The 72,089-nt window shown below is 34.4% G+C and overlaps 5 protein-coding genes, 1 long non-coding RNA gene and 2 pseudogenes across 9 annotated transcripts; 6 read left to right on the top strand and 2 right to left on the bottom strand.

Annotated features, from left to right (window-relative positions):
- Window positions 1-5,699: 5,699 nt before the first annotated feature.
- On the top strand, window positions 5,700-7,506 carry LOC108980621 (transcription factor MYB3-like). The gene is made up of 3 exons (XM_018951605.2): window positions 5,700-6,145; window positions 6,337-6,466; window positions 6,621-7,506. The coding sequence occupies exons 1-3, from the start codon at window positions 6,016-6,018 to the stop codon at window positions 6,997-6,999; spliced, it is 639 nt and encodes a 212-aa protein (XP_018807150.2). The 5' UTR covers window positions 5,700-6,015; the 3' UTR covers window positions 7,000-7,506.
- Window positions 7,507-20,869: 13,363 nt separating this feature from the next.
- On the top strand, window positions 20,870-41,753 carry LOC118344778. Its single transcript, XR_004798524.1, has 3 exons — window positions 20,870-20,949; window positions 22,180-22,181; window positions 41,741-41,753. It is a non-coding gene; the product is annotated as an uncharacterized LOC118344778 (long non-coding RNA).
- Window positions 25,702-29,150, top strand: LOC108980618 (annotated as a pseudogene).
- Window positions 31,435-33,622, top strand: LOC108980619 (uncharacterized protein At1g66480-like). The gene is made up of 2 exons (XM_018951598.2): window positions 31,435-32,181; window positions 33,316-33,622. The coding sequence occupies exons 1-2, from the start codon at window positions 31,543-31,545 to the stop codon at window positions 33,391-33,393; spliced, it is 717 nt and encodes a 238-aa protein (XP_018807143.1). The 5' UTR covers window positions 31,435-31,542; the 3' UTR covers window positions 33,394-33,622.
- Window positions 41,754-42,472: 719 nt separating the features above from the next.
- On the bottom strand, window positions 42,473-48,943 carry LOC108980620 (nicotinate-nucleotide pyrophosphorylase [carboxylating], chloroplastic). Of its 4 annotated transcripts, none has more exons than XM_018951600.2 (11): window positions 48,778-48,943; window positions 46,971-47,102; window positions 46,763-46,902; window positions 46,427-46,560; window positions 46,283-46,346; window positions 46,118-46,200; window positions 45,537-45,620; window positions 45,288-45,440; window positions 44,779-44,955; window positions 44,057-44,124; window positions 42,473-42,865 (listed from the first exon to the last, which is right to left on the bottom strand). In XM_018951600.2, exons 2-11 carry the CDS (start codon window positions 47,027-47,029, stop codon window positions 42,769-42,771), a joined length of 1,059 nt encoding a protein of 352 aa, XP_018807145.1. In that variant the 5' UTR covers window positions 47,030-47,102; window positions 48,778-48,943; the 3' UTR covers window positions 42,473-42,768. The 4 variants fall into 4 exon arrangements, with proteins under 4 accessions (XP_018807145.1, XP_018807144.1, XP_018807146.1 ...); XM_018951599.2 differs by having other exon boundaries at window positions 46,971-47,095; XM_018951601.2 differs by lacking the exon at window positions 46,971-47,102 and having other exon boundaries at window positions 46,763-46,917.
- Window positions 48,944-63,587: 14,644 nt separating this feature from the next.
- Window positions 63,588-64,595, top strand: LOC118344862 (wiskott-Aldrich syndrome protein family member 2-like). Its single transcript, XM_035686581.1, has one exon. The coding sequence runs from the start codon at window positions 63,868-63,870 to the stop codon at window positions 64,285-64,287; it is 420 nt and encodes a 139-aa protein (XP_035542474.1). The 5' UTR covers window positions 63,588-63,867; the 3' UTR covers window positions 64,288-64,595.
- A 4,649-nt stretch (window positions 64,596-69,244) lies between these two features.
- On the top strand, window positions 69,245-69,688 carry LOC118344868 (extensin-like). Its single transcript, XM_035686610.1, has one exon. The coding sequence runs from the start codon at window positions 69,245-69,247 to the stop codon at window positions 69,686-69,688; it is 444 nt and encodes a 147-aa protein (XP_035542503.1).
- A 756-nt stretch (window positions 69,689-70,444) lies between these two features.
- The window catches only part of LOC118343716, a 9,507-nt pseudogene continuing 7,862 nt past the window's right edge, over window positions 70,445-72,089 (bottom strand).

Raw genomic sequence — 72,089 nt, 5'->3', positions numbered from 1 at the left:
ACCCATAAATGTTGAATCGGCGATATAACGCCGTAAATGATTTCTTGCCTCACATACAAGTTGTATTCTCCGACAAAAATAGTGCTACGCTAATTTGAGCGGCCGACGGATCTCAAATCATCGAGAACGAACCTTCTTCACGATGAACGGATGTTCGTAGGGAGCAACCAGCATTTTCTAGCGCTCAAATCGACTTGGATAGAAATCAATAGCGGCAATTACCACCATTGGCTATCTCGGTGTGTAGATCGATGGGAATAGATGTCACGCTCATTTTTTAGCGTTTCGGTTGTTATGTAAAAAACCGTAGTTCTAGAAATTTTGCCACGGTTTTGCCCCCATACACAGCGAGTATCGAGCGCGGCAAAAAGTACGGTTACTAACTTTAAAATTCACCCGATAGTACAATACATACGAGAGTACGTTCGCCAAAAGTTGTAGGAAAACTACCAATCTCGTGCATTAATTGTGAGCGTACGATAGGACAAAAATTTTTTAACAGTGATAAATATTATTGATGGGCTGAATTATATATGATCTTCTATATTAATATTTCAACACATGAATATATAATAGTCACAATTAAAATATTGAATTCCACACACTAAAGTTGGCAATTTTAAGCTATGATTATCGACTGAAACTCCGAATAATTACATTTATTTTTTTTTACTATAGCCCTAATATTAGGGGAAATACTAACCCTTGCTATAAACTAACAAGAATTGAAGTGGGTAGCCTAGCTAGGGCATTTAATATGGCAGCAAGGGTCGTGTGTCAATCGATGATGATGGAGAAGTTTGCCAACATTTTCTAGTGTCGCCCAATGCCAAAAAAGGTACGTTATAGTTATAAAAATAATTTTATAAACAGATGTAAATTTATATAATTTATATAATTTATTTTATAATAAAAATAATTTTATAATTTAATAAATTACATAAAATTATTTTTATATAATTTATTTGTGATTAAAATATAGAGTAATGGCACTTGAAGGAGATAGATATCATTTTCACCTTCTTGGTGCTGCTAACCCACCGATCGAGCCACCGACAGTAACGAATGGTCAAGTTTTATTTTCAACCAAATTTTTATATTACAAACTTATTAAAAAAATATTTCATTAACTATTAAAAGAAAAAACAAATTACATAATGATAGATTTGTCAACGAGTGAGTAGTGCCGTCGGTGGAATATCATTTCCCTACACCTTTATGTCCCGGTCTTACACCATTTTGATTTTTCTGTGGGTGGGATTTGTAAAGGTCTCTCGACCTCACACATATATAATCATGTACGTTAAACGTTTTAATAGTGTAATGATTTATATAAATTTTAAATATACAAATTTTGAGCAGTATTTTTATAAAATAATAATCTAAATAAGAAAAAGTATAAAAAAGTTATCTTTTTAGTGAGATCTATTAATTGTTTACAAAGATCTATACAAGATTTATACAATTTAAACTTATATATAATATTATTTTTTAATAAATTTTTTTATGAGAAAAGCAATAGTATTTTTTTTTTTTTACGAAAACATACTCGTTTTATTAATGAACCGAAGTTACAACTATGACTTATCAATACATGAAAAAATTTAGACTATAAGTTAAACTACGCATCATCTCTAGGGATTCTCTACACACAAATTTTTTTATGGTGGACTTTGTCTTAACTTCTCAACAAACTCTCTCCTAACAAAAAAAATATTCTGTAAAACAGAATTTTAAAAATCCCCTCTATCCTCCCAGAGAGGAAAAGTATAGGACACAAAAAAGCAGTAATATTAATCACAATTATATTATTACTGCTTAGTCTTCAAAATTAATATTATAAATAATAATTAAAAATTTATGACTTGATTGACATTACTCTCAATTTTTAAAACGAAAGTTTAGAATTCAAAATTCCTATATATATATATATATATATATATTTGCAAGCACTAGTACTAGATATTATTGTGGAGACGAGACATTAGACAATACCAGATTGATAGGTGGAGATTACCCTAGCTATCTATCTAGCTTTATGGATGTAAACGTTCACATACATCATTGTACTTTCTATCTTTTTTTTTTTCTTTCCTAATTTGTTTTTTTTCTTTTTGTGTCACAAAAAGCTTTATTTTCTTTTTCAAAATATTTCCAAATTAATGACAGACCTACCACCAACACGGATCTTGATCATCAAGTTATGCCATATCATGTAGCTTCATTTTCATATTATATATTATATAATATAATATATATATATATATATATATATATATGACGACTTTGCTTATTAGGTTTCCAATTGGATACATTAATTTCAAAGTCACTTTAATTAAGCTATATTAAAGTCATGAACTTCCATTTATTAGTCAAATATATATATTTTCAAGTGAATTATTTCCATCACATATCACATGCGTGAAGACGAGAAGAGAGTAGAGCAGCGAACTGGCCACCTACCCGCCTACCTAACCTAACCTGACCTCGGATCGAGTGGGAAAAGTAGAAGAATTATAAGGCTGATTTTTTTGTGATTGCTTGTGGAATTAAGTGAAGGATTTTTTTGGCCTAATCCCCATGCATACACGTGGTTTACGGCCCTTTCGTGGATTTATCTCCAATGCATGCTTTTGATCCAGCTATCATCTACTTTATGGCCATTAGAAAAACTTGATAGATAGCTAGCTAGCTAACTAGAGTAATGCATGATCACGTACCATCGAGTACGTCCATAGAAAAGAGGTCGTATAACTTCCATGAGTAGCCCTTACCTTAATTTTCTAGGAGACGATAAATATTATATTTGAATAGTAAGATGATTTGATATTATAAAAAAATTATTTATTTATATATAATTATTTATTTATAAAAATAATTATTTTAAAATGAGTATATTTTCTTAATAAATAGTTATTTTTATCGCAAACAATCTATCATAAATTAACTTTTTTTTTTTTGAAATGTGAAATGTTTTATAAATAATAATAAAATTATTAATTAAAATGAAATGAGATATATAAAATCATCTAGATGAGATGTACTGTATCTAATCAAGCCAGTATTGGGAAAGTTTGGTTCTTGTGCTTACACGTTGGAACTTCAAAAAAGTTCAAAACTGTTACTAGAAGTACAAAACTGTTATTATCTGTTATCTACTTTTATGGGAAAGTCTGGTTCTTGTGCTTTCACCGTTTCACGTCCAAAAAGTGATAAAGTCTACATATTCTTGCGTTCACTCTTTTGTTACTAATTAAACTGTTATGGACACTAGCTTACAGGCCAAGTGTCATTTAAGCCTTGTCAGTAATGGTATATATGCATTCTACACGTGTTTTTGTCAGAAAAACGTTAATATATATATATATATATATATATATATATATATATATATTACTACTTGTTAAAAATTAACGATAAAAATAATTTTGGTTAAAAATTAAAATAAAAATTGTAGTGATCAGAGGGTCTGCCCTTCCCCTGCTCTACCTCCTAAATAAGGGTGGAGATCATCATAAAATCCCCGGCACTTTAGGCCTCGTTTATTTTTAGAGATAAAACATAAAATTTTGAATTTTTTTTTTTTAAATTTTGTACAGTCAGACACTCTTTAAAAATAAATATTAATTTTTTTTATCTCACTCATCTTATCTCATTTTATCTTTTATTATTTTATCACTATCCGTCAATTGTATTATATATAAAAAAAGCTGTCAATAGAGTCGTACTATTTCTCTCTCTCGTGTTCATCTATTAGCGCAATACCATTTACAGAGTGGATTCCAGTGATAAATATTAGTAGGTCCCATAAGCAAATACTCATTTCTCTCTCCCATGTTCATCTTTCGGCAATTGATTACTCATGAAGAAATATTGGTGGATTGGAGGAAGAGATCTAGTAGTACTCAACCATTTTATAAAACTTGGTAAGTCAAAAAATCAGATGATCATGAATTAGCATATATGGAACATTAATATATATGTCAGTCGACGTACGTTGAGGGAAAACATGCATGGGATCACTTCATGATACAGATCGATCAGTATTAATACCCCGGCCCTACGCATGGACCACTATAAGAAAAATAGATTTTTATGATCAATTTATTGCAATTAAAGGATTTTTTACAACTAATTTTAATTACAAATAATTATTTTACTGAAATTAACTAGTTGTAAATAAATAGTTTTCTTGTAGTCGACGATGCCAAGGAGGGGGCGCCCCGAAGAAAAATTGTTTTAACTGGATGCTTTAATTGCGTGTTTTCATTTTTAATTTTTGACAATTTTGTAATTTGTCGTATAATTTTATATATAACATGACTAGTCTCTTATCAAAACTTAATGAAGGCCAGGATGTATATGATATATTGACGAATTCATAAGTGGATTATTTTTGTCATGATCATTAAATTAGGTCTCCAGTAATTTTTTTTCTATTGTATTTAATTTGAAGAAAATTATAATTTAATATTATATTATTTCTCATTTAAAATCTATAATTTTCTGAATGAAATATATTTATATATAACTCTTTTTTTATAATTCATATATAACTCGTTTTCAAAGTTTAGCCTCTTTCTTTTTATAATTGCAATCTACAAAAAACTTACACGTAAAATCTTAAAATGATTGGAAGAATGAAATTTTGAAATTTATTTTTTTCTTTCTTATATTTTTTTTTCTCACTTTATCTATTTATTGTATCATATTGTTGATGGTCGTGTTCTTAAAAACTTTTAATTGAACTATAATATATTCTAGCCTAAAAATATTCGGCCTCTCCAATTAAACATATAACCCTGGTGCTAGCTTCATCCGGCTACGTACGTTAGAATGAATAGGGAAATGCTAAATGGTTATACGTATCTGAACCGTGGAATATAATTACTAGCAGCTTGTCGTGGTTTTAGTGCATGGTAATTAACGTTGGAGCTAGCGGATCCAATGTCATGGGGTCAAAGTTTTCAGATAGGGGCGGAATCGGAGGTTGCGATTTGTTAACTTTTTGTTATTTACTATCATATATATATGGACGAGATCAGAAATGTGTATATATATATAGTAATTGCATGGGAATCAAGTCACCTATCAGTCAACGTAAAAGCATGTGATTGTTCTAACCTTTCCTTTTTCATAAAATGAGTTACATCACATCCGATTAGGTAAAAGAACATATAAAATACAAATTATTACAGTAACAAGTACTGTTCTACATCCTTCAAACAAATTTTTTATTATTTATGCTTTATTTACTCCCTCCTTTCCTTTTATTTTTACATTTCAATATATATTCTTTTTATTATTCATCATTTAAAACACCTCTATTTTATTTCTTTCTAAAAAATATCTTAGAAATATTATTTATTCAATTTTTTATATTTTTATTTGGCTTATATATTTATTTTGTGTGTATATGACTGAATTATATTAGATTGTATATAATAATATGTACAAATATATAAAAAAAAAATATGGATATTACAAATTTATTGGTAGAAAGGAAATGTTTAAAAAGAATAAAAAATATTATTTAAAGGATATAAAAAAAAAAAAAAAAGATAAATTGATATATGATATATTATAAAAGTGAAGTTTAATGATATATTTTAAAGAATAAGGTAAAAGAAACTATTGTGAATGGTCTAGTCACGAGGGACAAGGACTTATACTTAACGGCAACTAACACACATGCATGCAAGTTGCATCGTCAAATCCTGCAATTTCAAATCTGATGACCTCTGCCTTCACCAAATAAAAAAGGACTGCATGGGTATGCATGCAGTCACGCATGGCCAAACCACCGGTCCGAGTCAACTGATCAGATGATCTCTTCTTTTATCATGGACACACACGATCGACCTGACAACCGTAATATATACCTCTTCTATTTCTCCTCTCCCCCCACACTGTGTGTAGTCTTCGGCGCCCTCTCTCTCTCTCTCTCTGAGTTTTTTTTTTTTGCCATTAATATCTTCCTTCCATTTCTCGTAGTTTAGTGAGAGGAACTCTATAATGAGGAAGCCTTGCTGTGATAAGCAAGACACAAATAAAGGAGCTTGGTCCAAACAAGAAGACCAGAAACTCATGGATTACATTCTTAAACATGGTGAAGGATGTTGGCGTACCCTCCCTCAGGCTGCAGGTATGTGTCCCGAAATTATAAACAACCCGGTGCAAACAGAACAAGGAAAAAAGAACAACTTCTTCCCTATAAATAATATTTCTCATATATATATATATATCTGCAATTTTAACTAATCCGATTTCCGTATCTGCAATTTCTCATCTGTATCTGTATATTGCCTTAATCTCATTATAATCTTTGTTGGCCAGGTCTACTTCGCTGCGGTAAAAGTTGTAGGCTGAGATGGATAAACTATCTGAGGCCAGACCTTAAAAGAGGCAATTTTGCTGAAGATGAAGAAGATCTCATTATCAAGCTTCATGCACTCCTAGGCAACCGGTGCGATATAAATATAAATACACACACACACACATATAACACCATACATACCTCTCCGTTTCTCCTTTTGTTCTATTTGGCTTTTGATCTTAATCTGTAAAAGATTTATCTAGAATTGTATTAATGGTTTTGAATTGTGGTGAACTGTTTTTAGATGGTCGCTAATTGCCGGAAGATTGCCAGGACGTACAGATAATGAAGTAAAGAACTACTGGAACTCTCACCTTAGAAGAAAGCTGATAAACATGGGTATTGATCCAAATAATCATCACTTGAACCGCAATCTCCCTCGCCCTCCGCACATGAATAAGACATCCTCCGATGTAACAACATTGTCTGGTTTGAAATTATCAAGTGGTACTGCTCATGAACAGCAGCCTGTGAAATCCCGAGGCGATATTAATTGTGATCAAGTGTCCGACGCTGGAAGTTGCTTGGAGGCCGAATATAATTCGTGTGGCTTGCCGGATTTAAACCTTGATCTGACAATAGGCAATATTCCTTTTACTCATGAGAGTACTCGTGTCGAATAGGGATAGGCCAACATGATGCACATAACGAGTCTGGTATCAATAAAAACTAGACTTCGTGATCAGTTCCTCTCCTACCGTACTCATGCATATACGTACGGTCCTCTATCTCTCTCACTCAAATGTTCTTAAATTTAGATAAAACTTGAAGGAATCCAAGATTTGGATTTAGGGTATCCCTTTTGTAATAAGAGTAGTACACCATGCTGCATATAGGCAGAAGCAAGCATTTGGGGAAATTAAGTCAAAGAATAATGCGGAAGGACGAGGCAGCTACAAATTAAGGAGATCGATATACGCCGGCAAAGAGCACAAATGCAGCAAGCAGCTAGGCTGCATAAACAATCAATCAAGTAGCTGTCTGATTATTAGTTCCGATGGAAGAGCTTATTTCTTGTAAATTAATTTAATTGCCCCGATCATGTCCAGATAATTAAGATCTAGATCTAGTCGATTGGGTGATGATCCGCATACCTGTACTAATGAATTATAACCAGTTTATTTAATTAATCATGTAACTATATATATACATATATATATATATATATATATATGTACACATGCAAGCATTTGAATTTTTATTTGTTTTTATATGCATGCATTTTATGGCTGATTCAAGTGCTCTGATATTATATCAGGGGTTTTTTTTCTTCCGATCCGCTAGCATTGATTAACTAAATATAAATGCTTTAACCATAAAAGAATTTTACAAAAGTAATTAAACTGGTGTAACTTAATTTGATAATATATCTCATTATAAAGTTATTTTTATTATAAATTATTAATAGATATAATATATCCCAGGCACATTACTTTGTAAATTTAATTTCGTGAAATCTCTTTGTAAACGGTGTAGCACTTCTACCAACTAAATCAATTAATGAATGAAAGCCATACAATTTCGATCCCTTGCCGACATATATTAATATAGCCAATTAATAATCCATGAGGAGGGGCTCATAATTAATATATCCATCCCTTATATATATATATGTGTCCAGAGAAAGTAATCAAGCTGCTCACCATTTAGGAAAGTTTGCTTTAAAGTATGGCGTTGAAGATGAAATAGTGTGGATGGAAGAGGTTCCGGATTGTTCTTATTCTTTTAATGCGCTGATAGACAATGTAATGCTTGACATTTGATGAATGAAATTTTTATGAGGTTATTTAAAAAAAAAAAAAAAAAAAAGCTAGGTGTCATGTCAATCCGGTCATTTTAGGATAAGAGAGTTATGCGACCCAATTAATTTTCATGGTGCCTGCATTTGCGGGGGATGGATGTGGCCTAGACGTGTACATCAAACTTACTGCATGAACTATTCTCGCTAATTCTATGTCGGTGTAATAAATAAAGAAAGAAGAATTATCCAAGAACATATACTAATGCTGGTCTCGGAATTATTTAATTAGAACGATCGGTCATATATATTATATACTCCAATCGTCTGAGAGAATTAGATGATCAATTTATAAGTTAATTAATATCAAATAATATTCCAGGCCGGTAGTGCTAATTTGCGTGTCAAACAAATTACTAGCAATATCTTATTATATATATATATATATATATATATATATATGTATGTATATAAAAGTACTTTATAATTAGTCTTTAACGCATGCAATAGATCATTAGGCTTCTCCCCCATGATTTTGGCAGTAATTTGATGGCGTGATGATCGGCCTATCGATCTACCATTCGATATAGAGCAATGCTAGATACAGTCCCCATTTGGGGACTGCAATGCAAGCCTAGGCTATGTTAACTTTAAAATTTTTTAAAATTATAAAATTATCCTTCTTAAAATGATGTTTTCTCTCATTTAACAATGTGCTTGCACATGCAGTCCCCACTTGAGGACTGCAAATAGAATTTCTCTTCGATATAATATTGATAATTAGTTGAGGACCGGAGTATTAATTTGCGTTCAAATGAGTTTCGTAATTTTTCTTTTTGGGACACCACCCGCGCGCCTTCCTATCTATTTTATATATAACAAAATCCTTTTAAATAACCCATTTAACTCCCCAAAAATCTATATTAATTTTTAACCATATTTTTATTTTTAAATTTATATAACTATATATATGCTATATTTTAAAAACTTTCGTTCCTAAATCTTATAAAGCTATTGATTTTTCTTAACTAAAAACCTAATGGAAACTTTGATCAGTCGGGAAATCGAATACTGATCTCTTCGATATGATCTACATTCCCAAGAATGTGATTCAAAAAAAAAAAAATAGATTCTTGTAAATTGTGACAAATTAACTCATGTTTGGGAATTATTATAATAACTAGAAATATGAAATGATTTTCTGTAATATAAGATTCCCATGCAGTCTAGTTTACTAATTCTAGGAATTATTATTAATCCTAATCTCCAAAACATCCTTACATATTTTTTGTAACATGTATAAGGTTTTTTAAATTGTTCTTTTATTTATTTTTTAATTCAAACAATACAAAATTAGAAAACCAAATAGCTAGTAGCATACAATTTCATTAGGAGAGGTTTGGATTCAAAACTCATCTCATCTCATCATTACAACTTTTTCAAATTTTCACACAAAATATAATAAACAATTCAACTTTTTCAAATCTCAAAAAAAAAATTTCAAATTTTCACACTAAATATAATAAATAATTCAACTTTTATTCTACTATTCACAAACCATCTCAACTCATCTCTGAATCCAAACCTCTCCTAAATCTGTATTATATATCCAATAAAACAAAAACAAAAAAAATCAAATATAATAATATCCATGATAAAAACCCAAATAAGTTCATGCATGAATTATATATAACTTCAAAATTCATTGACCAAAAATCAATTTCACCTATGACATATATATATATATATATATATTTATATATGACTCACCCCTTCATGATCTACAAAACTTCAATTATAATATATATATATATATATATATATATGTAGTCATATTTGTAGCAATAAGTTGGCAAAGTGAAAAAGTAATTAATTAAACTCATGTATATCAATTTTCGTAATTATCTAATAATTACTTTGATTAAACTGTAGCAGTAGTTTGGCCGGCCTCTTAAATGATGGAGTTGTGGAAGAAAATATCAGTAATTATAATAGAAAACGGATTGTGTTAATAATTCTGTCATTTTTCCGAAAATATAGCGGCTTGCGGCCATGAGAGATCAAAAGTGACATGCATATAGTACCGACTGATATGATCGTAGATAGAGTACTTCTTAACAAAAGTACCTATATATCATGCTGCTTGCATGCATATAAGACGAAAGGGGTTGTCATTGATATTTTATCATCTATGATTAAAGACGTGGTACTGGTTTGGCGGTGGTCCTTAATTTATGTCCAACCATTATCCACCTTGCACGCAGCAGATCCTTGCATGATTTTCAGCCATTTCTCATTATGGTTATTAAGCTGATCAGTACAGAAGCTTCCTCCTGATAATCGTGGCTTTGAAAAGCCTCCTCATGTAACTCGTGTTTTGAAAAGTTTCCTGCAGAAAATTGTGGTTGTGGACGATACTGCGCACACTGCAAGGTGCTTCACGATGTCTTTTCACCCCTGGAAACGATAAAAATGTGTGCATTTTGGTAACCAAACGATCGAAGTATAGATGCGTAAAGTAAAGAGGTAGTACGTTTTGATATTATATATTGAGCTATTAATGACCTAACAAGTACTTGATCAGGACCACTGCAAGCTGGGACAGTAAAAATACTCCCTTTTTTTTTTATTGTTTATGGAGGGGTCCTAATAATTTCGTTAGAAAAAAAAAAAAAAATTGACATGCATTTTGTTTATCAAAATTAATTTTTACCCAAATGATCGTCTTAAAAAGTATACCCTTTCTGTTTTAATTCACATGAATACTCTGATCTTTTTACTTTAAAAATAGAAAGGATCTTATTTAATTCCTCTTTCAGAAACTAAGAGAATTAAATAATTCATTGTTGGCTTCACCATAAATCCAATATTAATTTCTTTTTTGGCAACTAAGATACTCAGTATTATATATATATGGAGCTGGACCGCTTCCTGGCCTCTACCCCGAGTTACTGCAATTCGTGGGAAGAGATCTAGCTATAGAAGCTTTCCTCCTTGAAACTAGAATTACCACATTCTAGTGTCTTTTTTTTTTTTTTTTTTTCATTCTTGTATTTCTAGCTAGTCGATTGATCAGTTTCTGGTTCTCGATCATTATATACTTCCAAATTGATCTTTGGACCATCCAACAGTACTACTGTGGATCGTCATGTTTGAAAAATGACAACACATGCATGATAGGGCCAATAAGTTAGGCGCTTTACATTTTTAAAAAATGAAATATGATGAGTATCATTTTTGGTCTTATTAATTTTATATTAATATGAAAATGTAATGTCATTTTCAAAATAATATGATCGATGTTTGTAAACTAACATGCAGAATTAATACATCATCTATATCGGTTTGTTTCAAACTTTAATCATAAATTAAATTTTATTATGCCAGTAATATAAAAAGAATAATTATATTTTAAAATTTTTATATCGGCTCATCTCATTTTATTTCATTCTCAAACATCAATTAAACAAAAATACTTTCAAACTAATAATTATAACTTTTTCAAACTAATCATTACAACTTTCTCAAAATTTCAAATAAAAAATAAAAACAATTAAACCTTTTCAAATTTCAAAATAAAAATAATATTAAAAATTATTTTAATTTTATAATATTTTTTATTCAATTTTTTTTCTTTCCTTCTCCAAAATTTAAAAAATATTCAATTTAAACTATCTCATTATTATTTACAAACTATCTTACTACTATTCACATACCATCTTATTTTTATTTACTATTATTTTTAAAAAGAGAATAACTTCTGACCGATCTGTCTGTTATCCTTCAAATAACAGCCCTCCAAGGGGTGAGTGTCGAGTAGGCCTCTCATATCAGCTCTCATATGTTTGCACAATAGACCATAAAGAAACAAAAAGTCTTCCCTCTCTCCAATAACCCTTCTCCTCTCCTCCAGCCCTTTCCAGAAATCTCGAGAGTCCCCCCTCCCCCTTACACGGAAACAAAAGACCACGCTCTCCCAGAACCAGAACCTTGAAACTTGTTATGAACCCACTAGGTAGAACTCACCCTTGAAAACTAGCTTACAAGAGAAGGGTGCCTAGGAGCTTATAAACCATCAACTAATCCCATACTTAGTCAATGTGGGATCGTAACAACCACCACGCTCCGCAACCGACGTCCACGGCGGTCCCGGCGCTCACACGGGCTGGCTGTGCGCTAGGTCTTTTCCTAGCTCCGGGTGAACACTGCCATGCCGGCATCACCCCCCATGCAGCACGATTGCAACCGTCGCAACATGACCTTAGATGTGGGGTGGCTCTAATACCAGTTGTTATGAACCCACTAGGTAGAACTCACCCTTGAAAACTAGCTTACAAGGGAAGGGTGCCTAGGAGCTTATAAACCACCAACTAATCTCATACTTAGTCAATGTGGGATCGTAACAACCACCACGCTCCGCAACCGACGTCCACGGCGGTCCCGGCGCTCACACGGGCTGGTTGTGCGCTAGGTCTTTTCCTAGCTCCGGGCGAACACTGCCATGCCGGCATCACCCCCCGTGCTGCATGATTGCAACCGTCGCAACATGACCTTAGATGTGGGGTGGCTCTGATACCAGTTGTTATGAACCCACTAGGTAGAACTCACCCTTGAAAACTAGCTTACAAGGGAAGGGTGCCTAGGAGCTTATAAACCACCAACTAATCTCATACTTAGTCAATGTGGGATCGTAACAACCACCACGCTCCGCAACCGACGTCCACGGCGGTCCCGGCGCTCACACGGGCTGGTTGTGCGCTAGGTCTTTTCCTAGCTCCGGGCGAACACTGCCATGCCGGCATCACCCCCCATGCCGCATGATTGCAATTGTCGCAACATGACCTTAGATGTGGGGTGGCTCTGATACCATTTGTTATGCACCCACTAGGTAGAACTCACCCTTGAAAACTAGCTTACAAGGGAAGGGTGCCTAGGAGCTTATAAACCATCAACTAATCCCATACTTAGTCAATGTGGGATCGTAACAAAACTCCCCTCACTAGTGACCCTCCCCCCTCTCTCTCTCCCAGGACCATTTGAGTTTAGCCTAGATCATGAACCTTCCTCCAATCAACTGAGCAAAATCATTCCATAAATATAAAGCCCCATGAAAATGAAGCTTTGAGTCAGTCAATCTCCATATTTGAACTTTGATTTTCACTGTAAAATATTTGAAGCTCTGAAGACGACCTTGAGGAAAACAAAGTTACAAAACCCCTTATCGTAAAATCTCATTCCTTCAACTGGGACCAGATGGTAAATTACCATGAAAAAGAAGAAAACAATATCGCTGGAGAGGGTGAAAAAATTAAATATTGTTGAGATGACAGAGACAAAAAAGGGGTTCGAAACCCTAAAACGAACACAAACACACACACACACACACTCTCTCTCTCTCTCCCCCCGCCAACATTGCAAAAACCAACTCAAAATCGATGGAACTTGGTGGCTAAACAACTGTGGTGTTCTCTTAGGATGATTGATCGGGTGACAAAACTTGGTGTGGCGATGCCGTTGTACAGTTGTGGCAACGATGAAACTTGTGTCGTGTGGTGGTTTGGAATTTGCGAGATGTTCCAAATTTCACAGATACTAGGTGAGGGACAAGGATAGATTGTAGGACTCTTAATTTTATTCAGTGTGATGACTCTTGTGATTTTTGTATAAAATTATTGACATGGCAGGCTTTTATTGGAGGCTGTTAAACCCTTAGTATTGGACAATCTATTCCAAAGTGTTTTTCTTTTATAAATCCTTATGATATTGTTGGATATGGATGATAGCACCAGCACTTATCATAGGTTTGAGTAATTAAATAAGGTGTTGGTTGGATAGTGAGTTGAGATGAAATAAAAATTTAAAATTAAATAAAATATTATTAGAATATTATTTTTTAATATTATTATTATTTTAAAATTTGAAAAAATTAAATTATTTATTATATTTTATATAAAAATTTTAAAAAATAATAATAATAAAAAAAAAAGATAAGATGAGATGTGAGAAACATTTCTTTAATCAAACCGGAGAATCTCATGACTGGTGACTGGTGACTGGTCACAGCATCACTGTTTTAATGCTGGTTGGTATTCAAGGGCCCTTCGTTTAAATGCTGCAATCATGACTGGTGACAGCATAACTAATGTCTTAAGTGCAAAGGGGCCAACGATAGGGAAAGAGGCTACTGGGATTAGAATCTCATCCAACGTAATTACGTAAGTACGGCAATCGAGTCATTGCTTATCCGATACTTTGGATTTAAAAAAATATAAATACAAAATATTTTTTACAATAAATTTTATAATCATATTTTAAAATGAGAAATATTATAATAAAATATCATATAAAAATAACACAATTTTATAAAAATATCTTCATTTTATATAATGTATTATGAAAAGTATTGTAAAAAATGTTGTGTATCATTACTCTAAAAGAAAAAAGGAAAAATCTAAATATTCTCTTTCAAAAAATAAAAATAAAGTTTCCTATAAATTTAATTAACCAATTCTGCTACAGGTATCCGGCGTTGGGTACCTGTTGCGGAATCGTCAACCGATATTATTTAAATAAATAAATTAAATTAAAAATTAAAAAGATAGAATATTAAAAAAAAAAAAAACAGAAACGATTTCAAAGCAAACATTAAGTTTTAACCCATCCCAGCGCACACAAATCGGTCTGCAAATCAAACTCATTCCAAAGATAAAAGTTGTTGGGGTTTACGAAAGGAAGAAATCAAAGATCCTTATTCTTTCATTTTTACAAATTCGGCAGCTTCGCATAGGAGGTTGCCTTGTTCTTTCATTTTTATAACACTATTTGAGTAAAGTCTAAAAGTTACGTATACAAGGAATCAAAGGTCCTCCACCTTTGTTTTTTTCTGGGAATCTATCTAAGATGCATAAGATTTAATCCCGAGTGACAAAAGCCCCAAATCATGATGATCAATCGTCTTTTTTTTCTGTTCTTGTTTGAATATTCTGGTTTTCAATTCATACCATGGCAGCATCATGAGTAGATCCTTGATTCCTACCAATCGTTGGTTGAAGAAACCCTACCAATGGCGCACGGCTTGGTTAGAAAATAACGAAGACGAAGAAGATGAGAACCAGTAGATGAGAAGAACCTGTCTGCATTCTGTGAGAAGAAAATGCGAAGAAGATACAAAGAAAAAGATAAGAAGAAGAAGATGCGAAGAAGATGAGAAGAAAACGAAATGCACCATTTTATTTTTACACGTGGATAGACGTGTATGCGGGGATTCCCCCTCCCAGGTGAAAGTAGACTTTTTCTTAATTAACAAAGAAAATTAATTTAGAAAATATATTGAATGAGTTCTAGACTTTTAGCATAAAGGCGGCTCGAATCGCTAGGCTAGAAATGGAACAAACTCAAGCCTAAAAGTTTAAAACCATATATCGGCCTAGCATGCTATCCAAGTACTTCATGGTCGGCCCCCATTGGTCCAATGAGTCCATTGAGATCAGTACCCACCATTTCCTACGGCAAGTCAAGCCCAAAGAAAATCAAACCATTCCATGAAATTCCAAGCACCATATATACGAACATAAGAGAAAATCTCTTACAATATAAACACCTAGTATCATCTTATATATACAATCATCTAATACAACATAAGAGAAAACCATTCCATCGATATCGTCCTTCCTTCGGAGAGGCAACAGCATCATCTTGTAAGTTTTAACATTTTTAATAAACTCTAAATTTTAAAATTTAGCAAATCCTTTTTCTGGACCACTTCCTTCCCATCAATGTGAGGTTCACATGGCTTCTAAACGCTCATTTTGTTATGAGGACTATTGAATATGTTAACCATATTTTTTTGGACTATTCTCTTGTGAAGAACATTTGGCATTATTTCTCTTCCCTTTTTGGTTATTTTCTTTGGACACTATTTGTTGGAAAAGCATTGCTATTCATTGATGGTCTTCTTTCAAGGGTTTTGACCAATCCAATTTATTTGCTCGTTTGCTATCATCCCTTCTCTTTTGGGAATTATGGCTAGCTCATAATAAAGCCAGATTTGAGCCATTATTGGGATTAAGAAGCTTATCCAAATGGGCTGCTAGTTGTAGCGCACTAGCACCCCTATAAAGTAAGGACTGAGAGCTGAACCCCTGTTGAAACCTAAAGATATTATGTCTAACATCAATATTGATGTTCTCAATTCTTTGCATATCTCTTGGATCACTATTAGGGAAAAAAAAAAAAAAAAAACCTATCTTGGTCAAATGGATTCCGCCTCCCTTGGGCATTCTCAAGTTGAATATTGACGGTGCTTCAAAAGGTAATCACGTGCCTGCTGGTTGTGGTGGTGTTTTACATTTCAATAATTGCTCTATCATTGTTGATTTTTCCTATTTTCTGGGTATTGGTACTAAAAATTTTGCATAATTGTCTACCTTAAGATTTAGTTTAACTTTGTGTTATGAACTGAGCATCACTGATCAGGTTGTTGAGACTGACTCCCTCCTTCCGCTTAATTATCTTAATAAAGGCTTTTTCTCCCTTCGATTTACTTAGATATTTGGGATGATATTTTATATTTTAAGAACTATTTTATCTCTAGTATTAACACTACAAGAAATCAGACTTTTTCCAGCACTCAAAATCGTTGCAAATACTCTTATTAATCGTTGCAATTGATTATTTACAGTGATTTTTAATTCGCTGCATATTCGACGAAATTAAAGTGTCGTTTCTGATCAATTTCAACGATAGGAAGAAATTGTCGCAAAAAACTACTATTTTCGATGTTTTTTGTCCGCCGCAACTGTCCCAATAATTGATGGAAATGGTCTTTCCGTTTACCATTAAATAGTTGAGAAAAGACAATTGCGACGATATATATCGTTGCAAAAAAGTTAAAATCGCCACAATAGTTTTTATTTTTCCTAGTGATTTCAGTTATCATAGCGATAATTTATTTCCAACGGGGTAATTGTCGCCAAAATAAGCATTTCTGGTCACCGCAAATAAGTTTATGCAACAAAAGAATATTTGCAGCAAACTTTACTCGTCGGAAATAATGTTTCAGAAAATAAATAAAAAATGCACAAAACAGAATACATAAAAAATATAATACACATCTAAATTATATTTACTATGAAATTTCTGGATGGCCACACAAAGCTTAGGCTAATTGCAATTTAACATTTATATCAAACAATAATTAAGAACTACTAAATAAAAAAAAAACACCCAAACAAGAACGAGAGTGAAAGGAAGAATAAAAAGTACCTTGATTTAATATCCATAGCACTGATTTGCCGTTGCAAGCCTGCAATGTGCCTATAGTAATACCCTCAATTAGAGTTAGGCAACTTCTTACAACTCCATGGAAAAAAGTAACATTCTTACAACATTCTTGGAAGCTGTAAATGTTACATTTAGAGAAAAGTATTGACATCAAGCAAAAGCAAGAACTTTCAACCTGTGAGCTGTCAAACACAAGCTAGTAATTTAAGTTAAAGTGTAATGTACAGGCAACCAATTAACTAACTAACTAACAAACTCACTAAGTACTATATATTTCCTTTCAAAACAAAAGAACTAAGTACTATATATATATATATATGTATATATATAACATGACTAAACTCACTCCCCACAAACATGTTAATTAAGAAAGATCAATTAATTATTTGTTTACTCTAATGTTTCAATTCTTATATATGTCAGGCCTATATAACTTCATTGGGAATGACTTCATCCACCCACCTGCACGAAGGTACAAGAAAATCTCACTGCCAAGAAATACACAATTCCTTCATCCATAAAACAAAGCCATTCGATGATACACTACACACCATATATCAAACTAAAGTGTACTATCTACATAAACAATAGAGATGATTACTCCACATAAAAAAAGGTACCAATACAGAAAAAGCATATTATGGACCATTGTTCTTTTTTGCTGGAATATAACCAATATTTCTATTGTGATTTCTTATGCAAGTACTATAACCTTGTTCCACCAGCTTTATCATAAAGTAAAAGGCTTTTACCGTGGCAAACCCAATGCACATAATACTAAAACTAGGGAAAGGAAACGGTGTTTCTTCATATAGGAACAATGCTGGATGCCATGGCAGGAGAAATTGTCAATTTGAATTATTCTTATGCATAATAACATTATTTTTTCCAATCCAATCTTCCATATACCTGTTAGAGGAATAAATATTAATGGAGAAACAATGTTGGCTAAGGAACTTATGCTAGAAATACGTCTGTACAACTCATGAGAAATAGTTAGAGCAAGGCACTTACGTTTGTACAGCTCATGAAAAGACCGATGGAAAGCAACTTGCATAAATCTGGTTGAAGAAAGAATTTTCAAAGAGTATAATAAGCTTGCAGCAATCTCTGGATAGAAGCTTCACTTGAAAGAATTTAGATCAAAATGTGGATCTCGAACCTATGAATGGGGATGTTCCTGAAACTCACAAAGAAAAAGGAAAGTGAGTTAGACAAAAAGACAAGAAACTTAAAATCAGATTGAAAGTTGAGAGGTAGCAAATCGATTTTTTGTTGAAAGACATTCCCCACACTGACCACATGATTGTCTGTAGACCAAGGCGAGTCAAGTGGTCCTTGTGTGCCCAACGTAGAAAATAAAGCATTATACTGCCAACATACCTATGAGTGTTTACCTAATATAAAAAAATTGAAAAAAGAACATAAAATTATGTTAGCATTAAAAAAAGTCAACAAAACCAATCAAAATTGTGATACTATTATTGCAAGCCCACTTATTGACACCAAATGAATCTCCTTGTGAGTCATCCCGTTGTTGCAATCTACCAATTTAATCACTAGACATCACATATATACATTACATGGAAACAGTTTCCAAACAAGAGATAATCTGTCCAACTGGTTTATATGCTTCATTATCTCATAAAAAATCAATCCAAATGGAGCCAAAAAAGCTTTAGCAGCCAAAACTACAGAAATATTGAATGAAAATGAATAGCCTTTCAAGTGCTTGAATATCACAATTGAGATGAAGCTCTACGACTACCTTGCCCTCAAAAAGCCTTGTTGGTTCCGTTAAAGACCTATGATCCTACACACTTAATAGAGACACAATCACATTCCTATATCAAACAACTATACCCAAACTATATAATATATGAGAGTTATATATAATATATGTAAGTATAACTGTAAGATATAATTAAATCTACCAATAAAGTCATCACCTAAGGCTTAGTTTGGTAAAAGAGTAGTTACTGTAAGAAACATTACTATGTTAGCAAGATTCATTAGTATCTTGGAGGGTTTTTGTACATAGGACAACAATTTAAATTACAAGAACTAACAACCCAATAAACTAAAAAGTATATAGAAGACCACATACAAGTAGCAGCTTAAGATTGAAGTTAGTGTAAGTTGGATGCAGCTATAATTGAAAAGAAAATACAAAAATTAATGTGACATATGTCACAATAATGACATATGTGAATCATGTAGATAGATGTGAATATGCATTGGCAATAAATGAACTTAACTAACCTGGATAGTTGCATCTAAGCATGACCATGGGTTTAACATAAAAATCACTGTTGAGCTAAGAAAAGAAGAATACCTCCATTTCCAAAACCGATAAAAGATGATTATACAGAACTGATAAAATAGATAATTATACAGAATCGATTAAATAGATAAATCTGTTGTTATATAAATTATCTTTGTATAGTTCAAGAATATATTGTCAAAAGAAAAACAAAAGTTCAACAAAAAATAAAACCAAGTTTTCTAAAAATAAGGTAAAAAAATTAGAGATAATACAAGAAACTTAACTGTCAGAAGTATGGATAATCAACTTCCTACTTCATTTTCATTGGCCTAAAGACAATAAAAATGAAGTAGCCATCAATTGGTGAACTCATCAATGCTGCAGGGTAAAGTATTACATGCAGAGAAAACAAATATCCTCACCAATATTTAAGTGCCTCGAGAATATATTTGATCATTTTCTGTTCAAATCTCGTCCGGACAATGATCATTTTAACAGTAGCATCAGGTTAAAATAAAATTTTTCAACATGTTCTGTCAAAGTAAACGAAACCTTTTGGAAGCTTCTAATTTCTGCCTCAGCTCAGCAATCTCAGCTTCTGCTGCAGCAAGCCTTTGATGGGATATGACCTCAGCTTCATTTGCAGCCTTGACTCACAATTCCAAGTTGCGCTCATCAAGAGAGGATTTCAAAGTTTGAACATGGGCCCAAGCCTTATATTCTGAGTCTCTGGCTTCCATGACATCCCTGCAGATCTTATAAACTTCTAAGAACAGTGACATCATAACACTAAACAAACTAATATATATCACATCATCTGAGCAATCTATAAAAATAATGGAATTGAATGTGCAAAACTTATTTATTTTTATGCAAAATTCAGTTGTAGCATCATATTGACACTACAGAACCAGAACCAACATTATGTAGGTGTTATAAAAGAAGATAACAACATCTTGCAATTTGTGGAACGCCATTTACCCATCTAAGAGATTGATGGTTTATTTAAGTTTAATTTCAACAAAAGCACACACGCTTATCCATTCAAATGTGATGATTGTAGAAAGATTCCTCTTGGTGCATTTAACAACTTTGGACAATACCCAATGGGCCTTTAACAAAGTATATCAAATTAGTAGTGATTTTTTTTTTAAAGTAAAGATACCAATATCATTAGAAATGTGGACAAGGAAAAACAAAATGTGCAGATTCTCTAACCTTGAATCAGTAAATTCACGTCTATACATTTCCAAAATCAACTTTAACTCCATATCACTTTCCTTCAAGGTTAACTCATCTGCCTTACTCCTCGTGCCCCCTCCTCATTTGGTGGCAGTGGGTTGCAAACAGAGCAAGGGAGAGAGGGAGGGCCTCGGGCTACTGGGCTAGGCGTGGAGGAGAAGGGGGCTCCGACGGAAGACTGGTGACGGCGTCGAGGTGTGGGTGATGGTGAACGGCACCCCTAGCGGCGGCGATATAGAGAATTTGAAAGAGAGAGAGGTGAGGCTAGATTCCGAGAAAATGAAAGAGATCGATATGGCGACTGGGGGAGAAGGAGGGGGTGGCTGTCGAGGTGAGGTGGCGACGGCGTGGTGGGGTCATTGGCAATGTGCTATGGGCGGCAGATTCTTGAGGCAGAAGAGGGATTGGGGAGAGAGAAGGGGGGGCGAGGGAGAAGGCTGAAGGGAAAAAAATGAGGGGAAATGACTACGCGCGGGTTTTAAATTTTATTTACTTTTCCGGCACCTTTCATTCGCCACTAATAAGATTTAATTGCAGTATATATTTTTTACGGCGATAATGGTCGCCGCAAATAGGCTTAATTGCAGCGATTTTTCTAATCGACGGAACTATAATGCCGCTATAATTGACAATTCTTTGTTGCAGCAACAAAAATCCCCGCTAAAGGTAGAAAAGTCACCGCAAAAAGTGAAGTCAAAATTATGCTCCTCCATTTCCCAGCTTCGCACTTAAAATTAAGTGGCGACTTAAAAAATTGCCAGAAATAAGGCATATTTGCGGCGATTTTTTTTTGCGACGATTTTAAAATCGTTGGAAAAGACCTAATTTCTTGTAGTGTATAATCATGTTTATAGAGGTACATAAAGCGCTACCAGATAGTCTAGCAAATTTTGGGACAGTCTAGCAAATTATGGTACTATGGGACATGCAATAAGTTTTTCATCTCTCTTTCAACTCTCTAAGCATATGATTCCTCTCAGGATTATGCATGTTTTCCTACTATTAGGCACTAAGTTTTCTAGGTTTTCTTTTTTTAATTTTCTTGTAAACTTTATATAAGGTCTTTATACTTTTTTTTAGGAATTTGGTTTTGGGATTTTACTTTATCTCCTTGTAACCCCCAAATTTCATTGTTTGTGTTAGGGATAAGAATCGCCCAATAGGTCGGAACGGGAAAAAGAATCAACCTTGGCCCACTGTAGTGATTTGGGCCTTAAGGATGCGGTTTAGAGCCCACGATAAATAAAAAAACCTAGCATTTATATTAAAACAGAGTCGTTTTATTTAATACCTAAAACTACCCCCCAAGCTCAGCCCCTCTCTCGCCACCCTCACTCTCAAATCTCTCTCATCATTGTCTCACTCTCACTCAGATCTACCATTTCTCTCACTCTTAGTTCTTAAGTCGCACACTGTTGCAGTCACTGTCACCACCTGAAGTTAGCTTCGTCGTCGTCGCTGTAAGTTTCTTGATTCTTGACTCTTGAAAGGTTTTGTTTTAGTTTTGTTTAGTTATGAAGGATGGGATTGATTTGAGAACTTTGAGGATGAGATTATGAAGTGTGTGTTGTGGAGATTGAGTTGTTTGTTCATTATTGTGTGAATTTGTGATTGTATGAAAAAATTTTATGCATGTAAATTTAGGGTTTTCATATATATCGCAATTCCATTCTGTTTTGGGGTTTCAACATCCCGGCACCCAAATGGGGGGCCCCGCCCCTAGTGTGTGGGGCGAATTCTGGGGGGCCAAATCCCGCCCCCCGCCCCCTTGTCCATGCGGGAGGCGGCGTGTGAGGTGCGGGAAGGGGGAACTCTCGCTGGGGCGCACCCCTACCCATATGTACATCCATATCAGTAAATAATAATGAATATAGGAAATATAAAGAGATAAGTAAACACATGGATTTACGTGATTCGACTTAGAGCCTGCGTCCACGAGTCATTTGAAGGGCGAATCTACTACAATGGATGTATTTTACAGTCTCTCCTATCTCAGTGTACAATAGGGGTTGGTGACCCGTTTTTCTTAGAGTAGAGAATACCTTTGGAGTCTCTCGTGATGAGGTTGAAGAAGATCACTCAGTGATCGGGCCAAAGTCGTCCATGAGCGTCTCTTTCTCTCTCCTCCGATTAGATCTCAGATCCTAGATCGTCCATCCCCTTTCTTTGGGTAGAAAAGGCCCATTTATTGAGGTCTTGGTTGGTGAGGAATGTTAACTTTATGTCACATGATCCCATCTCTCATTGCATGTCTGACTTCATTTCTTGAGTTCTGAAGCTTAATTTGTCTTGTCTTGTCTCTCTTATTTTTCTTTTCCAATGTACTGGGCCTGGAATTCAATTTTGGGCCTTATACTTTTACCCACAACAATCTATCCAAGGATCCATGTTATGCATGGATCGGACAACATGCTTCCAATTCTATGTCGATCCTCATGATCTTCGTGTCCTAATTGACTTTAGGCGCGGTTGATCTGCTCATGCATGTGCGTACGTACATGGCCGACCAAGTACCCCTAATTAGCCAGATGATAATTAGCATGACAACAATATATATATAACTGCAATATTTTGATCATGAGATCATCTCCTTGATCCATCACAGTACATTAAATAACTTAGTACTGGTCAAGATTCTTAATATATTACTCTTAAAAGAAGACAAACAGGTTTGTATTCTGGATCGAAATATGTAGCTCCAAATATATACAGCTAAAATAACTCGTCAATCAATGCTGTTGTTTATGCTTTTTGATTGAATTTATATATATATTGAGGTGGTTTTGCATGCATGGTTGAACGTTTGTGTTAATTATGGGATTTCCACCAAGAGAGAAAGTATATAGCATGAAAGCAACATAAATAGCCAATAATTATGGCCGTCCAGAGAAGCAGACACAAACAACGTCCAGCATTGTGTTGGAACCACAATGTCTGTTGTATACAAGTTTATATATTACTATATATATCCAGAACCATGTAGTCTTATATACATAGTTTACGAAAAAAACATAACCCTTGGACAGATCGAGCTAGCTAGGGAGATTTTGGAATATTCTAACATGAACAAGACTACTACTTATTGTTTGCATCGATCTGTAAAATAATTTTCAGTGAAACTCTGTCGTATATACTTGACATGTTTCTACTACATACTTTTTAGCAATGAATATGTCTGATCTCCGTCTTCTAAATATTACGTATCAACGAGATCGAATAACCCAGAATAGATGTCAATGGTGATCTGTTTTCTCCATTATAGTTTTTTTTAGAGAATAATTCAAATGTCTTTAACATTTAAGAACATTTTATATGGACAAAGGCCGGATGAGATCATCAGGAGGCAATTCATGTAGGTAACCATTAACATTTTATTATAATATATCATTAATATTAATCATGTGATAGTTTCACAATTCGACATGCGTCGGGTAATTGCTAAAACTAGACAGACCTAAAAAGAATGATGCAAGCTTGTTTTTGTTGGTTGGTTGCATGCAGCTAAGTACTAATTCCATGCAAATAACACTTCTCCTTGTATTTTTCTTCTCATGTAAGAGCATTGGTAGTAGCTTCTCTATCTTCATCTTCATCTTTAAATTTAAAAAATATGTCTTTAAATTCATCTACATTAACTTATGCATTTCTAAATTTTTGCATAGCTATAAATAGTGCTTCTTCAAATTTGAAGAATCACTATTCATTATTCAAATATTATTTTATTATTTTTTTCTCTCTCCTACCCATTAAAATCAACTTTGTAGAATTTATATTAAGATGATTTTGATACATAAAATTTGTATTAAGTTGATAATACAAAGTGGATGTTAATTGTAAAATATATAAAAAATAATAATTTTAGGAAATAAATAAAAAATAAAAAAAATATTTTATTATTATTTGATTAAAAAATGCATAAACCAATGTGAGAGTTTTTTTTCATATGCAAAATCATTCTTTAAAAAGGACAATTTTACATATGAAGATGGATAAACCACTACCAATGCTCTAATGGTTAAAGCATGTTTGATGAGAGTAAGTTAGCTCATTTCCAATTACCCTATGCAATTTAACATAAATGGTTGATTCTTAGGTTTTGACTTTACGTTAATTATTTGAAAGAGTTTTGCTATCCATCAATCACTATTCACTCTCACATATCATATCTGATAATTTTTTTTATAAAATATAAAATATTTTTTATAAAATGTAAAATAGTGAATAGTGACTGATGAGAATAATTATTTTATTTGAAAACGACAACTATTAGATATAGGCAAAAGTCTTTTAAAAATAAATTTATATAATAATATAATTTGATATAATACGTTTGCTTTATTTTATATTAAAAAAAGTGATATATTATATCAAAATATCTCAATTTATAAATTAAATTTTTTAATCCAAATTAACCCACAAAATGACTATGCATTCGTTTTTAATTACTTTTTCATTAAAATAAGAGTTTTGCTACACAACCTCCACCACACTCTACATTCCACACTTTTTTAAATTTTTTAAATTTTTAATATTTTTTTAAAATTTTTTTTTTAAGTTTATTCTTTTTAAATTATTTTAAATTTTTTATTTATTATTTATATAATAAATATTTAATAAAAGAAAAAAATAATGTAGAGTGTGAAAGTTGTATGAATAGTAAGAAGTTGAGTAGATTTTTTGTTAAAATAAAGAACACAACAAGAAGTGTGACGTTAAAGCCTGACAATCAACGAAAAACTGAAAACATGATTACAGGTGAAGTACGTAGCAACGTGTTCGTCGTAAGGCCTATTCCGGTTTACAGATTCCCATATCCAAATGTATTTTCTTGTTTTCTTCCCCCAGAGAATCTCGCTTTCCTTACCAAAACACACCCACGCACTCCCTTACTCCTCTGCCTAGGAAGAGTCGCCGATAGAGAGGGCTCATAAGAGCGAGACGGCAGTCCAAACTCTCACACACGAGACAGAAGGTAGTTGGGGCTTCCAATTTCAGTCGCCTGCGTCGTAGTTGACGTTATGGCCAGCGGCGCACTCCTCGACCTCGTGTTGGACATTGTCACTTCCGGGCCCGCCGCTTCCGGCATTCCCGAAGGCGACGCTTTGTTGGTGTTCAGGAAGGACTGTACGGATCTGATCCGTCGGATTGCATTGCTCACGCATTTGCTCGAGGAGATTAGGAACTTCGCTCGCTCCGGCCATTCTCCGCCGTCTCATGTTTCGACTTCTTACTCCTCTTCTTCCTGGTCGCCCGATCTGGCGGTGGCCCTCCGGGCCACCAAGCGGCTTTTATTGCTTGCTGGAAAAACTTCCGCTCCAGTAACTCTTCCGTGAGTTTCATCTTCTTTCTTACTTTTGCGTTTTTTGTTTTCAAATATCTGTTTCGTTCATCTGAAAGTTTGAATAGAGTACAAAATTGAATGTTGGGAAACTAGCTAGGGGATGTATTTCATTTGGGGATGATATTGCTTTGGGTCAATGTGGAATCTCTAATTCTGAACCTTCGCTTGTTTTCTTTTCCTGCTTTTCCTCGGAAACCGAACGAAGCATTGGTGTTAAATTTTCGGGTAAATTACTTGCTTTTTCTGGGATACTTGGATCAATGCCATGCTTTAAAAAAAAAATCAAACTTGTAATAGTGTTAATGTGATTGATTTTTTTTTTTTTTTTTTTTTTTTTATAGGTAGTAATGTGATTGCTTTCCGCATAATCCTCTGGAGAAATAATATTTTGATTGATAACAAGTTGATTGCACAATCGCATATTCTAAGTTCATTTTTTTGGTGACTGCTCAATTGTATAAGATGATGTTGTGACAATTAATGGGTCCCAATCTCATGCTCTAAAGAGGCATCACAACAGTGACTGATGGTCTTAGTAGTTATCACTCATTTTGTGGAATCGTTAATTAGGGTCTGGATGGCAGAGCAGCGGTCTGGACTAAGACAAAAATGTATGGTGTGTGCACTCCATCAAGAAGGGGAAAAAAAGAGCATCATCAAGCCATCAGGGTGCACTAATGCGATATAAAGATTACTTAATTACATAGTTAGTATATTTTCTATAAAAAAAAATTATATAGTTAGTATTTTTCATTGAAAAGGGGACGCTTCATTTGTCATGGAAATTAACCCTTGCTCTTGTGAAGACTTTGTTGCTGTCATGTACATCCTCGAGAGAGTCTCTAGGTATCACTCTGAAATTTGGTATATCTTGATTTAAGGATGGAGCTGTGGGGAAGATTGCGTCCCAATTTCAATATGTGACGTGGAAATTGGAGAAGGCATTAAGCAGCATACCATATGATCATTTTGGAATCTCAGAAGAAGTTCAAGAACAGGTAGGGGTTACAACTTACAAAACCTATGGTGCTTTCTTATCAACTAGACTTGCGCTTTATATTTTCCCTTCTACTAGGTGGAACTGGTGAGATCACAGCTGAGAAGAGCTGCAAAAAGATACGGATCTTTGAATTCAAAAATGTTGTCTCTTGCCTTAACCCAGCTGCTGGATGAAGAAATTGATCTGCAACAATCAGGTGAATGTACGATTGGAATTTTGCGTATTCAGAATACTGGTAGTAGTAACGATGATGTTATGTGCTGGATGCTATTCCAGGAAGTAATGGTCCAAAAAGGCTTGATGCAAATCCGACAAGTAATAAAACTGAAAGGCACGGAAACTCTTCTGATCCTTGTGAGGCTATTCTAGCAAATAATGTTGGTGCTGATGGACTAGACAATTCAGCCACCAACAGTTTAGAGAACGTCAAGAAGCCTGATCCAGTTGTAATTCCTGAAGATTTTATTTGCTCCATATCCTTGGAACTTATGAGAGATCCAGTTATTGTTGCCACTGGACAGGTATGATTCATGTCAATTCCCATTTCAACATATTTTCTTTTTAGAAGAGACTGCCTGAAAACTTGGTTATCTTTGTTATACCTTCCTTCTGATATATCTCTCTCTTGATTCTACAGACGTACGAGAGAGTTTTCATACAGAAATGGCTAGATTCGGGGAATGCAACATGTCCAAAAACTCAGCAGAAGCTCGAAAATTGTACACTCACTCCAAATTATGTTCTTAGAAGTCTAATTACTCAATGGTGTATTGACCACAATATTGAGGAGCAAAAAGGACTAACAAATGGGAAGATTAAAAGAAGTGATGGGTCATTTCGTGATGTTAGTAAGGAGATAGCAGTTATTCAAGCTCTACATCACAAGCTCTCCAGCCAGTCATCTGAGGAGCGTAAAGAAGCCGCAGCTGAAATCCGATCGCTATCCAAAAGAAGCACAGATTACAGAGTATTAATTGCAGAATCTGGAGCCATTCCGGTCCTGGTCAATCTCTTAACAACAGAAGACGTGTTAACACAAGAAAATGCAGTTACTTCCATTCTCAACCTCTCCATATATGAAAACAACAAGGCGCTCGTAATGCTTGCTGGAGCTGTTCCTTCAATTGTCCATGTCCTCAGAAATGGAAGCATGGAAGCAAGAGAGAATGCAGCAGCTACCCTTTTTAGCTTGGCTCTTGCAGACGAGAACAAAATAATAATAGGTGCATCAGGTGCAATCCCAGCTTTGGTGGAATTGCTCCAAAATGGGAGCGCTAGAGGGAAAAAGGATGCTGCGACAGCATTGTTCAATATGTGTATTTATCAGGGGAATAAGGGCAGGGCAGTGAGGGCGGGGATAATCAAAGCGTTATTGAAGATGCTTACAGATTCAAGCAGTTGCATGATTGATGAAGCCCTAACCATAATGTCAGTTCTTGCTAGCCACCAAGAGGCAAAGGTTGCTATTATAAAGGCTAGCACTATTCCTGTTTTGATAGATCTTTTGAGAACAGGAGTACCTCGCAACAAAGAAAACGCGGCTGCAATTATACTTGCCTTGTGCAAGAGAGACACTAATAATCTTGCCTCCATAAGTAGGCTTGGTGCTGTCATACCATTGTCAGAGCTTGCCAGGAGTGGCTCGGAGAGGGCTAAACGGAAAGCTACTTCATTGTTGGAGCATCTTCGAAAGTTACAGCAGCCCTAAAAGGTGTAGTTCTACCTAAGAAATTTTTATTTGTTTCTTTTGATCAGGTGCCAAAACTGAGAATAGGGGCTTGGGATATTAATGACAGTCTCATTGCTTCTGTATTTGTTACGTGTATGATTAGTGTGTAAAAACTCATTTGAGATGATGTTTTTCATAGAATACTTCACCTGGAAATTGCAGTTTTGTGTTTTACTCGTGGTAGTGCTTGTAAAGTGATACAAAATTCCATTAACAACCAAACTGTTTCTTACTTGTTACAGTTCCCAGACTATATATAATTCTGCAAAAGCGATCTGAACCGAATGAAATGGCTGCTGACTCATGCCGAGGTTGATCTGGTTGTTTCTTTGCCTGAAATATATTTATAAAGTAATAATAATAATAATTTTTGGACAATCATTCCTTCTTATGTGTTGTTCAACTTGAGATAGGTCACCTATTTTTTTAGGAATAGTGTCTCGTTTATGACATATTTTGGGCAATCCTTTCTATTAGAAATTGAGAAATGCTTTGTCTAAAAAGAAATTATCATCTTCTAGAAGAAAATTCACTGACTGTCATAGTTTGATATAATACGTTAGATTGTAAAATCATTTATATTATAAAGTAAAATTTAGCTACCTTTATATTTCAAAATAAAAATTTGAAAAACTTGGTGGCTTGAGTTCTAGATTCCATTGAGTGGCCGGCCACATTTGACTACCCCCAATGGTGGTCGAGACCAAACTACTAAGGGATTGGCCATATGGGTCATTTTGTGGTGGCACTTGAATTTATTATTTAAAAATTTAATAATTAATCTAATGATTTATGAATTGCGATGAAGTGAAATGAGAATATAGTATAACTCGTTATAAAAAATCTAAAGAAAAGCTAACATGGGAAAGGATAGGATAAACAAATAAATTGATAGTGTAATATATATTAAAATGATATATGTGCATTAGAAAAATGCAACCCATAATTATACATTAATATATAAAATATTTGCTTAGAAGAAAATATATATATATATATATAAATAATATTTAAAAAAAATTAAAAGGATTATAACCCAATTGCATTCATATATTAATTATATATTCAGTCAATTCCAATTATCTGGCATTTGTCATATGCGTATTGTAATCAAGATTCAAGATTCAAGATTCAAGATCATGATGCAATCATATTTGATTTTGATGGTTATAGCCAAGAACCATATGGATGGCAATGTGTACGAGCGGGACCAACAGTAGCAGTCGTACGTCAGCAATCAGCACGAAAAAACCATTTTTCTAATTCAGTGAAGTTCCTTCCAGTACTCTTCGTGCGTCCAACGTAATCTTTAATTTGAAAAGTTGCAAAAGCTTCCAAGTTGCTCTGCGGACTATCGTTTTGGACCCTGCATGTGTCCGCGACTAATTTTCGAATTAAAAGCATTAATTAATAAAAAAGCACACGTGTTTATTCCAACAGCAGCGGCACTGTTCATTAATCAATTACACGAGAAGTACCGGCATCAGATCAAAAGAAAATAAAAAGTTTAATTCCAACCGTACGTACCACCTGGCCTCTTACGTACTTTGCTTCTTTAATATAACTTACTTTTAATCTTATGAAGCAAAGTCCAACCATGGTGAAATTTTCTCTGTTCCTAATTCTATATACGTGCACCAAGTCAATTTTAACCTTCATGTATAGTTTGATTATATATATATATATATATATGAAGTACTTGAATTTCTTAAACTCGGCGCCATCATCATCGCCAAGAATTGTGTTGAACAAGGTGGAAACAAATATGAATATGTATTGATCATCATCTTCCCCACACATGATATTCACGGTTTTTCTCTATTAAAGATCAGCGGATCATCTATTCGATTGTTGAAATCATGTTTGAGATCTCTTCGAATTTGTATTCGTATTGAAATTAGATATATCTCAAATGAAAACGAGCTAGAGATATCAAATAAATTTTAAATAAATAAATAATAATTCTACATATAATTATAAAGTATATGAAAGTCGCGCGTAATCGCTTTAAAAAATAATAGAATTTATTATTAAAAAATTAATTTTTTTATATAAATTTTATTTTATATTTTTTTATTTTTAAATGATTACGCGACGGTTACACAATTCACGATTGTAAATATATTTTCTTATAAATTAAATGTCTTTTAACTCTCACCGTGAATTCACATGGAATTTGGATAAGGAATTGTGGACATGATGATTTGTTTCTTCGGTTTTATTCTGACCATAGATCCGCAGTCAAAGCAGGAATAAAGATACAAATTACTTTCATTTGTTTATTATGATTGTTGTTATTACTTATTATTATTATTATTATTGCCGTTCGATTGAAAGCTTACGTACGTACATTTTGTTTGTCAGACAGTCGGCCGATTTTCAAAATTTGCCTTCTTTGTTGACCAATGACCACGCCCACCAACTTCCTATAAAGCATTGCCAATGATCTCTCTCACATGCACCCACCAACGATTGTTGTAATTGAGACTCACCAAGCAATTAGAAGAGCAGAGATCGAACACAATATTATTTGGTTACCGAGAAAGAAACTGAAAAAAACTAAACTCCATGGGAAACAGTTTGGGGGCAAAGAAGACCGTAAAGGTGATGAAAATTGACGGGGAGACATTGAAGTTGAAGACACCCGTGAAAGCTGGGGAGGTGGTGAAGGACTACCCGGGACATGTTCTGTTGGATTCCGAGGATGTCAAGCATTTCGGAACTCGAGCAAAACGTTTGGAACCAGACCAGCTGCTGGAGCCAAGGAGGCTCTACTTCCTAGTAGAGTTGCCACAGGCTCCAAACGAGACCAAAGTTACAAGAAGAGCCCGGTCGGGGATAAACATGAGTGCCAAGGACAGGCTCGAGAGCCTAATGCTGTCTCGAAGGTCAGTTTCTGACCTTTCCATCATGAAATCGACAAGCATTATGCTCGAAGAGTCCAAGGAAGGATCGCAGGAGAATAATGGCGGTTTGAGGGTGAGACTGAGGATTCCAAAGGCAGAAGTGGAGAAGTTGATGAAGGAAAGCAAAGACGAGGTGGAGGCAGCTGAGAAGATTATGGATATTTACAGCAGGGTGAGCGCCAGCGGCACGGCCTGCAGTAAGGGACACAAAGAGGAGAACATGTCAGCCCCCCTGGACCAACAACCAGTGCATTGGGAAGATGGGCATGGAAGGGTTAAAAATGGCGTCAAGGGTCGTGAGGTACGATTTCAATGAGACACTCATCCGATTTTCATGCCATCATGTTCAACTGATTTACTTGACATTTTGGCTTGTTTGTATGTCATGACCAACTTTGAGCCGTACTTGGAATCATAAAATTCCATGTACGTACCAACAAGTTAAGGCCAGCTCCACATTTATCTAAATCCAAGTATATGAATACCGAAAACACAATTTTATACGGCTGGCCTATTTTGCTTTGAATTATTTAAAATGTGGCTTCATGTTTTGGGGTTGGGGAATTACTTTAATGACTTTCAGCAATAATCCATTTAAGCTAATCCAAGTTATAGCTTGTTCTCATTATCTTTCTGTATAGAAAAGTTAATTTTTTTTCATTCTTTGCGTGCTCGAGTACTCGAGCCGCCTATCAATTAATGGCCGGTGGCCTGTTTGAAATTTTCTACAAAGTAAACTAGATGGAATGAGCTTCCCAAGTCGTATATATACTTCCCAGGCCTCTATAATTCAATCCGGTCTGAAAAATATTAAAGATGACGGCTTGACTCGACCAATTTACTCAGTTTTTCAGTTTCTTTTGTTCTTCTATTGAAAACATGAAAACAGATCATGTTAATGCACGTTTATTAAGCCGTTGACTATTATGTGTATAATAAGGTGAGTGTTTTTTATTTATTTATTTATTTATTGAAAGAGGTACCCTGTAATTTTATAAATAGTCCTCAATTTATGAGAGAAGAATACTGTATTTACATTATTCGGTTAATTACAAAACCTAAAAACCAATATTGAGAGAGAGATCCTAATATCAAGAAGAGTATAAACATCGACAAAAGTGAATAAAGGAGATTTACTTGCATTTTATTTAGAGTTGTATGAATTTTGATTTGACCAAAATAATTTATTTTCTTTTAGGATGTGCAAACTCCACACGTTTTCTTTAAGAAAAAGTAGGCACTAATAAAGAAAATGAGGCACAAATAAAACCCACGTTAAAGTTATATCTAACGTTACTCTTCTTCAGTTTGAAATGTTGCTTTTCCCTTTCATATTATTATATATGATGTTGACCTTATGTTATATCTGTTTATATGATCAAAGTAGGCAAGGACATAACTGATCATTCTTTGTTTTGGATGCTCAAACTTGCAGAAGCGAGTGAGTTTTATGCCAATCGAAGGAGAAATTCAAATACCTGTGGCTTCTTCACAGCTTATCACAAGTACATGACGAGCTCCCGATCGACTCAAGTTTTTAATATTTCTCCAATTAGAGGAGACACCAAATACCGGAACACAAAATACTTTTGTGTATTGCGTGCATGGTAGTTATATATGTACATGGAACAAGCTATTTCTTCTTCTTCTTCTTCTTCTTCTTCTTTTCTTTTGAAAAATGGTACAAACAAGTTGATGGATGGATTCTGAAATAAAAGAGCTTACAGTGATCTATACCTTTTTGCAACGACTTCAGAATGATCATTATTAACTTTCATTTATATATATAACCAAATGGATCTATTAAAAATTAACTTGTGTTCAGAAGGAAGGGTGTGAGTTCCAAGAATCACCCATGAACAATTAGAACAGTAAAGCGAAACCCAAAAAAAAAAAAAAAAAGGGAAAAGAATGGATGAAATTAATTAGGTGAAACGAGATCACAAGAATGGCCCGGTCTCATGGTTTATTGACTTTGAGGCGCCTGCCTTCTTTACAAGGAAAATGATTGCTTCTTTTGCTTCCATCTGCGTGGTCTAAGGTGTGCAGTCAACAAGGTGGATTGAGAAGTTTGTGCAACATTCAACAAGCTTTGATGTTGCAACAAGGAAGCGGAAGCAAAGCAACAATAGCCAACTCTTTTGGGCTACTTCTGCCCATATACAATACATTTAGATATATAATTGAAAAACATATGGAGGGATATATATTCTCCATGCAGGTGCGAATTTGAGTGATATGAAAATAAATACCAAGAAATGTCTTTGTCCTATGTCTCCTGCATATTTTTACAGATCTAATTTTCTTGTTGTTCTTGCCTAAACTTAAAAGTTTTAAGTGAGAAAGAGATAGACACATGAAATAGACCCCATAGCATTTATTGAGCATGCCCAAAAAACTCACACAAAATCAATAAATGTTGTAAATCCACTTTATGTATCCATCTCTCTCTCCCACTAGGGATTTTTTCCAATTTTTCCCACCCCTTATTAACTTCTAACTTAAACACATTACAATATATGCAGATGGGAGGGGAGTACAAGCAAAAGAAGATCCAAGTGAAAGGCTATTTCTCCCTATGAAGCCTAGAATTCTTTCTTGGAACATATGGGATCTTAATTATCCCAATAAGCATACACGGGTGAAGAATCTTTTACATCAATGTAAGTTGGATATTATTGTTTGCAAGAAACTAAGATGAAATTTATGGATCATAGCTTCATCACTAGCATTTGGGGATGTCCATTTGTGAGCTGGGTATATCTTGCCATTGAGGAAGCATCTGGGAGCATCCTAATTATGTGGGACTCGAGGGTGGTTGAGTCTATTGAGGAGTGTGCTAGAAAGTATATAGAAGCGTGTTCGTTTAAAAAAGTGGAGGATGATTTTTGTTGGGCTTTCGTTGGTGTGTATGCGCTGAACGTGGACACACGTAGGAAGGTATTATGGGAGGAGTTAATGGGGCAGTTAGTGGAACTTACTGTGGTGTATTGTAGGGGTGCTATCAGCATGCTGTAGGGCGGGGTGAATCCTTCCCCACTCCTAGGAGGCAGGGACAGGGCCCCCTGGTCCGATGCCGGGGGGCAGGGTCGAACACCCCATTCGCCCCGCCCCTCGCCCAATCCAATTCTACCCATGGCCCATTGGGCCTATAAACTATTTATGGGTCCAAAAATATTTTTTTGAGCCCAAATTATCACATAACTTAAATTGTAAATTAAAATTTGTAAATATAAACAAAATTTAAAAACTAATAACATAGTTTTTAAATTCATTACAGTTGTATTCACTTCATTGCATTGCTTTGGTCTCATAGACCAACCTTAATATATGAGGCTAAGGCAATACAGTAACCATACAATAGTCTCACATTGCTTAAGTATGACTATTGTATTGCATTCACCTCCTACACAAAAGTTGGCATAGGAGGCCAAGGCAATGTAATGAAATGAATACAACTTCAAATCTTTAACAAATTGTATACAAATATATGCAATTTAGTTATATAAATATATATTTATATATATATATACTTCCCAGCCGTGGGGCGGAGCCCTGCTGGGATCAGCTTGCCCCCGCATGAGTGGGCGGGGCAAACGAGGGAAGGGTAGTGGGGTGCAGGCCCCCACTGCCCACCCATGTATTGGCGGCGATTTTAATATCATTAGGTTTCCTAGTTAAAGATCAGGAGAGGTGTGGCATAGTCAGACAATGAATGAGTTTTCTGAACTTATTTTTGATATGGGTCTGGTGGACTTACCACTTGTTGGTGGTGTGCACACTTGCTCTAACAATCAGGCGTGGTCTCGTTTGGACATATTTTTTTGTGTCTCCTTCATGGGAGGTACATTACTCTACCTTACTATAGAAGAGATTGGATAGAGTTTGCTCAAACTGTTTCCCTATTGTACTGGATTGTGGAGGCATTCACGAGGGTAAAAAATACTTTAAGTTTGAAAATACGTGGCTGAAAGTTGAGAGTTTTGTGGAGAAAATGCAATCGTGGTGGTCCTCACATTCTTTAGAGAGTTCACACAACTTTATCCTGATTAGAAATTGAAAGCACTGAAGAGGGATTTGAAGAGGTGGATTGTTGAAGTCTTCAGACACATTAATAGTAAAAAAATGTCTCTTTTGGAGGAATTAAAGGACTTGGAGGAAAGGAAGGTAAGCGCTCCTCTTTCTGAGGAGAATTCTTGCAGGAAATTAGTTATCACTTTGGAGCTAGAGAAGGTGTTACTAATGGAGGAAATCTCATAGAGACAAAATTCAATAGCCCTTTGGCTGAAGAGGACATGTTTACTATGATTATGATGATATTAAGAATCGTATTGTTAATTTCTACAAAGACCTACTTGATAAAAATCCCCATGGAGACCCAAACTCGATGGTATGCCTATTGAGAATATTGATCAAGTAAGATCTTTGTGGTTGGAGAGACCTTTTGAATCAGAGGAGCTTCTTAGAGTGATTCGTAGGATGACCAAGGATAAAGTCCCGAGGCCAGATGGGTTTTCGATGGCCTTTTTTCGTGATTGTTGGGATGTGGTGTGGGAGGATATTATGGAGGTTTTCAGGAACCTTTGGTAAACTCAAAAGATGCATTAATGTCTCTTTTATTGCTCTTATCCTTAAGAAAGTTAGGGTAGTGGATGTGAAAAATTTTCGGCCTATTAGTCTCATTAATGGGGCGTATAAGCTTATCTCAAATGTATTTGTTAATCACATGAGTAAAGTTATGAGTAGTATTATATCAAAATCTCAAAATGCATTTGTGAAGGGGAGACAAATCTTGGATTCAATGTTGATTACCAATGAATCCCAAGATTGTAGAATCAAGGAGGGTACATCCAGACTTTTGTGCAAGTTGGACATGGAAAAGGCCTATGACCAGATTAATTGAAATTTTCGGTATTATTTACGTGGGAGGTCCGAATTTGGAAATAGATAGACTTCATGGATTAGGCATTGTATAACTACGGGTCATTATTCGATTTTGGTGAATGCAGCATCGGAATGATTTTTTAACAGTCCTAAAGGATTAGGAGTGGATCCCCTTTCCCCTTTGTTGTTTGTCATTGTTTTTTTTTATTTTTTTTATATACGTGAAAAATAATTTTATTCATCGAAAAAAAATCAAAACAAAAGAAAACACCTAATTACATTCTATAAAGAAAAAAAACACCTAATTACAAAAGAAAACATTTAATTACATTTTATGCATATAGGAAGTATACAAAAGAAAACACATAATTACATTCTATAAAGAAGAAAAACCAAAACAGAAAATCATGAGCTGAATCTCCATTAAGCACTATAGCTGAAAACCATTTAAGTAAAGAAAACACAAAGAACTTCCAGATTTCATCCATAGTGCGCTCCTTATTATTAAAACATCTCTCGTTCTTTTCTCACCAAATATACCACATGAAACACAAATGAACCATCTTCCACACAAAAGCCACTTGAGAAGAACTTTGCAATCCAAGCCAACACGCAAGTAAACCCACTACTTTCATAGGCAGCACCAAAGTCGTCGTCCCAACTTTACTAAAAACACCATCCCATAGTGTCTTTGCCATCTCACAGTGCAAAAGTAAATGATCCACATATTTCTCATTTTTCTTACACATGAAACACCACTCCATAACAATAAAATTGTGCTTTCTCAAATTATCGATGGTCAAAATATTCTTGAGTAGTGTTGTCCATATGAAAAAAAAATGACTTTGGAAGGAAAATGTGACCTCTAAATACTCTTCCAAGGAAAAGGAAAACAATGCTGAACAATCAACGCCTTATAGTAAGATTGTACCAAAAACTTTTTACTGCCCATATGCTTCCATATCATTTTATCCCTCTCATTACCCCCAGTCCCAAGTGAGTGTAAGAAGCTGAAAAAATCGGAAACCTCATCAATTTCCTAGTCCTATACATTTCTTGTTAAACAAACATCCCATTGCAGTGATCCATTGGAACAATTTAACAAATCAGCAATTGTAGCCTTCTGATTGGTTGCCAAACGAAAAATAACCGAAAACGTACTAAAAAGAGCTCGATCACCACACCAAACATCAAGCCAAAAATGGATCCTGGAACCCTCACCAACAACAAAATTTATATGATTAACAAAAATCTCACAGCCCTTCCTAATAAATTTCCAAAGACTAACACAAGAAGCCTCCTTGCCTCTTTAGAACACCAACCCCCCAATCACTATCATATTTCTGATCTATAACCTCCCTCCACAATGACTCCCCTTCCAACTGATACCTCCACAACCATTTTTCCAATAATGTCTTGTTGAAACTTCTCAAATTTCGAACTCTCAGACCTCCATTTGAAATAGGAATACAAACTCTATTCCAACTAACAAGGTGAAAGTTAGTCTCCTCACACATTCTACCTCACAAAAAAGTACGAAATAATCTTTCAATCCAGTTTACCACCCCTGCAGGCAATGGAAATAAGGATAGATAATAAGTTGGGAGATTAGAAATAGTACTTTTAATAAGAGTAATTCTACCTCCTTTAGATAAATATAATCACTTCCAGCCCGCCAAAATTTTCTCAATCTTCTCAACTACCTCATCCTATATGGACTTAGCCTTAAACGACGCCCCCAAAGGAAAGCCAAGACATTTCATAGGTAAAAAAGCAATTTTACAACCCAATAGATCCGCCAAACAGGTAATACTTCACACCTCCCCTATTAGAGCCAACTCCGATCAGCATAATACAACTTCACCTTTAGGCCTGATACAATTTCAAGCATAATAATACAGCCCTTAAGGTTTGAATATGCCCACAATCAGCACAACAAAAAATAAGTAAATCATCTGCAAAAAGAAAATGAGACAGAGTGATAAAACCATCATTAGCATTTTCCACCGAAAAACTAGATAGGAAACCCACACCCAAAGCAACCTCCACCATTCGACTCAAAGCTTCCATGATAATGATAAAGAGGAAAGATGATAATGGGTCCCCTTGTCTCAAACCGCGTGAGCTATGGAAAAAATCACAAGGATTTCCATCAACTAACACTGAAAATCGAGCAGTAGAGACACAATGTCTAATCCATGCACACCACTTCCCTCCAAATCCACATCTCCCAAGCATGTAGAAAAGGAAGTCTCAAATCATGTGATCATACGTCTTTTCCATATCCAGCTTATAAATAACACCAGCAACACCTTCCCTCAAATGACTATCAAGACATTCATTAGCAATCAGCACCAAATCAAGTATTTTCCTACCCCGAACAAAAGCATTTTGGGGTTTAAAAATAATTTTCTCCATCACCGTACTCATACGATGAGCAAGCATCTTTGAATTTATCTTAAAAATCCCTCTTACAAGGCTAATAGGGCTAAAATACTTCAACTCAGAGGCCCCGACTATCTTAGGAATGAGGGAAATAAATGTGGCATTAAGAGACTTCTCAAACTTGTCATAAGAATAAAATTCCTAAAAAAACCCGCAACACATATTTTTCCACAACATCCCAACAAACTTGAAAAAAATGTTATAAAAAAACCATCTAGCCCGGGGCTGGGCTTTATCTTTAACCATCCCACAAACCACCTAATAAACCTCATTATCCTCAAATGGTCTCTCTAACTAGCATCGAGTCATATGTTGAAGGTAGCTTTTAATGGAGGCTTTATTGCTAGATTTTCTATGGGAAGTGTTACTATATCTCACATACTATTTCTATGAGGGTTGTAGTACTTTGCTTTGAAGCGGTTTCAAGCTTGAGGGAAAATCTCTTGAAGTCTGAAATGGTTCTTGTGGATGGTGTGAACGTTACTCAGGGCTTGCCAACTATTTTGGGTTGAAAGATTGCTTCACTGCCCCTAAACTACCTTGGTCTTCCATTGGGGCTGCTTTCAAGTCAAAATCTTTTTGGGATGGTGTGTTAGAAAAAATTAGAAGAAGATTGACTGGGTGGAAAATGATATATTTGTCCAAGGGTGTTAGATTAACTCTCATTAAGAGCACTTTATCTAACCTCCCTACTTATTTTCTATCTTTATTTCCGCTACTTGCAAGTGTGGCCTCTCTTATTGAGAAAGTTTTCGAAACTTTCTTTGGAGAGGCATGGGGGAGGAAACTAAGTTCCATCTTGTGAATTGAGATAAAGTTTGCTCACCAATACCATGTGTTGGGTTAGGCTGTGCAATGTAAAGGTCTTCAACAAAGCACTTTTGGGAAAATGGTTGTAGAGGTATCATAGAGAAGAAGAGGGCTGGTGGAGAGAAGTCATAGATTCCAAGTATGAGAGTACTTTTTTTTTTTGGGGGGGGGGGGGGGGGAGGTTGGAGCTCTAATGAAGTTAGGGGGATACATGGCGTGGGATTGTGGAAAAACATAAAAGCTCGATGGGGAAGATTCTCTCAGTTTTTCAAATTTGCAATTGGAAGAGACAATAGTGTTTACTTTTGGCATGATGTGTGGTGCGGAGAAAGGGCTCTAAAGTAGGTGTTTCCTTTGCTTTACTAAATTTCTTGTGACAAAGAGGTTGTTTTGTCTGATTTATTGGTACTATCTAATGGTGTTGTCCATTGAAATGTGAGATTTTTTAGAATTGATCAAGATTGGGAGTTGGATATGTTTGCTAATTTCTTTGATTCATTATATGCAATGTTGATTGGCAATGAGATGGGGGATAAGCTTTTGTGGAATCTGAGTGGAAATAAAAAATTCTTGGTGCGCTCCTTCTACAAGGCTCTCTTGGGATTTTCTAATGATCATAGATATCCTTGGAAGGCTATCTAGAAGTGCAAGGTACCTTCCAAGATTACTTTCTTTGTTTCAACTACATCTCTTTGGCAGATTCTCACCTTAAATAATCTAAGAAAATGTGGTCTCATTATTTCATATTGGTGTTTTATGTGCAAGAGTGATGGGGAACGATCTACTAGATCATCTTTTGTTACATTGTGAGGTGGCCCAGTGTTTATGGAATGAGATCTTTAATAGAATAGGGGTGGTATGGGTTATGCCTGGAAGAGTTAGGGATATTATGTGCTGCTGGACAAGTATTGGGAGAAATGCCCACATTGTCGTTGTGTGGAGAATGATCCCTCATTGCATTACATGTATTGGTGTAAAAATTAACCGAAAAATCGGATCAGACCCGCTCAAACAAGTGGAACCGGTCTAGAACTAGTTCCTTTAATTCCAAAACCGACTTATACCAGTCCGGTTTCAGTTCTATGCTTTTTAGGACCAGACCAGTTCACTATATTATATATTTTAAATTAATTTTTTTAATATTATATAAAATTTATATATAATATATATATATAATATAAATTATAATTATATATAAAATAACGTTATTATAATTTATAACATAAAATCTTAATCTTAAACATGAAATTTTATTTGATCATATGCTTTAAAAATAAAATATATATATTAATAACATTTTATGGCCTAATAAATACTTGAATCTCAACATATTCATTTTGATAAATACATAATACATTAGTAAAACAAATATACATTAGTATATTAATTACATTTTATGTCATAATAATAATAATATTAGTATTAGTAATCCACTTTAAGTCTATATATAAAGAATTATATAAATCATTATAGTATTAGTAGTTATACTAATAGTTATACTACTATATCACTATATCAGTATATGATACTATAGTGATATAGTAATACTAATACTATTTATATAGTTATACTAATACTATTATATAGTTATACTAAATTAAAATCACTATTTGCCTATAAAAAATACTAATATATAATTATACTAATCAGTAATCACTATAACTTTCACTAATATATATACTAATACTAATATAGTTATATTAATACTAATACTAATATAGTTGGACTTTTGGATTTGTAATTTAAACTTTTGAACTTATTTTATTTCATAAAAGAATTTCATTTTTATTGCAAATTTTTTGTTTCTAATTTTTGTAGCAGTAATATTTATAGGCTTATAGCAGTATTTTTTTTTTTTTACAACAGATTTCTGTTTTCAGTTTTTGTTTTATAGCAGATTTTTTGTTTTACGTAGCAGATTGTTTTTATAAAGCAGATTTTTGTAAATAGTAACAGATTTTTAATAAAACATATTTTTTTAAAGCAGTTTCTCTTTTTTTTAAACAGATTTTTATGACAAATTTGTATTTTATTAAAACCAGACCGAAACTGGTAAAATCGGAGATACTGGTTTAGGAGGATAACCAGTGTGTAATTGATTTTTAAAAATACAAAATCGGTACATACTAATTTGGTGCTAAATTTTGTCAAAAACCGTATCTGACCGGTTACACCCCTAACTATGTAGTGCTTGTGGCTGGAGTGAAACAAGAAATGCTTTGAAGACATGGAGCATTCTTCAAATGAGCTGAAGCGATATTTTTACGATACTTTACCATCCTGGGTTTCGGCTATTTATTCGTAATACAGACAACCTTCATGATTTGCTTGTATCTCTCACTAATACTTAGATGTAATTAGACATGTTCAGTGTATACTACCATGTACTTGGGCGATGTCTCTTATATCAATAAAAATTTACTTATAAATAGAAAACAAGAACAAGGGATACCAGATGGAATGTCAAAATTGCAAAGTTTTGAGAATTCAAGAAATAAAAAGAAAAAATTGAAAATTCAAGAAACTTTTTGACAAATGAGTGAAAGCCAAGAATTCATCTCGTGTCAACAAAAAGTAAAATCCGGAAGGAAAAACACTCAAATTCACACCTGCATGCTGTCCATATCTTTGTATCATCAGTGCCTCTTCCCTTTTATTGTCTCTCTCTTAAACAACAATGACAGACTGTCAAAGGTTACCAGTAGGCAGCAGTTGAATTTGACTGCATTGACAAGAAAAAGGGGGACACTCATGCTCGTTTTGTACGCCTTCCAACTAGAAGGGCCAACTCTGTATCAATTTTGAGGGAGATGTCGAGTGCTTTTACAGAATGTGTCAGTGCACCACTGCAAACAAGAAGAAGCTGAAATTAAACGATGGCTACTGTATAGACCAAAATACTTTTATTTAAATGGCAAGCAAAAGATACAAATACCAAATGATTTCTTAATTGATGCTTTGTGTAGACCCGTCAGGTTCTCAACCCTTTAGGTCATTCAATGCCATTACATTTATGTTCTTTACCTATTTATTTATATCTCTGTCTACTCACCACCCCAAAGCACCAGTTTTTTCAGGGCTAACTAGATCATACGATTCAGTTCCTCATCTCGAACCAGTTTTAAAAAGAAAACATTATATACACGATTTTTACCTAACCTACAGAATTATACATTTTGCTGCAAAATAAAAAATAAAAATAAACACATTTTGCTGCATTATTTTTAAGTTCCCTTCCTGTTCTGTGTGACAAGTTACAACAAATATCTCGATAAGCAATACGAAAGTACTTTCTTAATAGGCTTTAATGTAATTCTCATACAATTGGCAAGAAAATACCAGGTATGCTAACCTCCTTTTGGTATGGGATCTAAATAACTTTTTCCACTGGGACAAAATTTTACGTCTACCAAGCAATTTTAGAGAAGTGCTAGGTCTACATAGACAATATAAAGCAAAACTTATATAAACTGACGTGGTTTATAATGGCACGTTACATCTAACCTGACAATAAAAAGAGCTTTATAATCTCACGTACCATGTCAAGTCATGTTATTTTGTAACATAGTGTTTTGTATTATTATTATTTTTTTCTGTAGACCAAGCATCTCTCAAAATTTAAGCATGACTCTCCATTGCTGCACCATGAAGCAGCAGTAGACCCTACTGATCAGCAGTTGGTGTCATGCCTGTTTCAAGTGTGCTAAGCTCACACTAGCACAACATCCTAATTTACAAGCAACACTTCCAGGACCAATGCAATGGATGCATCTCCATTATCAATGGGACTAGCTACTCATGCAGCAACATGACAACTTATGGAATCAATAAATCTCAATTCGGCATTGCATGCCCCCAACTGAGTAATAACTTCTATACACTTAGCCAAAAAAAAAAAATTTCTATACGCAATATAATCCACAAAGCTCATCTCTATGGGACAAGCTGAACAGCATCAATTATACCAAGACAACTCTATGGTCTGCTTTTATTCATTGAAGTTAATATTTGACATTAAAGATTGATTGTAACATTACCTAGAAATATAGGTCACTCCAGTTTGTCCAATTTTGTGAATCGTTTCAAGAGTAACATTGCCGGATGCCTGTCATCATGATGAACAAACCACTAATTACCTAATAAAAGGCACAAATAATCAAAGCATCTATGCGTTATCCTTTTCAAATTACAAGATTGAAATATATGGGAACAAAAATTGCACTCAGTATCCAGAAGGGACACGTACGAAGATGAGGATGTGACTAGTGGCTAAAACAGAGTAGGTGATGGACTTCAACAAAGATACAAGTTGAACAGAAAACTAGGATATAAAGAAAAATCCAAACAGATGGACTGTCTTGAACAGGGATGATAAGACAGGGAAGCAGTAATTCAGCAATGACAGTCATTCTTGCTATATACCCTTCCTGACAGGTTTTATATTAACCATGAGGATCCATCAAAGTGAGGTACTGGCATGAGTAGACTGTCACAAAAGGAAGTACACAAGTCCTTCACTTAATAGTACGGTTAACTGAAAAAAAAAAAGGTGATTAAAGAAACCATCTCTCTTTCATTGTGCTAGATAGAAATTATTAACGCCCATGGATGTAGCATGATAGATTCGACAATAATAGAATGCATTTCTTTTCCCTTCTTTGAAAAAGACTGATTGAAACGTAGATATCAATGATAGCTCTTGTTAGGTCTAGATACACCAAATATTATGATATGGAGCGAGTCTTAGAATATTAGATACCTCAGTCTCAAATCTCCCATTAATCAAATCCACAGCTTCTTTGAGCATAGATGTGTCTACATCTCCATTTGGAAGTGGTACTACCATGTTATCCAGCATTATCCGAGTCAAGGAAGTATTTGCTTGAGATGCATAATTCAATACCTCGTGTACTTCCTCAAGTGTCCTGGTTTCAACCTGAGGGAGACAAAAAACCAAGAATAACAGTTCATATTGTTAACATGATAGTTTCTGCCAAAATAAATTCTGCACATGCATGTGAAACAGAAACATGCTCCAGATACATCCTATATGTGGGGGGGTGGGGGGGGGCGGGGAGAGAGAGAGAGCATCCTGGAAACCTTCACGAAAAACAATATGGGAGGGTATATTAACTAAAAGGTTGATTTCAAGCAAAACATGGAGAAAGATCAGTCAGAGAAACAAATTGCATAAAGATACATAACAATGTCAACCTATGCTAAAAAATATTGAAAAGAATTTTATTTTAAAAAGTGTGAGAATACTACCTCAACCTCCATTTGAAGGTTCTTTTGTTCTAAACACAAGTCAACAGATTTAATGGCATTCTTGATGCCTCCAGCTATTGATATATGATTATCTTTTATCAAGACCATATCGAATAAACCCATTCTATGGTTCCGCCCTCCTCCAATAAGTACCTATAAACAGGGAATTCCACAAGATCAACCAAAATAATTTTACACAAATTAAAGGAGAATTGTAACCATTATGTAAAGATAGGAAGTGATCAATACCGCCCACTTATCCACCAAACGTAAACCTGGAGCAGTTTTCCTTGTCTCTAATATACATGCAGGGTACGCAGCATCTGCCATTTTCTGCAGAAAATGAGAACATCATCACAAATCGGTCCTACACTCAGCCCATATCTGTCAGACATTAAACTATTAAGCATTTACAGTTTATTGACAATCTAATGTGGATTTTGTAAAGCAAACTTGTGACAAACATTATAGACGAAGCAGTGATGAAACAGCAAGAAGGATATAGAGAGAACCAAGTAATTTTTCTCTAAATAAAAATGGTATCCCTCCCCAACTGAAATCCCTATACCTTCATACAAGTTGAACCATGAACACCCCCCCCCTCCCCCCAACACACACGCCGGCCTTTACTTTTTATGGGGAAAGGTAATACCTGCTACAAAAGGCTGGCAGTTTCCCTACATTCCCTGATTCCCAAGCCATCATGATTCAAATAAAAATTCAGACATTCTGATATGGAATTTATTTTTAGCATGACTAAAAATGAGGTTAAAGTTTTATAGCAACATCTTTCTTGGTTTCATTAAAAAAAGATAAAAGTAGAAAAATGCCTTTGTTAAGGTTGCTATTCCACTCATCCTCTGCATAAAGTTTAGTGCTACCCTTTCAGCTACAACGATGTTGTGTGCCCTTCCTGCGCATGAAGTGGTAGGGATTAGAAACATCCCTTGATGAAATTCTAAAATGCTACTGATAAATCTTTTTTCTTGGCTTACCAAAAACTTTTCCAAACTGAAGTCCTTTATGAATGTAATCTCCATCTTTCTGAGACCACTCTACCTGAAATAATACATACATCAAGAATGACCGAGCATGCAAACCACTCAAATAAACCACTGTACACAGTGCGATATCAATACCTTCAGAGAAGGATCAACCTCATGAAATACCAGATCTGCAAGTGCAATGCCAGCAATGATACCATCTTCCTTTGCCAAGAAATTAGCTTCCACTTCCATGTCAACTGGAATGGTGGCCATACTTGTCACATCCCCTACAATTCATGTCAACAAATTAGCAGATGTTATAATGACTAATGCTGCTTACAGGAGCCTTTCTATGTTTAAAAACAAATGAGTACAAGAGAACTCTTCCCTGACTCAGCAATACAAAATAAGGCCAAATATATAGAAATTGGTTGGTAAGAATAATTAAAAGCAAAAAAGAAAACAAAATTGAAAAGAAGATAAGATAACCTTGACCCCCGGCATCTTCAGCAAGGGCTAACTTGATGATTTCCTTCAAATCATAGGTAGGGTGTAAAGGAGGCTTTAAAGCCATGGATTCAAAAGACATTCTAGGATTTCGGGCAGTTGCGGCCACCCTAACAATTCGTCTGCATGGAAGAAACCTTGAGGCCGGAAACATATCAACATATTTATTATAATATATCCATGAACAAACCTTGAGGATGTGAATAAACAAGGCACAACTAATGGAGAAATTGACTGGATCCCAGGCATTAATGACTTGTTTTTTAAGCTCCTAAGAACTGTGCAGTGAGTTGATCAGCTCTTTATTTTATTTATCTGTTACCTATACCATGAACGAAGTATGAGTGCAAGTCATTCACCACTTATATTCTTCTTTGCATGGGTTAGGAGAGAATATCAGGTGGAGATTAGACGACTGCATATCTCTTACACAACAAAGTCAAAAGCAAATATGTCAAACCAACTGCTTATGTAAGAAGCTTTGTTTGCCTTTAGCACAAATAAGGTTTATCTATGCTTAATTTAGGGAAGAAAGGAGGAGAAGTAGCAGTGACAAAAACTAGGAATTTGAGTGCTATGACTTGAAGAGAATAACATAAATATGAATAATTGAATATCAAATAATTTAGGCGCATAGTAATAGCTGTTGGAAGAGAAAGAGCCTGGATTATAGATTGCATAACCCAAGATTTATAGGACTTCTAAAGAACCGAAAACTCTATTGTACCAGTGGCAGTTTTGTTGCTGTTTTAGTAGAATGACTCAAAGCAATACGTAATAAATTACCAAAATCCATGGAGACAGTCATAGCCATAACCATATAGATACCAAAACAGCATTTGTAGAATTGCTGAAATTATGCAGAATCTATTGGAGACAACAAATGAAACTAAGAGTGGGAATCTGTTCTGTGTAAACAACACGCTTTGTTAGCAATAAGTGATATCAGCATTCCCTACATTACTATATATAGACTAGAATGGGTCAATTAAGAGACTTGAACGAAAAATCGGCAACAAAAATATCAGATGCATCGGTTAAATGCTCCAACATGAACTCAAGAATCTGGATATAATGCTGATCAAAAGAAGTGTAAGTAATCCTTTCCCTCCGGAAGAGCTTAAAGCAAAGAGTGGTGGAAATATAACAAGTATTGAGAGTCTTCATTAGCAAAAATTATGAAACTAGGCCAGACACTAATTTCATAACATTCAAGTTTATATCTTGCCCCGCTAAAACAGTTAAAACTTCACAGTCTAAGGAACCCGCAGCATTTCATAGACTACGAACACACTGATCTAGTCTAGGCACTTGGGGGATGTTTGGAAATAGTTTTGGTCTCATCTCATCTCAAACACTTTCAAGCTAATCATTACAATTTTTTCAAACTATCATTACAAATTTTCCAAGCTCTCAAACAAAAAACAAAAAAAAAATCAAACTTTTTCAAATCCCAAAATAAAAATCATATTCTAATAATATTTTAACTTTATAATATTTTTTATTCAATTTTTTATCTCTCTTTTCCCAAAACCTCATAAAAAATTAATTCAAATTATCTCACTACAATTCACAAACTATTTTACTACTATTCACAAAATTTTCATCTCATCTTATTCCTCAGGCATCCCCTAAATGTGTTCCTCGAGTAACGTTGATAGTTATTTCTTATCAAATTTCTCCGTGCATTCAATTTAAAATCCAAAATACAACTATGTGAGATATGCCGGCATAGATATTATACATAAAAGCTTTGTAAGAAAATAATAATAAAAGGGGCCTATTTTGTCGGAAGAAAGACAAACTCTGCTAGCTTCTCAACATCTAACCAAATCCCAGGTAGCAGTTAACTTATCATCACCATAAACCAACCACAGCGCACAACAGAAAAAAAGATGAGTGCGAAATATGGAGAAAATTGAGCGAATGATCGTCTTCAAAGGCACGATAGATATTGATAAACTTTTACAAACATACATAAGGGATGGATGCTTCACCTGATTGGAGATTGCGCCAATAACAACCCGAGGCAGAGAGACGCAGGAAATTACTCTGCCACAGCGAACCTTACTTGGCTTCTTCCGAGAGAAAGCGAGAGGCCTCACCACTGTCTATTCTGTTTCGCCTCCATTTTTTTTTTTTTTCAATGAAAGGTGCTATTCAAATTTCAAGGAATATCCGCTTACATAGATAGAGATTTTTTTCATTCTTTATTATTTTAGTTGAGTTATTCTCTTCTTGTGTAAGCATACACATATACGTTACATAACGTTACATAAGTCGTGGATTGCACAAAAGTTAGGTAATTTGTTTGAAAACAAAAATAGAGTTTATTGTTAAAAAAAAAAAAATTCAATTGAATCTCATATTTATTTACTTTTTTTAAAAGATTTACGCGACATTTATATATTTCACAATTATAAATATTATTTATCTTATTTAAATGATAAAAATTTAATTTTTAAAATTTATAATTTAAAATTTATTTTCTTAATCAACTTATGTCATATAAAAATTTTCTTAAACATATTCTATATACCGACTCGACAATAAAATTTCTCATTCTGAAAAGATAAATGCAAAGTGTCGATCCAAATGATACATAGTTCTATTACGTAAAATGTGAGACTTTTATTAATATTAGATTTTATTTTATATTTTTAAAAGAAAAAAATTAAATGTCAATTAATCAGGTGACCTCGTCAGAGTGAAATAGTAATAGAACGAAGCTGTAATTTGTAAAATTTTACTTTAATATTATTTATATATAAAGCCACTAAGCAACATAAATTTCGCGTAAATATCTCTTACGGTGTTTTTTTTATAAAATTTAATCATCCAATTTGATTAGAAATTAAGCTAAAATATTATTTTATAATTTAATATGTATGTAATAGATTTCTCAGCACATGCCTTGTAATGCTCTTAAATGTATTGAAAAACAATTTAAAGGTTGTGTTTGGTAAGTGAAGTAGTCTCATTATTATTTATAAATTATTTACTACTATCAAGTATATTTTACATGTTTCAACTATACCTTTAATATACTCTAGGGTTAATTATCTGCCCATAGTATAAATTCATTGGATTTTACTTATTTTATTTTTGTCAGATGAATAATATTCCTATTCTCTTGAATACACAAGAACCTTCTAGGTTTTTACTTTGTTATTATATCAGTTGTTTTTCCTCTTCTATGACGTCGACTCAACCCTTTCTCTCTGACGATGCTACCAGCCCTTTCTTTCTTCATGATAGTGACAATCCCAGTGTCATTCTTGTTATGCAACTCTTAATCGGTGATAACTATCTCACATGGTCTCGATCTATAATCATGGCTCTCTTAGTAAAGAACAAGTTAGGGTTTGTCGATGGTTACATTCTCAAGCCTTTAGATCCAACCAATTCTCTTCTTTCTCCATGACTACACTGCAATAATATGGTGACTTCTTGGCTCCTTAACTCTATTTCGTCTGATTTTTTGGTAGTGTTTTGTATATTACTACTGCACATAAGATTTGGCTCGATCTCAAGGAATGCTTCTCTCAGAAGAACGGTCCTCAGATTTTCCAGTTGCAAAAATCTATTTTCGCTCTCTCTCAAGGACAACTTCTGATGAGTGCTTATTTCACTCGCTTGAAAGCCCTTTGAGACGAGTTGGTAAATTACAAACATGTTCCGGCTTGTTCTTGTGGAGTTGTGCATACATTGAACTCATATGTTCAACATGAGTGCATTTTACAATTTCTTATGGAATTGAATGAATCATTTTATTCCAAAAGGGCTCAAATCTTGTTAATGGAGTCTCTGTCATCTCTTAATAAAGTATTTTCTCTTGTTCTACAAGAAGAGCAACAAAGGAAAATCTCAATTCCTCTCTCTTCCCTCTGTTGACTCATATGCGTTTGTTACTAAGACTAAGAATTCCAGATCTATCAAATCCTTCTCCAAGAAAGAATGACCAGTGTGTAAATATTGTGGAATCACTGGTCATGTTGTTGAGAAGTGTTATAAATTGTATGGATTTCCACCGAGATACAAGCCAAAGCCAAGGCAACAGTCTGGCCAATCAAGTTGTTCTCAATGACAACACTTCCTCAATTGCTTCTCCCTTTTCTCTAACTAAGTCTTAGTATCAACAACTTATGTCCATGCTTCACTCCCAAAACATTCTGATGACTCCACTCATGCTATTAATGCAGCTTCAAACCCTTATTTGTTCTCTAGTTTTTTTTTTTACTCATCACTTGTGCAATAATACTCTTTTTTTTTCTTCTACTTACTCTAAGTTGTTTGATCCTCATTGTTGAATTCTTGATACGGGAGCCATAGATCATATGGTTCCATCTGTAGATTTTTTTTTCTTCCATTACTTTTGTTGTTAATACATCTGTTAAACTTGCTAATGGTCAATCTGTATTTGTTACACATTGGTACTATTCACATTTCTGAACATCTTATTCTTCATGATGTTCTTTGTGTTCCTGCATTCATTTTCAAGTTGATTTCTATCAGCAAGCTCACTAAATTACTTACTTTTTTTTTTTCATTTGATATATGTTTCATTCAAAACCCGATCCACTGGAAGCTAATTGGAGTAGGTAAACAGAGAGGAGGACTTTACATCTTGCAACAACCAGGCTCTTGTTTTTCTTCTCACTTACAATCTTTTCTCGTTTCATATAATGCAGTTTCTAGTTCTTTTAATGCTTTACTTTCACTTATTTGTTATGTATCTTTCAAATGCTCATTGTTTGAGTTTTGGCATAATAGACTAGATCATCCTTTTGTTTTGAGGATGTTGTTTGTGAATAAATTTGTTCTTAAATTGGTTATACCTAATACTCATGTACAATTTTTCCACTGGCCAAACAGAAAAATTACATTTTCCTAATAACCATCATTTTTTTGTTTTTCCTTTTGATCTTGTTCATTGTGATGTTTGGGGACTTTTCTCCATCCCTACTGTTGAAAGTTACATATATATATATATATATATATTTACTATTGTTGATGATTCTACTCCTGCTACTTAGATTTATTTACCTTTTCAAATGTAAATCTGAAGTGCCAATTCTCATTCAAAATTTTTTCAATCTAGTCAAAACTCAGTTCCATATTAAAATTAAAAAAAAAAAAAATTGTATTGACGATGGTACAAAATTTTCCCTTTCCACATTTCTAAAGTCCAAATGTGTCATTCATCAACACAATTGTGTTGAAACTCCACAACAGATGGTGGAAAGAAAGCATCAACACATTCTTAACATAGCTCGAGCCTTAATATTCCAATCTCATTTGAAGTTTTGGGGTGATGCTGTTTTAACAACCACTTGCATCATTAATAGGTCACCTACTCCTATCTTGAAACATAAATCTACTTTTGAGCTTTTGTTTCATTCTTCTCCCTCTATGATCACTTAAGAACTTTCGGTTGTTTGTGTTTTGCTTCTACCTTACAAAAATCTCACACAAATTTTGATCCCAAGGCTCGTACATGTGTTTTCCTTGGATATCCTTTCGGTATCAAAGGTTATAAACTTCTTGATATGAACACCAATCAATACTTTGTATCTAGACTCGTTGTCATTCATTAACATATTTCCCTTTCAAATCTCAAGATTTTTCCCTCCTAAGTTTGTTTCACCTTCAAACATATGTCTCTCATTTCCTACTGAATCCTCAACATTAGATTCTTTTCCTATACCTTCAATAGTATCTTAACCAGACCATTCTTCCCTTGACAATCATTTTCTACCTGATGCTATCCCTCCTCATATTCCTAATTTTGAAAAAGTGAGTAATCAACTAGAATAAGAGGAGTCACTAGTTACTTGCATAATTTCTATGGCAATTCTTCTTCTGCAGACTCTACATCAGATCTTACAGCATGTTTTTCCTATTCTCCCCTTCCTTCAAGCACCAAGTATGACATTTCAAACTTTCTTTCTTATGATTGTTTATCTTTTAATCATAAGTCTTTTGCCTTATCCATTACTGCTGATATTGAACCTCAGTTTTATCATCAAGCAGTCCAGCACTTTCATTAGAAAGATGATATGACTGCTGAGATTACAGTTTTGAAAAGTAACAATACATGGACTATTACTCCACTGCCTCCTGGCAAAAAAACTCATAGGCTGTAGGTAGGTTTAAAAAATTAAGTATCGTGTTATGACTCTATAGAACAATACAAGGCAAGATTGGTTGCCAAGAGTTATACCCAAAAAGAAGGTTTGGATTATTTTGAAACTTTTTTACTAATAGCTAAAATGGCTACTGCTCAAACTTTGTTAGCTATTGTTGTTTTACAGAATTGACATCTTATTTAGCTTGATGCTAATAATGCATTTGTGCATGGGAATCTATTGGAAGAGGTGTACATAAAATTACCTCCTGGTTTCCACATTAAAGGGGGTCCAAAGTTTGCAAACTTAATAAGTCTATTTATGGTCTGAAACAGGCTTCCCTCCACTGGTTTTCTAATTTTTCTAATACTCTTCTTGAGTTGGGATTTATCCAATTAAAAGCACTTTTTACCAAATCACATGGTCCCTCTTTTATTGTCATTCTTGTTTATGTTGATGATATTTTGATGGTTAGTAATTATCTACAATCTGTGGAGCATTTAAAATCCTTACTTGGTAATAAGTTCAAGCTTAAGGATCTTAGTCATCTCAAGTACTTTCTTGGCTTGGAAGTTAGCAAGGTTTTCACATGGCATCTATCTATGCCAAAGGAATTATGCTCTCGAGATTCTCTAAGATGTTGGTTTTCTTGCATCTAAACCTATTTCCTTTTCCATGGAGCAGATTATCAAACTGAATAAAGAAAATGGGGACTTGTTACCAGTTCCCACAGTCTTTCGTAGGCTCATTGGTAGGCTTCTATATCTTAGAATTACAAGGCCAAATCTGTCTTACTCAGTTCATCGACATAGTCAGTATATGGCTCAACCCAAACATCCTTATTTGACAGCAGCTTATCAAACTTTACAATATGTAAAGAGTACTCCTGGTCATGGTCTTTTATTTCCAACTACCAACTCCCTAACCATTAAAGTTTTTGCAGATTTAGATATTGTGTGTTTCTTGGTGATTTTTTAGTATCCTGGAAAACCAAGAAACAACCAATTGTTTCTCGTTCTTCTGTTGAAACTGAATATCACTCAATGACATCTACTACTTGTAAAATTGTTAGGCTTCTTACCCTTTTCTTTGATTTTGGTATATCTCATTCTCACAATGCTAAATTATTTTGTGATAGTCAGGCTGCTTTGCACATTGCTGTCATTCTAGTTTTTCATGAAAGGACAAAACATATTGAGTTGGACTGTCATTTCATCCATGACAAGATTCAAGCTCAAATCATCAAGACTTTTCACCTTGCTTCTCAACACCAACTTGCTGATGTTCTTACCAAAGCTCTTGGTCATCAACAGTTTCAACAATTGATCACCAAGAGTTCATTCTATTTACACTCCATCTTGAAGGGGTGTATCAACTATCAAGTGTATTTTACACGTGTCAATTGTACCTTTAATATACTCTAGGATTAATTATATGTCCATAGTATAAATATATTGTATTTTACTTATTTTATTTTTTTAAAATGAATAATATTTCCTGTTCTCTCGATACACAAGAGCCTTCTAGGTTTTTATTTTGTTAACTACTTTTTTATTACTAATTACTGTTTTTTTACTATTATTTACAAATCATTTGAAATTACCTCAATATCTAAACATAACTAAAATGATCTAATAGACCTTCTACAAAGGGTTGATTAGACTTTGAAGCATATCACAAATTGTATTTAGAATTTTGCGTTGGTTGTGGTGGTGTGCATAGATTGTTTGAAGAATCAATTTTTCAGGAAGTGGGCTATTTTTGAAACATTTTGGGAAAATTATGGACTTTTTATATGGGCTGGATGATAGCCGTAGACGATGGAACCGACTATACAATACTCCAAAGGTCTTTTGAGTCCGTAGGCTAACTTTGGATAGTGGAAGGAGATGAGATAGTTTTAGATAAAAATTAAAAGTCGAATAAAATATTATTAGAATATTATTTTTTAATATTATTATTGTTTTGAGATTTAAAAATGTTGAATTGTTTATTATATTTTATGTGAAAATTTGATAAAATTGTAATGATGAGATGAGATGAAACTATTTTTATATCCAAACAAGGCCTTAAGTAGCCATGTAACTTTGTAAGTTTAGTTGGTCTTTTGAAAAAAAAAATATTTATAGTTTTACGCATATTTTTTTGTTTTAAAAAAAAAGAAGAGTAAGTTGAAATCCATATAAAATAATTATTTTTTAATAGTAGATCCTATTTTTTTAAAAAAAAAGTTAGTGCGACTTATATATATACCTTAACACTATATCTAGTATTACTCTAAAAAAAATTTAAATTACCATAAAAATAGATTTTTTTTAATGGATACTTTTTTCAAAAAATTTATGCAAGACTAGTGCTTGTTAGACATGGAATGAAAAAAAAATTGGAGTTTATTGTGCCTCCAAGACCAAGAAGTGGCAAATCTTTCTTCAATGGCTTATGGATTTGGCTTACATCCCTTTAAAAATTTAATAGATATATTTTGTTTGAAAATTTAATGGAAAAAATTGCTTTAAATGAAAAAAATAAGTTGTTTTTTTCATCAATCTTCCAATCTTGTCTATTCACTTTTCCGCTTTTCAACAGAATGTATCAAGTACTAGATTTTTAGCGGGATGTAAGACAAAGCCACGCCTTATCAATGAAAGTTGCCAAAGCTATATATATATATATATATATATATATATATATATTAGAGTATGTAGGATGTATACTAACATCGACTTTACAGTTAATAGTGAAGATTATTTTAATGTAAGAGTATTGCATGCATGCATGGGATGAAGAAGGCCAACGTGAAAATGGGTGGAAGATGCATGCTTTAAGAAAATGGGACGGTGCTAGCTCGATCGCTAGCTCTTTCTCAAGTAATCTCTTCTCTGGAGACGATAGGGAGAGGAGGGGAGGCAATTTGAGGCTGTCTTGTGCAATGAAGGAGTTCTGTAATTTTATTGATGCTGGAGGTCTCATTGATCTTCCTTTTCGAGGTACTAAGTTCTCTTAGTGTAATGGGCAAAGGGGTTTAACACATAGTTGGGTTCGTCTGGACAGGGGTCATTGTAATGCCAAAGGTTTGGAAATATATCCCTCTTGTGTAGTCACATATCTAGGATGTAGAACCTCGGATCATGCTCCAATGATACTTGGATTGTCTGATATAGCGCTAAAATATGGACCGAGCTCCTTCAAGTTCTTGCAAATGTGGACATCTCATGCAGATTTTTGGAGGTGTGTCTCTAGGAATTGGCAGGAAGTTACTAGTGGTTCGAGTCATTTGAAACTTGCCTTTAAATTAAAAAGACTCCAAGTGGTGCTTAGAAGCTGGAATAAGGAGGTATTTGGGTGGATTGGGGAGCATATTAAAAGGTTGGAAGCGAGAGTAGAGGAAAGTGATACATGGCTTCAAGAAGGATTTTTGGAGGAGGTTGAAAATGAGGTTTTGGTGGATAAACTTGAGCTTTCAGCTTGGTTAAAAAGGGAGGAGACCCGAATTGCTCAGCATGTCAAGCAATCTTGGGTTGATCATGGTGAAATTAATTTTTTTTTTCCAGCCTTGCAGGCGAGGAGGCATAAGGTTGTAATTGAAATGTGATTGAGTGATGGTCGGGTTCTTTCTTCTCCAAAAGCTATACATGATATAACAATTAGTTATTTTGATGCTTTCCTCCAAGCTAGGCCTCAAAATAATCTTCTTGATCTATCCGATTCAGTGTATGTTGAGGTTCAGCAGGCTGAGAATCTTGATCTTTGTCAGGGTCCTTCTGAAAAGGAGATAAAGGATGCCTTATTCTTTATTCCGGTGGATAACAGCCCAGGCCCAGATGGCTTTGGATCTAGTTTTTTTCAACATTGCTGGGATTTGGTTAAAAATGATCTAGGAAAGCTGTTGGTGAGTTCTTTCCGGGCGTGCCACTCCCAAGGTTCTATACATCCTCTTTCATTGTTTTAATTCCCAAAGTGTTGAGTCCATCATTGTTTGATAAATTCAGGCCGATAAGTCTTTGTTTCGTGGTCTATAAAATATGCTCCAAGATTTTGGTGGGTCGTTTAATGTCGGTTTTGAATCGGGTTATTTCTTTGGAGCAAGGTGCCTTCCTTCCTGGAAGGAGTGTATTTGATAACATTAGTCTTACTCATGAGCTAGTTCACAACATTAACAAGCCAGTTAGAGGTGGGAATATTATGATGAAAATAGATATGGCAAAGGCCTATGATACCATTGATTGAGATTTTTTAATGCATCTGATTTGGGCTTTTGGTTTCTCTCCTGAGGCATGCAATCTTATTAATCAATGTATGGCTACGCCGTGGTACTCGATTGTTATGAACGGGACGGCTAGAGGATTTTCAAAGGTGGGAGGGGTCTTCAACAAGGAGATCCACTTTCGCCTTATTTATTTATTCTAGTGGAAGAAGTTTTCACTCGTCTTGAAGAAAAAGTTTGAGGTAGGAGAGGTTGGGGCTTTTTCTCAGTCGAGAGGTGGCTCTTTGGTTTCTCCTGAAGGTCGGTTAAGGCAATTAAAGATACCCTTTCTTTGTATGCAAGTTGGTCGGTACAGATGGTAAATGAGGATAAATCTTCTATTTTTTTCTATTCTAAAATTTCAGTTCCTAGACAACGATTGCTTCTTCGACTGTCAGGTTTTTTAGAAGGGAAATTTCCGGTTAAATACCTGGGGGATCAAATTATCTCTGGCCAGATGAAGGGTGTGTATTTGGAAGAAATGGTGCAGCGAATTTGACAAAAAATAGAAGGTTGGAAGATTAAGTTCTTATCTTCGGGTGCAAGGCTGATTTTGTTACAGCATGTATTGTCCAGCATGCCTATACATTTGTTAGCAGTTATAAATGTCCCAAAATCTGTATTGAACACGATCAATAAGTTGTTTAGTAACTTTTTCTGGGACTTTTTGGATGGCAAGCCTAAGCGTAGGTGGGGTGTCTTGGGACCTGCTTTGTATGCCAATGGATGAGGGAGGGGTTGGTCTCAGGAATGTTTGATGTCCAAAGGTCGATGCATATTAAATTTGCATGGAAACTATTGACTGGTAACTCACTGTGGGCGAATTTTTTCAGGGCGAAGTATGTGAGAGATCAGCATATTTCACTCGTGAATCCAAAGAAAGGCTCTAGGTTTTGGAGGATGGTAATGGAATTAGTTCCAATTGTTCTCGATAATTCCAAGTGGCTTGTTAAGGAGGGGAGTATATCATTTTGGAGGGATAAGTGGATGGACTCAGGTCCACTTTGTAATCAGTAGGAGAATTTTGCCAAGCAAAATTTGAGTATTAGGCAATGTATGGTGGAGGATAGTTGGGATAATGATTTATTAGTCTAGCTAGTTGGTCGTGATTTAGTTTATCAAAGTTTGACAAAGATTGGAGGAACCAAAGAAGGCTCGGATATTTTGATTTGGTTAAGAAATTCGGATGGCAAGTTTTTAGCTCATAGTGCCTGGAATTTGGTACGTGTGGTAGCTCCAAAAAGACAATGGGTGGAGTGGGTTTGGCATGCTACATTGCCAATAAAATTTTCAGTTACTATGTGGCGAGCTCTATCTCAATGTTTGAGTGCAAATGATCGCATACGACGTATTGGTATTCCTTTGGTGTCTAAATGCGAGTCTTGTGCAGAAGGTAACATTGAAGAATTAAACCATGTGCGCTCTATGGAGGAAGGGTAGCTGCAGATATATGGAGGTTGGCTTCTAATGTATTAGGTTTAAATTATGTTGCTCACAGGACATGGAGGGAGGTTGTTGAGGCATGGTTCAGGCATGCCAAAAGCTCTTCGCAGGTGGGAAATTTAATTGGTTTAATACTAGTTATTATTTGTGGCGGCTGTGGTGTTGGAGATGTTCATTAAGAATGGAAGGGAGGAGGGAGTTTGTTGCCATTTTGTGGAGGTCGGTGAAGTATTGGATAAGCTGGGTGAGGATTAGGCTTAAGGCTGCATCTAAATTATTGAAAAGAGATGAGCTAATCTTGAACTTGCTGCAAGTATCAGTTATGAGGCCCAAGCCGAGAAGAGTCATTGCAGTCTCATGGAAGAAGCCAAGTGTTGGATGGTTAAAATTAAATGTTGATGGTAGTAGTAAGGGAAACCCAGGAGCATTGGGTGCAGGTGGTGTATTGAGAAATGAGGAAGGTATGTTTAAATTTTCTTTTGCAACTAATATTGATGTCAGCACTAATAATAGAGTAGAATTGATGGCTTTGTTGATTGGGCTTCAGAAATGCAAGGAGCTGGGTTGTGATAATGTAATTGTTGAGATGGACTCAAGTCTTGTGATCAAGTGGCTGAGGGAAGAGAGATGTAGTTTATGGTATATGGAAGATTTTTGAGAGGAAATAATGTGTCTTCTGCAGTGATTTTATTGGCTCATTTAAGAGGAAATGGAAGCAATAATGAGTGGTTTTTGGCTGAACAGATGCCTTTACAGCTCAAAGGTATTCTTAGAACAGACAAATTTAGCTTGCCTTACTTAAGGAGGATATGATTTATAGTTCTAAAGTGGCCTTGTTTTTTTTCTTTCTGTACATAGTGAATCTTTAGTCGGTGGGAGTATGAAATGTTTCTGCTTTACTGGTTTTGTTGTTATGTCATAGGCATGTTTAGATGGGGATTGAGAATTGGGTTGACTGGTTTTAATAAGTTGGTTAGTATTGTAATCACGGTTTCCTTCTGTCACAATTGAGGTTTCTTTAATAAAGTGCTGGAGGTGCCGCCTTCCTTTTGGCCAAAAAAAGATAAAGAGAAAGTAATCTCTTCCTCTTGCATGCACTCATCTGTACGTAGGTATGTGTGTCTGCAGATTTCATATTCCCAACACTTTGTCCCCTTTTCTTTCATACATTTCTTCAGGAGACCGTATTGGTCTCCAAATCTGCAATCAAAGTCACTAATTGCATCCATTAAAACTTTCTAGCTAAGGCTGTCCCTCCTCATATATCCTATATTGTATTATTCCATCAAAACGTACTCAAACATTTAATATTTTTTTTAATAGTACTACTCATGTTGAGTCACTAATTGAGGATTTTTTAGTGGAAGGGATTTTTAGGCAGGAAATCACCAGCATTAGTGAACAAAGCACTAACAATTTTCAGATGTGCATTTAACAAAATCCATGGCTACAGTACTATCACTATGATTCCACGTAAATTATTTAAATTAGAATATAATTAATAACTCTAATTTATGCTCCTATATATATATTGTGATACCCCATATGAAAAGAATAAGAATAGGTGATGTATGAGATTCCACATTATTTGAAAATGAGAAGTTCTTGCTCTTTATAAGGTTTCAATAAGATTCTAATTATATCATTGACTAATCCTTTTAGAATATAGACCATATAATTTGGACCTTTCATTAAGACGTTACATATATATTTTCCTATAATTATGACTCAAAATTCTCTGTAGTAGTAGTGGATCTTACGCCAAGGCCTCGGCCTTATTCATTATGTGTGTGGTTAATTAGAAAAATTCGATTCAAAGAGCAATGCAAAGAGCAAGTTGGGAATCCTATTCTTCAATTCTCCATGAACATTAATTACTTTTAATACGTAGTAAGACGACCTGAAGATTTCTTAGGACCAAAAATATTTATGGTGCCCCATTTAAAAAATCTAGAAAAAAAAAAAAAAAAACTAATTAGAATTGTTGATAGTGTGGAACAAGTAGTAGGTAGGTGGAGGACCAAGGAAATTAAACTTAAATATATCGATAAGGTGGATGACTTTGATAAAGGTATAGGAGACCGGGAGAGTGACCTCTTTTCCTTTGATAATTGGGGGCCGGGCTGAATATATATGTGAGTGATGAGCTGTCTTAGCTACGACTCCTAACGTGTCCATATATATGACCGACTCTATGGTTTGTATTTTGCTAGCTGTGGAATCTATATGTATTTATATAAGAAAAATGATAAACACAAGTTATTTTTTACAATATATTATATAATCATATTTTAAAATAAATGATAATTTAGTAAAATATTTTATAAAAGTAACATCATTTTATAAAAATATTTTCATTTTAAAATATATATTATAAAATATATTATGTGAATATCATTACTTTTTATATAATGGAGAGACTACTTTAATTCACACATATTCATATCATGAGGTGTGCTTTATTATGGCTTCTATTTCATCAAAAGTACTCATATTTCATCTAAGTACCATTATAAGAAAAATAAGTTTTTGTGACCATTTAATTACGACGAAAAAATTATTTATGACTAAAATAGATTTATTTTAACTGTAAATAATCATTTCATTGAAATTAATTAACTACTAATAAGTAGTTTTCTTGTAGTGTACCTCATGTCTCATGAGTCGTTTTCTTACTGCATGATGCATGCATGTGTTTATGATGTCTTGATCACAAGTACTACAAGTAGTCTAATCATCAAATTTATTGATATAAATTAGCACACCGACCTAATTAATTAAATTCTTGATCAATCCACATCGCCCGCGTATATAAATTAATGCTTAAATTAAGTACTTTGATTGTAACAAGATCTTCCTTTTTTTATCATGTCAAAAATTAAATACGATCAATAATTATGACAACTCCATTAACCGTGTTGGTTAATTTGAAGTGAGTTTTATCATTCATCATCGATCTCTACACATCATGCATATACTACACTTATTTTTCTTTATTTTTTTTTATTCTTTTTAAACTAAATTTCATTAATCTATTTATCATTCATATATTACATATTTAATAAGAAAAAAAAATTATATATAACATATAATGTGAATATGATGAATAAAATTTTTAATTGAATATTACGTACCGGCGTGCATTGTGAGCCTTAATCATTAGCCAGATTAGCCGGTGCTGGGGCCTGGGGATCATGTGCGGATGCACAACATGCATTTCATCAATTCCAATAAGTTAAAACATGAGTTGATCATGTGAAATATATATTACAAAATTTAAGCTTCGTAGGATGCAAGTTATCTTTAATTAAATATTGGACTCTCATCTAATATATATATATATATATATATATATATATATATATACACACTTATACTTTAACTTAAAGTGGTTATAAACGTAAATAGTAATGAACAGAATTACAGTAATAAACAAGGTTGAACAGTATAAATAGTAATAAACAGTGTTGAACATTGCTACAGTAATGTGCTACAGTTATAAACAGTACTAAACAATAAAATAAAAGATAGAGTTTTGTTAAATATTTTTAAGAGAATAAAATCATATAAATATTAGAGTTTTTAATATAATTTAAATCTCATAATATTCTTAATTAACTAAAATTATTTAGATAAAATAATTTCTACCATTATAATATTTTTAGAGTTTTCAAAATAGAAAAGATTTACTTTAATGATAAAAAAATATAAGAGTAATATAGAAATAAAAGATTTTTTATTTTTTCAGTGCTCTCTAGGTCATTGAATATTGTGGTTAAATTCTACACAATTCATATATTTTGCTAAGAAAACTATTGTTAAAATATCTAAAATCTTTTAATTTTCATATTATTCATATTATTGTAACGTTTTGTTATCATTATGATGCTTGTTAAAATTTATTTTTCTGCTCCTATATATTAAATTATTAACTAACTAATTTTCTATAAAAAGACATATTATTTTTACACATCATATTATTTTTTTGGACACATCATTTTCAATTAGACAAATGGGCAAACGTGCTTTGCACATTATATAACTGCTAGTGTATATATATATATATATATATATTTATACCTTAGCCTCGATTTGGATTGAAAATTCATTTTAACTCATCTCATCTTATTATTTTTAAATAAATGTCAAAATAATAATAATATTAAAAAATAATATTTTATTCAATTCATTTAAAACCATCTTAACTCATCTCTAAATCTAAACGGATTCTTAATCTGTTATCTACAGATCGATTAACTATCAATCTATATATACTGTTATCTACAGATCGATTAACTATCAATCTATATATAGTTGCTTTTGTAAACGTAGATATGATATATAGTACCGCCTCAAATAATAACTGCTCGATCCACATCATCAACTATAATATAACTAATGATCTTAAAAACTAAATGTCAGTTGTGAAATTGTTTTATCTCATCTTATTTTATTTTATTATTATAATTTTTTAAAATTTTTATACAAAATATAATAAATAATTTAACTTTTTTAAATTTTAAAATAATAATAATATTAAAAAATAATATTCTAACAATATTTTTTATAACTTTTATCATTCATTTAAAATCATTTCATCTCATTTTTTAATCCAAACCGGCCCTAATTTTAGCCTTACTTCGATCCAAAGTTCCACCTAATCATGAGTGGCGGGCCAGATCAATTCTTTTATCATTCAAATCACACCATGCCACCATCCTTAGATATATTTTTTTGATCAGCTATAGAAATTAAGTGGCATATATGATATAGTGTGCATGATATATATATATATATATCTATATAGGTCATGCATGCATATTCTAGAAATAATTAATTATAATAATTGGCACTGCATCAAGCTGGTATGGGCTCTTCATTAAAGTGTGTAACGTGGGACCCATAGTTTTTGGACCATTCACATGCATGTTATACCATTTCCCTTGAAGAATTAAGAAGCATCCTATCCTAAATATGAGAAAAGTCCTTAAAAAGACCTAAGAGAGAAAGTCCACGAGAACAGCATCTCTCATAACTCGTACCATTTTGCCCTCTAAAAACACCCAGCACTTTTAAAGGCATTTCGATCTTTTTTTTACTCCACCCCATGCACCTAATAACGTAACAACAATACCAACTCTGCCGCATTACCCCCACCTTCTTAATTCACCTCCCCGGCCTTATACCCTGTTTCATTTCTTCAAAGCCATCTCTCTTCCTGGATCAAGCCCCCGCTTCCACAAAAACATTAACTTCTCGCTGGCAACTCTGTCATGTACTCTGGCCTCAATATGCCGATAAAGATAAATCCTTTCAACGACGCCCGGTTGCTGCTAACTTTGTTCCTGGTGATCATTGCCGTTTTTACTGTCCCGGGGACGGCTGAAGGTGATGAGAAGTGCACCTCCTGCACTCAAATCTCCCCACCACCACCATCTCCGCCACCGCCTTGTCCGCCACCGCCACCGCCACCAGCTCTTCCACCACCGCCGCCTTCTCCCAAGAAGCCGCCAACCCAATACTGCCCTCCGCCGCCTGCCCCGCCGTCATCGTTCCTATACATAACTGGTCCACCTGGCAACTTGTATCCTATTGACGAGGATTTCAATGGTGCCGCCCAGGACATGGTCATGAGGTTGCCTGTTTTGGTGGCCTGTGGATTAATGTTGGGTCTTCTGCCCAATCTTTGGTGACTTCACTGTGGTAAGATTCAGAATTTGGGAAGAAGAGAATTTTATGGACATATATATGTTAAGGCAAAGGTTTTTTCTTTTTAATGGGCAAGTGAGCTCAAGATTTTAAAGGACGGGAGAAGTTGTACTCGTTTTAATCACTAATACCCATCTTGGTTCATGCTTTATCTGAATTCAATTCAGAAATTTTCAATAACAACTTTATTCTGATCTGTTGCCAGTGATGTAAGAAATTATGTTCATATTTCTTCCTCTTCCTTTTTAGTATCGATCTGAACTCAATGATCTGTGGCATGATTCTTCTTTAATTCCCTGAGTTGACTTCGTCTTTATTTTTTATTTTATTTTTTTGTCTTGGTTTTCTTCATGATGATCTGATCCATAGGTATGTGTGCCCTGTTCATCTTTGCGTCTCTTTTGATTTGGCGTGCAGTTTTCAGGGATAAATGTGATTAGATCTGGTTAATAAATCGAAAGTCTTGGGATCAGGGTGCAAAGAAAAACTAATGCATTGTAGCAGAGCACACTTTGTATTCACTACGTAACTGTTTCTAGTTGATTGTTCTCAACACTAACTTGAAAAGATGTATAGTCTACATGATGCTACATCATGTGTGTAAAATAGATACTCCCAATAATAATTTTTATCTATATTTATTCTTATTTTAAAGGCCAGATTTTATAAAAACTCCTACGAGTTAAGCTTGAATAAATGGATCCACAACGGTGATCTGCCTTTAATTACTCCTCATGTCCACAACGATCTAAAAGAATATGGAGAAAAAAAAAAAAGAAAAAAAAAAAGAGAAAAATACTCTACATGGGCCTGCCTTTAATTAGTTGCTGAGCTGCCGAGGCTTTTCTACGACTGTGTTTGGATATTAAGATTACTGTATTATTATTTAATATATTATTATTATTATTTACTGATTATCTCACCTAACTATACAAAGAGACTTAATCTAGCTAGTCACACGTGTCGCATGCAGTGGGCGTTTGATCATGGAATCAGTGATAAGCATCTGATGGGTTGTATCCCAGGCTAATAATTAATATGCACGCCTAATTAGATTAATGCCGACCTCGGTGCGCCTAGGCTTGTCCAAGTTTGGTTCCCTTTATAAATTAGGAGTATATATATGAGATTAAATCCTAATAAAAGACTAATGAATATATAATCTCTTTAAAATTATGTACGGCCTTCCAAAGGAACTCATAATTATGTGTTTGCGATTAGAAATTTTCTGAAATATCTCCTCAAAATGAAGGTAACCTTCCCATGCATGTTCTAATTACTAATGTCTTGATCACTATTAAATGTATTTGTGTTGAATCAAGTGTGTAAATATATATATATATATATATATATATGATCTCGAAGTCAGTGAGAGTACTAATTCATTCCCATTGATCTGATCTACGCGGTCAGTTGTCAGTGGATGAAATCAACTTTGGTTTCACCAGCCAAATTATAAGAGGGGCCCAAGACAGAACGCCTTCAACAATACCGTCTGATCTTAGTTACATGTTACTTTACACGTCATGGTCTTGGGGGGCGGTAATGCATGTTGGGGACAGTTTGGGTTAGTTGTTTGTCCTTCGGCTCTACTCAAAATTCAACCTAACGTGTTTGATTGGCAATATTGCATGATGTAATTGTCTCTATTTGTGTAGTTTCCAACATTGCATCTCAATTATTCAATGCATCCTTTACAACAAAGCAAGTTTAAATCCAAGTTTGATTTTGACGTATTGACAAATTGTGTCGACTGTGCTTACAATTTTCATCTCATCATATCTAAAACATTCAAGCCAAAGTCATGTACAATATGATTTCTGTCCCAATCATATCCTTTGATCACCTTTTATATATATGAAATACTAATCTTCAATATTTGAGGTTCTAAATTGGTGAAATGACCCATAATTATCTTGTTGTTATCTTCTTTTTCTGTTCTTTTTTTCTTTAATTTTTCTCATGTTGGTGGAAGTGAGAGATTTTCTTCGAAAAGCAGAGAAAACAATATATAAAGTGAAATTTATTAATATATTCAGCTAGCTTTGTGGAGCTTTAATCTTCTATCTATATTCTTGATCATTGGAGGAAAATAATCATTGATAATTAGAAAGAAGACGCTTATGCAATATTAAATGTGAACAACTTCATATATAGAATTGTTAGGTTTTCATAGGCTATAAATGGGACCATATATATCATGGTAGGTGTTTACAGTCGAGAATATTGACCAAATAACTAAGAGCCCGTTTGGATATAGAAGTGAAATGAAACCATCTCACATCACCTCACCTTATCTCATCTCATATAATTTCAACTAATAATTTTATTACTATTCACAAACTATTCCAATTCATTTTATCTAATCTCACTATCCAAACAAGTCCTAATTTATTCGATCCATAGTTGATGAACCAAAAGACAAAAAGAAGAAAACATGTGAACTTAAGTTTTTTAATGGGATTGGAGTTGTTGGTACGTAGCTATATATAACCACTACACACGTACGTACAAATATATTGTGATAGATAATTGAGAATATTTGAGAAAGATGGTCATTCCACCGACACAATGAAGTTTAGGAGAAATTAAGTACTCCCACCCGATTTCAAACTTCTTGCTAATTCATTAATTCAGATGATCATCCATACATGGATGCATGCATGCAACTTGGCCGAAGGAAACAAGAGGAAATTAGTTCTTTTAATGTAACTTCAAATAATATATAAATTAGACGTTAGACCGACGGGCCTCCACCTGCATATAACTTAATTTGTATGTGCATGTGCATGTGCCTGTGCCTGTGCCATAAATTAATAATCGGTGGTTAGGTACGTACAATCAAATTTCAAAGCAGTTGAAAATGTACCCTAGCTTTCGTTTTTTCAAAGCAAATAATGAATTATAGCTAGCTAGGTAGTGATCATCATGATCAGCTGCTTGATGAGTTGGGGTGTTGGCCGGTCTAACACGTCAAAGCCACTCAACCTCTTCTTCTTCCAGCTGCAGCTGCATGTATGTATACTCATGTGCCCTTGATCACTTTGTTTTGATTGCGTGTGGAATGGGTTTTTGCGATTTAACTCCAAAGTCAGCAAAAGAAGTCAAGTACTTGTCGTTTTTAGCTGCAGCTAGCGTTTATTCAAAACTATATATATATATATATAGAGAGAGAGAGAGAGAGAGAGAGAGAGAGAATTGTGAAATATGGTTTTAAGACCATCCTACGCCGTTTAAGGAAAATGATCTTATATTTTACATTGCAGTATTGTGGGTAGGATAGTCCTTATAATTATGCATGGAGTTTGGCCTAATATATAATTTTAAAGATCAGCAATTAGTAGTAAGATTTAAACGAGAATTAACATAGCTAGCTAGGGTAATGAGAAATCCAGGAGTTATTCCTAGAATGATTTTTGAATATTCTAAACTGAGTCTGGCAAGATCCAAGATCATGGCAACCTCAAATTTCAATCAATTTAGGGCAACTCCTACGCATGGGGAAAATAGGTAATGGGAAATTATTCATTTGCATTAACCCTTTCATAATTAACTATGTTACAATTTTATATAAAGTGGAGAGTAGTTTCATAAAATTAAAATTTATTTGTAATAGAGTGGTACATTTGTATAATATTTGGTAATTGATTGTAAAATAAATTATAAAATAGTAAAAAAAAAAAAGTTGTAAATATCTCATTAATACTCAATTATTATCATTAGATATCATGAAACTCTGTATTTGTTACCTTGAGAGAGGACAAATACGATCACTTGTGTGAAAAAATATATGATATTTTATGTGATAATTTTCTAGAATATCATTGCTAAACTTATAAGAAAAACAGGGATTGGTATGGATTATTACAAACTATGCCACTGTCATGAAAAGAGAGGAAACAGGTGGCCCCTATCCTTCTATATTGGATAGAGAAGGATCATGAGTATTTTTTTTTTTAATTTTCTTTTTATAATCGTGGGTATCCGGGCCTTGACTAATCTCACGGGACCCTGAAGTTAAAGACCAGATAAACTTCCAGGAGCCCTAAGAGAACTTGAATTGGTGACCATTAAGAAGCAAACCCAAGACCGGACCATGAGTAATGATAATGATATAAAGTACGTGTACATGAGGCCATGAAAAAAGACAAAACATTTCAATTTAAGAGCAATAATTATCTGAAGTTCAGGATTATGATCAATTAGAGAGTTTGATCCACAAGTGATTATGCCAAAAATCCGAGTCAACTATATTAAAAACTTGTCTGTAATTATTTGAAGTCTGAAACTTAGATGTGTTAGAACAGGTGTCATGGAAGATGGACCTGTAATCTGTCTCTTTTTGTAGTCAAGTAAGGTTTCAATTTTAGTTACTAGCCCACATGGCTTGGAGCATCACATCCATGTGCAATTATTGCAATGCAGCTTCCTTGTACACATTATTATTATTGTAAGAGAAATGTTATTTTTTAGTCTTAATTTTTATCATTTTCAATTATAAGCACTAACTGATATGTTATATTTTAATTAATTTGTTTATTAATTAATTTATAAAATCATATAAATTTATAGCATTAATTATTGAAACTAAAGATGATGATAAAATTGAGGATGATGGGAAAATTCAACCAAAATTCTTCTGGTGAGCCTTGGGAGGCAAAATCTCAATATGCATGATCTAGAAATGTGCCAACTTGAGAATTGTGATGGGATGGAGACGTTGGAAAGTAGCTAGAACTTGCTTTTCACTCATATTTTTATCGTTTAGCCCTTTTTTACTTTACTTTTCTTTTTTTTCCTAAAAGTTGTCATGGCTCGTGACAAAAGCTACATTAATTATTCTAATCGCTTAAACCCTCCATAACACTCGCCCACCTCTTTTCCTTTCCAAACCCTTTCTTTCCCTTCCTAGTTCCTCCTAGCTACCATCTTCCTCATGCCATGGCTGAAAAGTCTGGCCAAATTCTCTCGACGCTCTTCTTGATCCTAATGTTTCTGAATTTTTTGGGAATGACAAGGCCTGATGAAGTGTGCCCGTATCCGTGTTATCCGCCGCCCATTGGCTCCGGCACTCCGATAATCACAACACAGCCGCCTCCGCCACCATCCCAGGTTGTGTCATACCCACCTCCAGCTGGATACAACCCTACACCGGCAGGATACGTACCATATTCCTCTCCACCACCCTATGGCAATTCACTTGGTTCCCCTCCCCCTCCTGACCCCATATTACCCTACTTCCCTTACTACTCCGGAAAACCACTTCATCAGACCGACAACTCTGCAGCAACCACTCTTGGAATTCGCTCAATACTCATCATCATCATCGCCGTAGCTAATTATCTTCTTGTCTCTGTTTCTATCTTTCCTTTCTATGTACTTTAAGTGAACATTTTGATTTGTAGTCAGTTTGAGCGGAGATATTCATGCTGTGTTCAGTTGCAGAAATGTGAAACAATGGTTGATCATAAGTCTGAGAAGGACTTCGGAGGAGGAGGATGACCCAAGTGCTTGACTTTTTTGTTTGGTTACAAAAAGGAAAATGCTTTTTTATTCCTATATAACTTTTGTCTACTTTTTCCGGTTCTGTACTCACTCTTTTATGATTTGATTGGTATTTTACGACCACTGATTACATGCCCTGTGTTTTACTGAACAAAGGGTTGAAAAGTAAGAGCCACACGAAATCATTGTGATTGAGTAATGATTCTCATTACATTTTTTTTTTCTGTTTATTTTTCCCTTGTTTTTCCTCTCATTATTTAGATGAAATTCAAATTTAGAATATTCTCATACTTAGAATATATTCATAATATTCTAAATATTCACCTCTACCAAAAGTCTTGATTCAATTAGCAAATGTCAGATGTGAATAATCCTTGCTGGATTAAATGAAACAATTTCGATTTCTCTGTTAATGCTCTCCAAGGGGAGACTTTGCGCGTCAATTTCCCAGGAAATTAACTGCAATGCGATTTCAAAACCCACCCTTCAGTGGATGAGAAATGATAGATTTCCTAAATGATAGCAGTAAAAATTTTTCTAGAGACCCACACCTAAGGCTTCAAAGTGGCTAACAACTTGGCATTAATAGGCAACCGTAGATATAAATCTTATATTTTTGTTAAAAGAATAAAAAGCTCTAAATAAGAACAATCTCTCTTATTAATGATAATAATTTAAATAAGTTAAGGGTTGGTACTGAAACTTTTCCTCGTATATGGTGGCAAGAGATATTGGTCTTGTGATCTTAAGATATCCTACAAACAATTTCACCATAATTACCTATTCGAACTACATGTAAAGTCAGATTTCGCATACATGAATAACGGAAGTGATACTGGTGTAGGGAAATGCTAACCTCAACATTCGGTTTTCATGATTTCTCAAATCTTTGCTATGGATGCATGCCTCTTAGCTGATAGCTTGAGGTCACTTTGCGCTTTTTATTGATTTTGCATGGTGGCAAACATGCGATTCCAAACATTTTCGCAATGGTAGCTAGGTGCGGAGAACATGTATGGGAAGAAGAGGCATCTTTGTTCAAGAGGCAACACCAACAACCAGATTACCCAATCCAGAACTGCTTTTCATTTCCTTCCTTGCCATCTCATTGCTACTTCTCTGAGCTCCCACTTTTTGCTTCCCCTCGGCTCTTTGGCCTTTCATCACCTTATGGATTTCTGATACACAATGCTTATACATGCTAGTATCCCTCTCCTTTTCTCGTTCTTTTCTTCTTACGACCTTATTTTCCACCCCAACTTCAAGGAAGCAGCTTTGGTTGGTAGGTAAAGTTTGAGAGCTTGCACTGCCTCCAGAGTGCTCACCTGTTGGGCAGTTGGTCTTCTCTAAGGCATCGGTTCGTTCAGTTGTGTTCACAGATTCATTGGTAGAGGAGGCTTGATCACTTCCTTCTTTCAAACATGATTTTGATCTGTCAGCAGCCCTGCTCCCTGGATTTGTTGACTTATCTCGTGCTTTATTGATTTTGTTGTTACTTGACAGTGCCTGAGAAATAAAAATGTCTTCCAACATCAACATAATTTTGGCTTTATTTGTTGCCGAGTTAAAGCTAAAAGGCTCATCATTTATAAAACCAAATACTTTTGCTGTAATGAAAGAACATCCATAATTGACTGAAGAAACCATTCCAAAATATAGGACACAGAGCCAACACTGGAAAATGATTCTTCAAAACAAAAAAGAAAAAGCAAGTCAAGCACAGAGAGTGCAGTGAGAATGATATTGGCACGCAGAGATGATATTGTCAGTCATATATTTTATTTCTCTAGATGTTCTCCAAGTTCTTTCATTGTAATCAGTTATCATTTCAGGTATCCCCCCTTTCAACCCAAAAAAATAAAAAATAAAGCTCCACTTTTGGTTCCCAATAGATTCTTAAAGCTTCCTATTGTTTCGCAAATGTCCATTGTCATGTGATCCCTGTCGGATAATTACGGAAATCCCATTAAATGAGTAATGTTAGAACTCTTTGAAATTATAACCATTAGCTGAAAGCCAATTGTGTGAGAGAGACAGAGACAGACACATACACATTACATCAAAATGCAAACTGGGTATGGGTAAACAAATTTGAAGCAGAGTTTACCTTCTTCCCATCGGACCCTGGTGGTACAGCTACATGATAAAAAGAAGGCATGGGTGTTGCTTTGAAGTTTAGGCTTCTCCGGAATTGTTTTATCTCGGCTTCTGTCTTTTCCTGCAATGACAATAACTGAAGCCATTAAGTTTCTAATGGCTTCATGATTGGTGAAGATCTACA

Source organism: Juglans regia, chromosome 16 (genome assembly GCF_001411555.2).
Source record: "Juglans regia cultivar Chandler chromosome 16, Walnut 2.0, whole genome shotgun sequence".
In the NCBI taxonomy this organism is placed as follows: domain Eukaryota; kingdom Viridiplantae; phylum Streptophyta; class Magnoliopsida; order Fagales; family Juglandaceae; genus Juglans; species Juglans regia.
The sequence above is the reverse complement of the archived record's forward strand: the minus strand, read 5'-3'. Positions and strand labels throughout refer to the sequence as shown.

What these genes read in the sequence shown, in the direction of transcription:
- LOC118344862 (XM_035686581.1), top strand. Translation starts at nt 63,868, where the DNA reads ATGTACTCTGGCCTCAATATGCCGATAAAGATAAATCCTTTCAACGAC.
- LOC118344868 (XM_035686610.1), top strand. Translation starts at nt 69,245, where the DNA reads ATGGCTGAAAAGTCTGGCCAAATTCTCTCGACGCTCTTCTTGATCCTA.
- LOC108980620 (XM_018951600.2), bottom strand. Translation starts at nt 47,029, where the DNA reads ATGCCTGGGATCCAGTCAATTTCTCCATTAGTTGTGCCTTGTTTATTC. An exon ending in AGGTTGATCCTTCTCTGAAG is followed by an intron (nt 46,347 to 46,426) that starts GTATTGATATCG and finishes GTATTATTTCAG; the next exon opens with GTAGAGTGGTCTCAGAAAGA. An exon ending in ACCTTCAAATGGAGGTTGAG is followed by an intron (nt 44,956 to 45,287) that starts GTAGTATTCTCA and finishes TGTCTCCCTCAG; the next exon opens with GTTGAAACCAGGACACTTGA.
- LOC108980621 (XM_018951605.2), top strand. Translation starts at nt 6,016, where the DNA reads ATGAGGAAGCCTTGCTGTGATAAGCAAGACACAAATAAAGGAGCTTGG. An exon ending in TACCCTCCCTCAGGCTGCAG is followed by an intron (nt 6,146 to 6,336) that starts GTATGTGTCCCG and finishes TTTGTTGGCCAG; the next exon opens with GTCTACTTCGCTGCGGTAAA. An exon ending in CATGCACTCCTAGGCAACCG is followed by an intron (nt 6,467 to 6,620) that starts GTGCGATATAAA and finishes AACTGTTTTTAG; the next exon opens with ATGGTCGCTAATTGCCGGAA.
- LOC108980619 (XM_018951598.2), top strand. Translation starts at nt 31,543, where the DNA reads ATGGGAAACAGTTTGGGGGCAAAGAAGACCGTAAAGGTGATGAAAATT. An exon ending in ATGGCGTCAAGGGTCGTGAG is followed by an intron (nt 32,182 to 33,315) that starts GTACGATTTCAA and finishes TCAAACTTGCAG; the next exon opens with AAGCGAGTGAGTTTTATGCC.